The sequence below is a fragment of the Elephas maximus genome, chromosome 3, assembly GCF_024166365.1.
Source record: "Elephas maximus indicus isolate mEleMax1 chromosome 3, mEleMax1 primary haplotype, whole genome shotgun sequence".
NCBI classification, from domain to species: Eukaryota; Metazoa; Chordata; class Mammalia; order Proboscidea; family Elephantidae; genus Elephas; species Elephas maximus.
The window spans coordinates 66,631,830-66,693,978 of record NC_064821.1 but is presented as its reverse complement, the minus strand read 5'-3'; the positions used below and the strand labels follow the sequence as shown (position 1 = coordinate 66,693,978).

The following is a 62,149-nucleotide window of genomic DNA, read 5'->3' as shown; positions in this document are numbered from 1 at the left end:
CCAGGCCCCCACCCCCAGGTGTCCAGACTCCTTCCCAGCAGGCCCAGGGGCTTTTCAAGGCTGGAACCAAGGCTGATAGGAGGTGGATGGAGGGTGGAGTTTCCCATCAGTTGCAATCAGTGGGTGTCTGGGGACTCCTATTCCAAGTGGTAAATTTCCCCAAGGCCTCTAATTGTCAGCCTTTGCCAAACAGCTGGGCAGAACTCTGGGCCTTTCAGCTTTCCTCCCATCCACCACCAGGGAACCTGGGTCTTAGGAACAAGGGACATAATTAATCCCATCAGTCCCCCATCTCCTGGGCTGAAAGCTGGCTATTTGATTTTAGAGATAGAGATCAGTCTCACCCTCTCCCCACTATACAAATGGAAAAAATGAGGCCCAGTTAGTTGCCCAAGGACTGAAATCCAGGTCTCCTGCCCTCCAGCCAAGCTCTTCCTATTGCCCATGACTGCCACAGGCTTCTCAGACTCTCTCCATTGTCTAGTTCAGGAGCCTGCTGTGGCTTTCAGTGGCTTTTGGTATGAAGGTCTCAAATAGGCTTCACAGGTCCTAAGTTTCCCGCCAGACTTCATTCCCTGTCCCCTATCCACAAAATTCCCCTGCTTTTCTCCAGCAAACTTCAGTACTCCTCTCCTCTACGAAGCCTGCCAAGACCCACACTTTGCCTCAGGATGGAGTTACCTGTACCTGTGTAACTTGGTCAATGGTAACCGCATTAGACTAGGGCGAATCTCCACCTTTAGACAGGGAGGCAGAGGGTAAGGCTATGCCTTCGTCCTCAGGGGATCCCAACAATGAGGACAGTCTTTCTCCCCTAAAATTTTTTGACCTGAAGGGCAGAAATTGTATCTCTACCATTAGTCAGGAATTTTTAGGGCTGCATATTCTCTCTCCCATGAGACTGGAAGCTCTTGAGGGCAGGCTGTGACTCTCCTGTCATACAGACAGGATTTTAGAGGAAAGGATCTGTGTTGCCCCCCACCCCCAGTCCTGAGGCAAGTTTTCCCCAAGGGGGCTGAGGGATACCCCCAGTCAAACACTAGATCTCAACACAAAACTTTATTGTCAATATACAGATGCCTGGCCCCACCAACCTCGCCTCTCTCCTCTAGGTGCTTGGGTGTGCCCAGTCCCTGCCCAGCTCTGGGCTAGAGCTGCTGGCCAGGAATGCCTATGCTTAGGCCAAATCCCGCCTGCCTTGGCCAGCATCCTCCTTCTGTGCTCATCCTTGTTCCCATCCAGCTCCCTTCTTCATCCTGGCTCCTCTGGACCTGGGGCTCACAGGCACAGGCCCTGGAGATGCTACCACCTTCACAGCTCCACCTTCACAGCCCCAGGCCTCTCTGCCTGGGTGTAAGGCCATTCAAGGGAGGGGATAGGCTCCAGCTAGGCTGTGCCAAGCCATGCTAGGGATGCAGGAAGATGCAGCAGCTGGGTGCACTGTGTGTGTGCAGATCCCTTGGCTCCCATCGTGCCCTCTCAGTGGCTGGGCCTGTGTTTATTATGGAGTATATTTGTGGTGGATTCCTGAACCTGCAAACCAAGAGGTCTTCTTGTCAATATCCCTACCCTGACGTGGCGGACTCTCCCTTAGTCCCTCCCTCCAACCTCATATGATGCCCCATCCAGGCTTCCCAGGGAAGTCCTTCATGTGTCTTAACTCTAGCCTGCCCCCTGCCCCTCTGAGCTTGGGAGACCACACTAAGGACAGTCACAAGGTTCCCGGTCATTCTATCCCAGCCAGACAGTGCAGGAGGCAGGGAGAGAAATCAAATAATGTGGGTGCGTACCTTTTCTCTCCAGAAGCTTCCTCCTTTAGAAGAGGAAACAGGAGAAGGAGGCTGCTCTTATTCAGCCCAGACAGGACTTAGTTGCCCTAAATACATGTCACTAAGCAGGAATTGAACCGGTCACACTAAGAAAGGCTGGGTGTGGGGGCCTATTGCTGTTAGTTGCCCTAGAGTCAATTCCGACTCAAGGCGATCCCATGTGTGCAGAGAACTGCTCCATAGGGTTCTAAAGGCCGTGACCTTTTGAGAGCAGACCACCAGGCCTGTCTTCCAACTCTCTGGGTGGGCTCAAACCACCAACATTTTGGCTAGTGGTCAAGCCCTTAACAAAAACCAAAAAACCAAACCCACTACCGTCGAGTCGATTCCGACTCATAGGGACCCTATAGGACAGAGTAGAACTGCACCATAGAGTTTCCAAGAAGCACCTGGTGGATTCGAACTGCCAACCTCTTGGTTAACAGCTGTAGCACTTAACCACTACAGCACCAGGGTTTCCAAGCCCTTAAAGGGTTTGCTTAAATTGCCCAAGGGGGCGAAACCTGACGGGAGTGGGCGGGGCCCCTCATAGAAGGAAAGGGTGGGGCTATCGGGTTTGGGCAGTAGCCCCAGATGATGGAATAGACAGAAACCTTGACTCATGGGCTGAGGCTGGGCTGGATGGGGCGGGGCCAAGTCTCATTGGGTAGGAACAGCAAGAGGCACCTTTTCCATGTTCATGAGCGCGGTGAGCAAGTCTTGCTGGCGGTTGTGGATGTCAACGGAGGTCCAGCTCTCCATCTGCAGGTTCAGAGACATGGCCCTGTACATCATCTCCTCTTCCTGCTCCTGGTTGAAGCGTATGGATCGTACCTCGTCCACAATCCTGGGGGCGGGGCAGTGTGTAAGTCCTGAGGCTGCCCGGAGTGGGGGTGGGGGGCAATCCTCCCACCAATTCCCTGGGGTTCAAACCCCTCGCCCTCCTGCGCAGCCCTGAGAGAGATCCAGGCCGAGCTGTGACCTTGTGTGAGATGGAGGGAGTAAGAGATCTGAGTTCCAACTCTTTCACCAACAGGCAACTCACTTAACTTCTCTGGGCCCGGGGGTCCGCATTGTGAAATGGGGAGGGCGTGAGGACAGAAGATTGAGGCCATGCCCAGCCCTGACTCACGGGACTAGGGGGTACCCCCCAGTACCACCCCTACGTGTTGAGCTCATCTCGGATCTCCTTGTACTGCATCAAGTTCTCCTGTATCGCCTCGAGCACCAAACAAAAGTTGTCGCACGTGGTCTCCGAGAGGTTCGACAGGGGCCCCCCAACCAGTGGCTCCTGGGGAAGGCCGGATCTTGCCAAGCGGGCGGTTATACAATGCACCAGTGGCAGCTGGCTACCCTCGTCCTCTTCCTCGTAGCCTGTCTGGGGAGGAGTTGGTGGAGTGGAGAGGGGACTCATGGTTCAGGCTGGCACCCCCTCCCCCAGCCCTTTCCTGCTTGGTTTCAGGGAGGATCGAGTTTTTTAAGGATACCAGGGTTCTAAGGCCTTTGTCTCAGCCCCAACCAATCTTAGCCTCCCCACCTTGCGGGAGCCAAACCTCGACTACTCAAACCCTTCCCCCACTTTAAAGGGAAATTCTCACTCCCTTTCAAAACTTAGCCCCTAAACCTCACCCCTGATAAGTCCTGCCCAGCAAACCTCTAAAGTCACTGGTCTCAACATCACTTTGGGAAGGACCCTTACCCCACCCCCAACCTTATGGAAGCTCTACCCCTAAATGAATAGGACTGTAGCTAACATTTATTGAGGGCTTTTTCTGGGTACTATGGTCAAGTACTGTGCATTAAACCATGTAATCCTAATACCCCTATGAGGTAAGCGCTATTCTAATTCCCATTTTACAGAAGAAGAGGTCAAGGCTTAGACTGGTTAAATGACCAGATGCCACCCTGCTGTTCAGACTGTGGTTGCCATAGAAACATGATATCTAGGAAATTCCCAGCCTTCAGAAACCCTAGTCAGTGAGTTGGCACTCCAGGTGGGGTGGTGCTGCCTCCAGGTCTCAGGCTTGGCTTTCTCCAGACCCCTGCCCATGCACACTTGCCCTTAAGTGTATAAGTATACACGCACATTCACATATGCTCCATTTGGCATTCATACACACACTCCCTTCTCCTCCCTCCTGCCCTGCCCATCCCACTCACCTCACTGAAGTTTATTTGATGCTGGTGCCCTTGCTGTCCTCTCTTCATCATCAGCTCCAGGTTGGTAGTCACCACGACGACCAACAGGTTGATGCCAATGAAGGCACCAAGGGTAATGAAGATGACAAAGTAGATGGCGCCCCCAATCTCCATTGCATACTCCCTCTTCTCCATCCTGGAGATGGCAGGCAGGGGCTCCATCACCTCCCTAGCCCCTTGAGCCTCAGTTTCCTCATCTATGAAATGGGGACAGTATCCCAAGGCCTATTGGATCTTCTGCCTGCCTCACTGCTGTTGTGCAGATCTAATGTGTGACTCCTAATCGTCACAGCAGCGGCTCAGCACTGAGCACCTGCTGCTGCCAGAGAGTTGACCAGTTCTTAAGCCATCCCTGCAAGGTAGGGATTTGTACAGCAACATGATCAAGTTTCATCTCTTAGTGCTTTATATTTTTTTACTGTGAAAGCAATACAGGTTCATTACAGAAAGATCAGAGGCAAATTATATAGGCAAAAAAGAAAAAAAACTCATCCACTCTTGAGTTAGCTACTATTGATAACTTGTTACAAAATCTCCCATAAAAAAAAATCTTTCCAGATGTTTTTCTCTCTCTCTAAATATATATAAAATAAAAGCAGGACGACTCTGTGCCAGGCTCTATGCTAAGAGATCTATGTTTTGTTATTGTTAGCTGTTGTTGAGTCAGACCCTGACTCATGGCAACCCCATTTATATAGATTTTCTCTATCGATCTTCGCAGAAATCCATGACATAATTAATGCTGTAATCCCCAGTCTACAGATGAGGAAACTGAGGCTCAGAAGAGAGATGAAGTGACTGGCTGGAGGTCACACAGCTAGTGTGGTAGAGCAAAATCTCAAAACCCAGTCCATCTTTATTCTGCAGTTTGTGATTTTTCCACTACCTACACTGTAATGGAAAATGACTGGGGGAGCCCTTCACCAACTGGGCTTCTACCTTCACATGAAGCAGATAAAAAGAAACCAGTCAGGGGAATTCACTCCCTACAGTAGACTAGAAACTAGGGCTTAGACTTAATGGCCAAAATGACCTTGGGCAGCAGATCTAAAAACAAATGAGATGAGACCCTAAAGTTCCAGTTTTGTGGGTTCCAGTGTGGGCTGGGAGACTGCCCTGTGCCCTAGGCTCAGCCACAGACCTGCTCCCCTGTCCAAGGCCTAGCTACCTAGCTCTTTAGCATGATGAGATGAATCTGTATGAATAACCCAGGGGTGGGACTTTGAATGTGTGGGGTTTCAAGAGGGGCAGGGTATCTAAAAGCTGACCACAAACCTAGAGGCCCATCTCCTTTTCCCCAGTGTAAAGGTCCAGACACCCACTCCAGCTGGGCCATCTTTATCCCAATACCAGAAGTCTTCACTCCCATTAAGAGCCCTCTTCCTTCCCAGTCAGTTTCCCTGCCCATAGGAGCTCCAGCCTTTTCCTGCCAGGCTGGGATGGGGGCTGGATGCTCTATTGTCACTCACTGGAAGTCACTGTAGATGTCCACCCAACCGTCCTGGGTGATGCAGATGAAGAGGGTGTACAGTGCAACCTGCATGTTCTGGAAATGTTTGGGCACGAACGCACCAAAGAGGGTGACCCCAAACACGGCAAACACCTGCAGGGAGACCAAGGCCCCGCCCTGACATCACCCAAGGGCCTTGGGAACAGGACATGACAGTGCCATGCAAATGAACACTGCCAAGGGAATTGAGGGGATTCAGACCCACAGGCCTCTCCCCTTCTCCAGATACCTCCACCCACAATGACCCAGGGACCCTGTTCAAGGACGGGGAGAGGTTGGAGACGGGGGAGGGCACTGACCAGCATGAAGAAGAGGATAAGGGTCATGATATTGGCCATGCCAGGCACGGACTGCACGATGACATGGATGATCCGGGCCAGGGGCTCCACCGCCATGCACACGTGCAACAGACGAAGCACCCTGTGGCAAAGCCTCTCAGGGGTGCTCCTTGACCCTTCTCAGACCCCTCCTCCTCACTGCCCCACCACCTGCCCTGAGAGGCAGGGTTGGCTGCCAGCTGGTGACAACCTCTCGCCACACTCCGGTTACAGGCAGACCCCCTCTTCCCTCCAGAACTCCCAGCTCACCTGAGGGTGTAGGTGACAGCGATGACATCTAGTTCTTCAATGAAGGTACCCAGGAGCAAGATAAAGATGATAAGGAAGTTGAGGATGTTCCAGCCGTCCTGGGGGTGGGCCAGCCCCAGTGGGGTCTGTCAGGCCCAGCTTATGGGGGCATACTGGGTCTGCCCTCCCCACACCCCAAGGACGGGGTGGGTCTGCCGTTCCTCTGGGAGCAGGCCCAGTCAGCTGCCATCCACTGCTGTTCCTCGCCCTGCTGCCCCCCAAGCATGTGACTGAATACACGTGAACACACTGTCCCATACATGTGGCAACAGCCAAGGGCAGCCTCAGAGACATACAGTGGAGACCCTCACGTCTATACAGCTAGTTCCACCTTGGAAGCTGAGTGCCACCTTGGTTAGCACACTGCTGAAAATGGCCTTGCCCTACAGTTAGGTGCCTGAGAACGAGCACTCTAGCCTGTGTGTGGCACACACCACAATAAATAATAAAATGAAAACAAATACTAATGGAAACATCAAGGGACACTGCTTCAGTAGCAAGCTCAAAGGCAAAATAGCTCTTAGTACAAGGAAGGGTGACACTCAGCAGAGGGTTCTATGGAAAATAATGCCTATGGCAAGCACTGAAGTTGTACCCCTGCAGGGGTGTAGTGAGGTTAGTGAGCCCCCAGGGGCAATCTCTAAATTGCACGCACCCATTCAAGCACCCAGAAGCAATCTCTAAGTTGCATGCTCCCCACCCCCACATTTCAGGATGAACAGACATTGGCAATGTGTCAGCAGAAACACCTTTCCCTCTCTTCTCCCGCTGCCCCAGTCAGGCATCTTCCATATTTGTGGCATCTCAGAATGTCATTCCATGCCTTGTCTGGTGCCCCCTTGGACTTGAGCCTGGGAGTGAGCGATCCCCTCTGGCCCCCCCTCACTATGCCTGTGTGTCTACCCTGCTTCAGGAAGGACATTGGGCCATACCAGGGTAATAGAAAGTGCTCAGTGGTGCCCCCCCTTCAAGTGGCACCCAGGGCATGTGCCATACCTGCCATACACACATGCACACACACATCCATCCACAGTTTGCAAGGCCAGGGGCAGGGGTGGGTGGGCAGTCCCAGGGAGTAGGGTCAGTGGCAGGGAGGGGCCCAGAATCTCACCTTCCAGAAAATCCAGAAGCTATTGAGCCAGCCAAGGAGAACCTCACAGATAAGGATGGTCAGCACAATGTCATCTATGGTAGAGAACAACTCATAGTGTTTCTACATGGGAGACAGAGAAAGAGAGGGTGGGAGAGAGGTCAGTGGAGTGGGCCTGGGCAGGATCTAGGGAGAGAGGATGTCTTCAGGGGAGGGAGGGAAGGGGACCAGCCTTGTCCCTGGCCCCTGTTACTGCTGCTCTTCATCCTTAGCCTCTTCATCACTCCCTTTAAAGTACGCTTTCCATGTATGTACCAGGTATGTGCTAAAACCATACATGCATCATTTCGCCTTACCATCACCATCACCCTACAGAGTAAACTTTAAAAATCTAATTTGTTTTTGTTGTTGTGGTTGGGAATATATACAACAGAATGTGTATCAATTCAACAATTTCTACATGTACAATTCAGTGACATTGATTGCATTCTTCGAGTTGTGCAACCATTCTCATCCTGTTTTCCCGTATTGTTCCTCCCCCATTAAGATAAACTCACTGCCCCTAAAGTTTCCTATCTAGTTTTTCAAGTTGAGGTCGGTTTGATCTCATATAGATAGATATTTAAAAAAAGCACAATGCTCAAGGCAGACGTTATTTTCTAGTGAAGCTAAACTACTGTTTGGTTTTAAGAAGACTCCAGGGAATTTTTTTTTGCTTTAAGGTTTAAAGACTATTTCAAGGATAATATTTTCCTGGGTTCATCCAGCCTCCATGGCTCCAGAAGTCTGGATTCTATGAGAATTTGAAATTCTGTTCTACATTTCTCTCATTTTGATCAGGATTCTTCTATAGAATCTTTGATCAAAATATTCAATAGTGGTAGCTGGGCACCAACCATTCAGTTCTCCTGGTCTCATGGCAAATGAGGCAGTTATTCATGGAGACAATTAGCTACACATTCCATTTCCTCCTCCTGTTTGTTCCTGACTCTCTTTCTTCCTCTTTCGCTCCAGGTAAATAGAGACCAACTGTACCTTGAAGGAGCCCTGGTGGAGTAGTGATTAAAGCGATCGACTGTTAACCAAAAGGTCAACGGTTTGAAACCACCAGCAGCTCCACAGGAAAAAGATATGGCAGTCTGCTTCCATAGCGATTTATAGCGTTGGAAACCCTACGGGGTCACTATGAGTCAGAATCGACTTGATGGCAGTGGGTTTGGGTTTTTTTGGTTGTACCTTGAATGGCTACTTTCAAACTTTTAAGGCCCCAGGCACTACACAACGAACTAGGAGGTAGAACAGAAGCACTGAACAATTAACTGGGTTGTCCCATGAAACCATGACCCTAAACCTCCATACCAAAGAACCAAATCCCATGAAGTGCTGGGTTGTACATAAGCAACCACAACAGCTACTTTTTTTGTGTGTAAATATATCTATCAGACAACTTTTGCCAATTAAACTTTTTACAGGTGTCCAACTGCAGAGTAGATTTTATTCTCATCTCGAAGATGAGGAATCAGAGATGTGCCCAAGGCCACACAGCTAGTCGATAAAAATTGCTGTCTGACTACAAATCTTTACTCCCAACCTCTAACCACCACCACCACCGCTTGCTATCAACTCAATTTTGGCTCATGGTGACACCAAGAACTGTGCTCCATAGGGTTTTCAATGGCTGATTTTTCAGAAGTAGGCCATCAGGCCTTTCTTCCGAGATGGATCTGGGTGGACTTGAACCATCAACCTTTTGGTTAGCAGCCAAGTGTGCTAACTATTTGTACAACCCAGGGACTCCTTAGCCTCTAGAGAAGGGATATTTGGAAAAGGGAGTCAGGGAAGAAAAGCTCTGGGCCCTGAGGTTGGAGGACACCAAGCCGCATCCTCTGCTCTCTGGTTGTCCCAACCACTCCTGCTGCTCCAGCGCCTAAAAGCACCCAGGCCGGGTGTGACCGAACTCCTTGTCCCCTGACTCATGAATTCTGGATGCCCATCCTGGATAGGTGGATTGATGGATGGATGGCTGTGGTTTGTACAAAACCTGTCTCATCTTCACTCAAACCAGATCCTATTCCATTACAGTCAGTTGTGACCCCACCAGCCCCCAGCTCCCCAACTCCATCCTGACAGTCACTGAAGTTACCTTGACTTCCCCCTTTCCTCACTCCCATGACCAACAGGCTCATTGCCTCAAGGTTTGCTGCCACATACAGAGGCCTCTTGGTACCCACACCTTGCCACCACCCCCATCTACTGGCCAGTGCCAGGCTGGGCAAAGCTTCTTAAATCCAGATGGTAAGTTAAGGTTTATAGGTTCCCTGCCTGTTCCAAATTACTAAAGGGCTGTCATGGGCCAGAAATGTCTGTCTAAAACAAGGAAGAGCTTTTTGTCCCCTCAGCTCCACCCTCCTGGACACTGGAAACAATAGGCCTCCTAAATAGTCCTCCTTCTCCGTCATGGATTTCTATAGCCAAGTCAGAGTTGCCTTCCCGACCCACAAGCCTTCCATGGCTCCCTGAGGCCTGTAGGATAAATGTCAAACTTAATCTGGCATTCACAGGCCTCTAGGATCTGACCTTCATGGACACATATCTTATACTAGGGTTTTCAGCTTTTTTGACTGTGATCCACAGTAAGTACTCCTGCTCTCTTTCTCTTACATGAACATGTGTACACACACACACTTTATATATGCCTGTTCTAATCATTCTTTTTTTAAATACTGGTATCTGTACTCTAAACTGATTTTCTGATCCATTAATTTGTTGGGATTTACCCTCCACTCTACTAACTCTGCAAACCTTTGCAACTGGGTTTTGGCCTCCACCACATCAAAGACAGCTCTTGACAAAGTCACAAGAGCTAAATCCGAAGGATGCTTCACAATCTCTATCTTGCCTCTTCTGACCCTGTTGCCCACTCCCTTGTTGGTACACTCCTGGTTTTCCTCCTACTCCACTGGGCACTCTGCCTTGGTCTCCTTTTTTCACCTCTTCCTCAATTTTCCATTCTTAAGCGTGGAGGCTTTCCGCAAAGCTCTGCCTTGGCTTCTCTACTCTCTCAGTACTCTCTTCCCAGGCAGTCTCATTTTAAGCGTGGAGGCTTTCCGCAAAGCTCTGCCTTGGCTTCTCTACTCTCTCAGTACTCTCTTCCCAGGCAGTCTCATCCATTCCCTTATGTCATGGATTAAATTGTGTCCCCCCAAAATATCTGTCAACTTGGCTAGGTCATGATTCCTAGTATTGTATGATTGTCTATGATTTTATCATTTGATGTGATTTCCCTATGTGTTATAAATTCTATCGCTGTGATGTAATAAGACAGATTAGCGGCAGTTATATTGATGAGATCTACAGAATTAGATAGTGTCTTAAGCCAATCTCTTTTGAGATATAAAAGAGAGAAGTGAGCAGAGAGACAGGGGCACCTCATACCACCAAGAAAGCAGTGCCAGGAGTAGAGTGTGTCCTTTGGACCTGAGGTTCCTGCACAGAGAAGCTCCTAGTTCAGGGGAAGATTAATGACAAGGACCTTTCTCCAGAGCCGACAGAGAGAAAAAGCCTTCCTCTGGAGCTGACGCCCTAAGTTTGGACTTGTAGCCTACTAGACTGTGAGAGAATAAATATCTCTTGTTAAAGCCACCCACTTGTGGTCATCTAGCAGCACTAGATGACCAAGACAGCTACGTAGTCAACTGACTGGAAGAGATCCATATTTGTGCCCATTCCAAAAAAAGGTGATCCAACAGAATGCAGAAATTATTGAACAATATCATTAATATCACACACAAGTAAAATTTTGCTGAAGATCATTCAAAAGCAGTTGCAGCAGTACATTGACAGGGAACTACCAGACATTCAAGACAGATTCCAAAGAGGACATAGAATAAGGAATATCATTGCTGATGTCAGATGGACCTTGGCTGAAAGCAGAAAATATCAGAAAGATGTTTACCTGTGTTTTATTGACTATGCAAAGGCATTTGACTGTGTGGATCATAACAAATTAAGGATAACATTGTGAAGAACGGGAATTCTAGAACACTTAATTGTGCTCACGAAGAACCTGTACATAGACCAAGAGGCAGTCATTCCAACAGAACAAGGGGATACCACATGGTTTAAAATCAGGAAAGCTGTACATCAGGGTTGTATCCTTTCACCGTACTTATTCAATCTGTATGCTGAACAAATAATCAGAGAAGCTGGACTACATGAAGAAGAACATGGCGTCAGGATTGGAGGAAGACTCATTAACGACCTGCAATATGCAGATGATACAATCTTGTTTGCTGAAAGCAAAGAGGGCTTGAAGCACTTGCTGATGAAGATCAAAGATCACAGCCTTCAGTATGGATTGCACTGCAACATAAAACAAAAATCCTTACAACTGGACCAATAAGCAACATCGTGATAAACGGAGGAAAGATTGAAGTTGTCAAGAATTCATTTTACTTGGATGCACAATCAACACCCATGGAAGCAGCAGTCAAGAAATCAAACAATGTATTGCATTTGGCAAATCTGCTGCAAAAGACCTCTTTAAAGTGTTAAAAATCAAAGATGTCACCTTGAGACTAAGGTGTGCCTGATCCAAGCCATGGTCTTTCAGTTGCCTCATTTGCATGGGAAAACTGGATAATAAACAAGGAAGACTGAAGAAGAATAGATACCTTTGAATTACAGTGTTGGTGAAGAATATTGAATATACCATGGACTTCCAGAAGAACGAACAAATCTGTCTTGAAATAAATATAGCCAAAATGTTCCTTAGAAGCAATGACGGTGAGATTTTGTGTCACATATTTCAGACATGTTATCAGGAAGAACCAGTCCTTGGAAAAGGATATCATGCTTGGCAAAGTAGAGGAGCAAAAGAGAGGAAGACCCAGTATCTGCAATGATGGGCTCAAGCATAGCAATGATTGTGAAGATAGCTCAGGACTGGGCAGTGTTTTGTTCTCTTGTTCATAGGATTGCTATGAGTCAGAACCGACTCGATGGCACCTAACAACAACAACACTTTAAGCTGGACGTGCAGGACTGTCTCACATGCTGTCTCTTCTGCCTAAAACACTCTTCCCCACCCTCTTTGCCTGGCCAACTCCTACTCATCTTTTACTCTCAGCTTAAGCATCCACTTTCTCCAGGAAGTCTTCCATGACCTCTCAGAGAAGGTTGGATTGCCTTCTTTAAGCTCCCGCATATTTTGTGTGATGCTCAGGCATTTGTAATGACGTGTTTGCATCTGTCTGAGACAGGAACTCGGTCTGTTGTGCTCATCCTGGAACGCTGACATTCAGCACAATGCCTGGCACGGAGCGATTCTTTGGTGATGTCTGTTAATGAAAATTGGATACCATTGTCCAGGAGGCACCTGTTTACCTGCCACTGCTCACACCATTCCTTTCCCACCCTTCCTCTATGAATCAAATGTATTTCTCAAAGCCGTGATCCAGAGCACCCCCCATGAAGTCTTTCTTGGTCTCCTTCTAGAACCCCAGAAGCTCAGAACCAACAGTCCTTGAAGAGCATCCAGTCAACATTATAGACAGATAAGGAGCCTGAGACAAAGAGAGGGAAGTGCCTTGCCTCAGGCCTTTCAGCGGAGTCAGAGGGGGCGGAGGTCAGGCTGCTGTCCCACCTGGCCTAGGACGGAGTTGGTGCGGATAGCGATGGTGATGGCGTTGACCACCAGTAGCAGGGCCAGCAGCAGCTGGAAGGCTGGGTGTCGGAGCAGCTGCTTTACATACATGCGCGTGATGAACTCATGCATGTCCCAGGCATCCTGGGAGAGGAAAGGAGACCTTTCCTCAGGCAGGCGTCATTGTAGGAGGTCTCTGCCTGGACGTTGCTCTCAGTGAATGGGGGTCCCTGGGGAGGTCACTCTAGGGGGGAAGTTGCCTGAGAGGGGACCATGAAATGGGGCATCAGTGTAGAGGTCACTACCTAGATGACTTCTAAAAGTGGGTCACTGCTGGGGTTCTCACTGGGGTTCGTTGTGAAGGAGTTTCTTTAGGGTTTTCTACTGAAAATGACTATGGGAGTCATATGGGAATCCTGTGGGGGTGCTGCCAGGTGGTTACTAATATACCATGCAGTGGAGGTCACTGCAGGGATCACTGCTGGGGAGGGTCTTCTTGGGGGATGTTAAGAGGGCAGGGCCACCATCCCCGTGGGCACAGCTGCAGAAGGGTCAGAGGGGATCACTGCAGACTCGGCCCTGTCCCGCCCTTACTGTGTTACTAGTGATGTCCCGGCGATTGATGAGCACTTGCTCCTCTGTCCGGGCATAGGGCTCGTGTGGGGTCCTCTGCAGGGGTGAGGAGAAGGCCCATCAGTGCAACTGCTGCCTTCCCATACTCCACCCTACCCCACGGTACCCAGCTGGGCTGAAGCCACCTACTAGGATGGACAAAGGTTTGATGTTGATGGTGTCTGTGCATTGCTGCCACCAGATTTTTCGGGTGTTGTTCATAGCTGCTCAGTCTCCTACTCCTCAAGGAAATTTCAAGTGGCCTAGCGCCCCCTCGTGGTGATATCATAGAGGCGTCTGTGACCTCCAGCTCCACATTCTACCAAGGAATTCCAACCCTGAGAGAAGCTCCTCCCACTGTCCCCCTCTGTACCCCATAGAGGAATCCAAGGACACTGAGGGGCTGGGCTGGGGTCAGAGGTCAGAGGCCGATGGAAGTAGATCAGGTCACTTGCACTGCGCAGCATGGATGATGGAGGCACAGGGGTGTGTCCCTGTTCCGGGTCCAGGAGTTGGAGGTGAGGCTTGGCTAAGGGAAGAGAAAGCTCTCTTGCCCAGAGTCCTCCTTGTAGCAGAGCTTAACCTCCGCCCCTCCCCACCAGTTACTACAACCCACTGGCCCATCCTCCAGAGCTGCCCAACATGCCCTCCATACACAGTGTCTCTGGGCACTGGCACCCTTCCCAACGGGAGCTTCAGTTTCCCCATCACTCTATTCCCCTGGGGTTGGGGGTAGGAGAGTACCCTCTGGGAAGAGATGAACATGGGTAGGAGGCCTCACCAGCCATGGATCTACAATCTATCCTCTATGTAGGCCTGGAGCTCCAGGGACAGAGTCCCAGCCAGTGGACCACCGTGGGCCAGTTACCTACCCTTAGGCCAAGAGTGTTCACCCCAGTCCAAGAGTTCTTCATCTCAGTCCCCTTAGGGGAACAGATTCCTGATTGTAATTTGGAAGTCAAAGGCATGTGGAGATTCATTTTAGAGAAATTGACTTTATTTGGTTGAAAAGTATCTCTGCGTAAAAGGATACCTGTAGAGCTCTGGTTTGGGGAGGGGGAACTGCAGAGGGGCTAAGGAAGTTAGATAGGTGGGAGAGAGTTTCTTTTAGCCCAGGCTTCCTGTTCTTTCTTTGGCAAGGGAGGAGAGAGTGGCACAAAGCTCATTTTATTTTACTCCACTCCAGGGGGATCAGTGGGTTAGCTTGGGGTGAAACCATGGACTAGCACTATTCCCAACCTCAAAGACAGCCCAGGGATGCTCTGTCCTAGACAAGTGAGAGCCACATGTCAGACGCTGGGAGTTGAGATAGCTCTCAGGGTCAGAGGTCAGAAGTTGTTCTTTCGGCCAGGGGGCAGGAGATGAGAGTGTTCCTCAGGGTCAGAGGTCAGGAGGTTGTTCTTGGGAGTCGGGGGCAGGAGATGGGAGTGCTCCTTAGGGTCAGAGAGGGAGGACTGTTCTCTAGAGCCAGAGGTCAGGACCTGAAAGCTGCCCTCAGCCTGAACCACTCCCCAGGTCCCCAGGCCATCTGAGTACAGCTCCTGGTTCTGCTCCTTCCACCGTCGAAACTTCTCTCCAGTCAGCTCTGGGTCTCCAAGCACTTCCTCCAGGACCTGTAGCTCCTGCAGTTTTGCCTATGAAGGGAATAGGAGCTAAGAGGCCATGATCACCCAGGAAGAGGGGCAGAGCCCAACCCCAGAGCTAACCTTGGAATCTAGTATCTAGAATGTAGTACCTGGCAAAGTCTAGCCCAGGTCTTTGAATCTAGAGCCTGGCGCAGGAGCCCAGGTGAAAGTTCAAATCCCAACTCAGAACCTAGAACCTAGCCTGTCCTCAGCTGAAACTAGGCTGGAGCATGGAGTCTAGAGCTGAGCCTGGGGTGCAAAGCCCAGGATGGAGCCAGGAGCCAGGAAGCAAAGCCTGAAGCCCAGAACCCAGCCCCTTGTTGTACACAGTGCCCCCAGCTGACCTTCAGTGTGCTCTGTAGCACCCGCACCCGGTGCACTTGCTCATTGAGCTGGGGTTCTCGGTTACGCCGCATGAAGGAGCTCCGCCATTGCTCATGGGTGAGGGGTTGTGGCTTGCCCAAAATGGACACACCACCCTGCCTCAGCCCCCGTACCATTCCTTCCAGTGCCCCTTCGCCACTGTCTGTGGGGAGAGGGAGCAGGATGAGAGTGTGCCCACTCTAGCCTCCATCCCAGCTCCCAACCCCAGCATAGTACCTGTTGGAGGGCCGAAGGAAGTCCGTGGGCTGGCCGGCATGGGGGTGGCTGCAGGTGACGTGTCTCCATGGATGGGGCTCCAGGCTTGGGCTGGGCTGGGCTGCAGGCAGGGCAGAAGGAGAGGAGGGTATTAGACTGAGTTCCACAGCCTGCTATTCACCCAACACCTCCTACCCCCACAAGTGCCCTACTCACCGAGGCTGAGCTGGACCCAGCTTCATCATCAGGGTCTTCTGCTTCTGTCTCACTGTAGCAGTCTGGGTGGGAAGACCAGTTGGGGAACCCATTAAGCCTCATAGGGTTTTGCGGGGGCAGGCTATGAGTTAGGGCAGCTGAGTTCCCAGCCCCCATCCCAGGAAAGATAGAAACTCAGGTGAGACGTGAGTTCCCTTTACCCACCCCTGTGAGATACCCACCTTCCTCTCGGGGTTGGGGGGCCCGGCCCGGAGACTGGTACTTGGAAATGCAGGTAATGAGATGGCGCACCCACCTGTGGAGGAGCAACTAGGTCTCAGGGAGAGACCAGAACCACAGTCATCAGTTTCCATTTACTGAGGCCTACTGTAGCCCAGAAACCCTGGTGGCGTAGTGGTTAAGTGCTACCGCTGCTAACCAAAGGGTCAGCAGTTCAGATCTGCCAGGTGCTCCTTGGAAAGTCTATGGGGCAGTTCTACTCTGTCCTGTAGGGTCGCTATGAGTCGGAATCAACTCGACAGCACTGGGTTTGGTTTGGTTTTGGACTGTAGCCCAGGTGGGACAGCGGTTAAGAGCTCAGCTGCTAACCAAAAAGTCAGCAGTTCGAATTCACCAGGTGCTCCTTGGAAATCCTATGGGGCAGTTCTACTCTGTCCTATAGGGTAGCTATGAGTTGGAATCAACTCGACAGCAATGGGTTTGTTGGGTTTTCTGTATGCCAAAGGAGCCCTGGTGGCGCAACGGTTAAGCGCTCAGTTGCTAACTGAAAAGGTTGGCGGTTCAAACCCACCCAGCTACAGCACAGGAAAAAGACCTGGTGATCTGCTCCCATGAAGATGATAGCCTAGAAAACCCTATGGGGCAGTTTTACTCTGTCACATGGGGTCGCCATGAGTGAAAAATCACTGGAAGTCACCTGACAACAACACTGTATGCCAGAGGCTTTTTACCTACACCATCTTCTAATTTAATCCTCAGAGCAACTCTGAGAAGTAGGAACTTTAATTAGCCCACTTTCTAGATGAGGAAACTGGGGCTAAAAAAGGTGAGTGTCTTGACCAGCCATTATCAGACCAACTTGTGAGCCCAGGCCCCCAAGCACTCAGAGGTTGGTAGTTGGGGTGGGGGTAGGGTGTGGCACTCACATGCTCAGATCCTCCAGGGTGTCAGCAGCGAAGATGAAGGGTTTGTACGTATCATGAGTGAGCTGAAACACACTGCCGGGGGGACAGAGGGGATGTGCTCAGCCTGGGCGTGCCTGCCCAGCACCCAGAGAGGCTGAACTGGGAATCCCAGTCCCATTCCCTAGCCCTTCACACCCCAGGACTTACTATTTTTTCTTCTGATCCTGTCCACTTTCCAGGCTGTAGTTGGAGACATTGATGAGGCCCTCGGCCTTCTCATCCTGGGGGAATCACAGCATGAAGGTCAGCTGGGGAACCCCAATATCCCTGAGGCCCAGTCAGTTCCTTAGTTACCCCTTGAGCTCCTGGGGTCAGGGAAGTGAGAGGGAGTGTCCTGGGCGCTCTAACCATAGTCTCAGTGCCCGGAGCTCAGACAGGAATCTGGGGTAGGGATGGAGGTGTGGCCAAGGGGTGCCTCTGAGTCAAGAAAGAAGAGCACAAAGATACCCAGAGAAAAGTCAAGAAGGAGGGACTTGCTCATGCATTTGTTCCTTCAATAGACACAAATGAAGCTGCTCAGACCATTGAGCTTTGCAAATGCTGTTCCCCCTTCCTAGGGGAGGACAGTTTCTTTCCCCTCTTCCCATCTAACTAACCCTCAGGCATCACTTTCTTGGGAAGCCTTTTTGACTCCTCAGGGTGGACTGGGCACTTCTGCTGGGCTCCTACATGTCTCTAAGATTTTCCTTTGTCATCGCATGTGTCCCCCATATTGTCCCTGACTGTGTATTCATCCTCCTTTCCTACCAGCCTCTAAGTTCTAGAATAGCAGGGACTGTTCACTTCTTCTTTGTGTCCCCAGTGTCCAACCCAGAGCTGGGTACACAGTAGGTACTGAAATGTTTGTTGAATGAATAAATGACTGACTAGCCCATCACCAGGATGGACAGAATAACAGAAGAGGAAGAAGTGGTTTGAATAAAAATGATTCTCTTTTATACCTTCTGAGATACCCTTTACAAACTGCTTTGAGACATGTTAACTCATCTCACTCTGGGGAGTGTCCCTATTTTACAGATGGGAACACTGGGGCCCACCTGTGAAACAGATCGAGTGGGTGGTGGAATTGGGACAGTAACAAGGGCCTGAGGTGACTTATTTGCTTACCTAGAGGGGAGGATCTCACCTGGGGCTGGCGGTACCAGTAGAGCGTGTGTCTCTTGAGCACAAACCAACAGCGGCGCCAGCGTGGTCCCATGAAGCCGCCGGGCACCTTGCGCAGCAGCAGCCAGCCGTTGCAGTCGGGCTGGCCCAGCTCCCGGCATGACACCCGCCGGCGGCTCAGCCGCGTCGCCACGCCTGTGTAGCACAGCACAGCCAGGTCGGTGAGGGGCTGGAAGGCGTCCTGTACCCCTAAACCTGCTCCCTTGCCCCCAGAAGCACCTCCCCAAGTGATCAGAACATTACCCGTATTATCTCTGAGGTGGTGGTGATTCTTCCCATTTTATAGATGAGGAAACGGAAGATCAGAGAGGATAAGCCATTGGCTCAGTGGCACAGAGCTGGCCCAGGCTGGGAGCCCAGGCCTGTCTGACCCCAGGGACAGAGCTGTTTCCAGGTCAGCCCGTGTGTGAAGTGTATATGTGTGTGTGTGTGCGGGGGGGCGGGCAGACCAGTCCTGTAAAGATTCCTAAGAGCGCCTCTATATGGGAACCCCCATCCAGTCAGGAGCTTTTCATACCTTTTGATTTCTTCCGACCAGGAACAGGACTCTGGAAGGACAATAAGGGAATTAGAGAAGAGTCTAGCTCCAGACCCCCACAGCGCTCCTTGCTGAGTGCCTGAGCTTACCTTGTCAGGGTGTCCTGGGGGCTCTGGAGTCTCTGCTGTCTCTGCTGGGAATGTGGCTGGGGGCGCCGAGGGGCTGGGCAAGGGCTCAGGGTCAAGGGAGGCAGAGTCTGTCAGGGAGGGAGGAAATGGGGAGAAGGTCCTGAGCCCAGTGTCAGGACGTGGATAGGGGTCAAGGTTGAGAGGTCAGAGCCAAGAAGCCCAGATGCCTTGCCTGGGACACTGCTACCTGGTGCAGTAGGACTTTGAAAGTACCTGTCCGGGTAGGGCTGGGCCCAGGACTTGGGCTCAAAGTCACGTTAAAGGCAAAGGCTTCCTCTAACAGGGCCCTGGGGAGAGCAACAGGAGATGAGGTGAGCCAGGAGTTCTTCCACTGAGACACCCCCCATCCCGGGACAGAGCCTATTACCTGGGAGACAGTGGGGTCAGAGCCAGTGATTGGATCCTCAGGCACGGGGAGTCCAGGACCTGAGGGCCAACCAGAAATGGGGTGATGGAGCTGACAACAGGGATCTGAAAGCAGACTGGGGCGGGGTGAGGGTAGGTGGGGGAAAGGCACCTGCTGGGGGCTCTCGGGCACCAGGACCTTCTTCAGCACTAGGCTAGCCCCAGCTGACTCCCGCAGCAGCTCCCTCACCACGTTCTTATGGGGCCAGCCCACCTGGGAGACAGGCAGGGGGCAGCACAGAGACACTGGGCTGGCATCAAGCTGGGCAGGAGGCTCCGAAGGAACCCAACAACTCTTCCTCTCATACTCAGAGCTTGCTTTCAGCCTCCTGCCTCTGCTCAGCTTTACTCCTCCTTCAGGAAGCTCCCCTGAGCACCACCCCCGGCTCTGCCAAGCCATTCTGGCCTATCTGAGCTAGTTCATCTCATGGGAGGCAGCTCCCACAACGCTGGTCTCCCAGCAGAACCCTTGGTGCCCTCCGCATCCCACACCAGCTCTGCATTCTCCACCCCGACCCCCACGAACCTCTCTGCCTGACTCACCACCACCTGATCATTGATCTGGACAACCTCGTCTCCAGGCAGGATCTGCAGCTGGGAGTTGGTGGGGATCTGGTGTAGGAAACACGGTTCTGAGAGAGTGAGCATTCCTGGGGCCTGAAGCTGACTTGGTTGGCAGGTGACAGGACCAGGGGGTGGGCAGCTGAGAATGGGGTGGGCTCTCACCTGGGTGCCCACTTGAGACACAAAGTGAAGACAGTTGCTGGTGGTGTGGATTTCCAGGCCCTGCACAGAGGTGGAAGCTGTATCACCAGGGGCTCAGGGCGGTAGGGCCAGCAGGCAGGACCCCCTGCTGGGCACCAGGACTCTTAGGTAGGCTGAGCTGGGGAAAGAGCTGGCTCCAATTTGGCCTTGTCCCAACTTTCTGCAGCTCTGGGTTTGCTACTCTTCTCGACCTCTGCCTCTTCCTCTGAGGGCCAGAGGGAAGCTGGGGTCAGTGATTTCTGAGGCACCAGATACGTAGCGACTTTCCTGAAGGGATAAGCAGGGCCAGGGCCAGGGGCAGGGGCAGGACAGGGCAGAGCTGGGGGTTCTGGTTTCCCCAAATAGCCAAAGATGAAAGCAGATGACAAGGCTCATGTTATTTCCCCTAACTTGCCCCTGAGCCCCCGCCAGGCCTGTATTCTGGGGCTGGAACGTGCCACCCGAGACCACACTAGCTACAGCCTGTAGGATTGGGAAGGTGCTGAGTGATGAGCCCAGTTAGGTCCTCTGGGCCTCCACTGTAACATCTGTACCAAAAAGACTTTCCAGCCGTAACAACTAAGGCTTCTGTAGAATCTTAGAACCGTATTTCAGGGCCCAGGCCAGGCTACCCAGGTCAGAGGTAAGAGTTCAGAGGTTGGGCCTCACCAAAGGATCATCCAGCTGCACCCGCTGTAGCACGGCCTTCTGCTCCAGCAGCTCCTCGGGGCTGCAGCTCAGGACATGGTGGCAGATCCCGGCCACGTGGCTGCACTGGGGGAGGGGAGCAGGGTATCCAGCCTGAGCCCAGTTCCCCCGAAGCCCCCAATCCCCTTCAGCCTCTCAGACTCACGATTCTCAGGACTTGGCTTTCCTTCTCAGCTGCTGGGTAATCCTGGAAGCAGAGTGAGAGAACAGGGGCCACTCTGAGTAAGGGGGGCTGCCTCCTCCTGAGGGAAAAGTAGGGGTCCCTATTGTCCCTCCCTGCTCCCCCTTTCCTGGTCCCCTCCCAGAACTACAAGGCCTCTGAGCTTTGGCCTCCAGGTTTCGTCCTGCTGAGACTAGGCCCCCAGAAGTCATATGCCCTCCCCTCCCACCCACTTCTGGGAGTCAAACGACCCGGGCTTCCGCTGCCAGCTGGGGGACCCCGTGCCACTGCCGCCCTATACCCAGTGGCTGGGCTTCCTCTCTTCCTGCCCTTGCCTTGTCCCAGCTCTCACACCTGATCCTATACTGATTCACAGGTTATAAAAAGCTCTAGCCCAATTTGATCTCTCCGGCCTGGGCCAAGCTGGCCCCTGGATCCCCTACCTCCTGCAAGGCCTGGCCCAGCTCCCCGCACAACTCGCCAATCTCCTGGCAGGCTGAGAAGTCATTGAAGTGGGAGAAGAGGTACCTGGCAGGGGCACAGATGGAGCAGTGGTTAAGGGACTGTGCTTAACAATAAAGCCACTACACTACTTGGAGCTGTTCACTCATCTGAGACTTGGGGGTAATGTCTGCTCTCAGGGGTTGTGGTTTGGATTAAAGAAGATGATTGACACCTCTATAGAACTCAGCACAGGACTTACTTGTCAAGTGCCTGCTACATGCCAGGCACTGTTCTAGGCACTGGGGAGACAGACATTAAGCACATAATTACATTACAATGATTTAACTCCAAATGCAGTGAGTGCTGTGGAGTACAGGGAGCTCTGAGAGTGTATAACAGGGAAAGCTTCCCTGAGGAGGTGACATTTGAGCTGGGACCTGCAGGATAAGCAGAAGCAGCCAGTGAAGGGGTTGGGGGAAGCACTCTGGCAATGGCTGTTGATATAATGGTTTTGATCACAAGCTGGAGGGTATCCAGGCATCCAAGCATCCCTGCATAGAGAATGCAGTGCTGAGGGTGACCTCTCTTTGCCCCGCTCTGCCACCTCTGGACAACAGCCAAGCTCCATCTTTCCTTCCCAGGCCCTTAGTCACCATTGAAGAGACCAAAGATGAGAAGGGCCTTCCATTAGTCAGTCACCCCAACTCGGGCCCCGAGAGGAGCCTGAGGTACCTGTTGAGCCAGAAGAGGAGGGTACGAGCCTCATGCACCAGCTTCACAGCTGCACTGAGGACACTGGCAGGGATCTCAGCACAGGCCGCCAGACGACCTTGGACTAAGCTCTGGAAGGTGTGGGTTGCCACCAGCAGTCCCTCTGTCAGGCTCTGCAGGTTGTCTGTCTGTAGTCCAGAGCTCTGTGCCGGTGAGGGGGAAGGTCACTACCCTGGCAGTAGCTATTGCCCATCAGCAACCCCCAGGAGCGTGGACATGGTAGCCAGTGTAGCCACTACTCACTTACCAGGGCCCGGAGCTGTTCCACCCCATCCAGGATGAGCTCCTGGTGGCCCAGGGGCCACACAGTCAGAGCTTCGAGGCTGCGGGGGCAGAGCTGGAGCAGGTACTTGCCCGGCAGCTCCCAGTCCTCGAAGGGATAGTCCTGCAGGGAATCATCAAGGCCTAGAGGGAAAGCAGGGGTCAGCACAGAGAGGGCAGGGAGTGTCACAACCTCCCCAGCCAGTTCTTCACCCTCTCAAAGCCCTTTTCCCTTCCATTTGCTCCTCATGACAACCCTGAGCCCCAGGCTGTGCTCTACCCCTTTCATAGACGAGGCCACTGAATTGAGAAATAGGACTGCATACGGTAGTGGTTCTGAAAGGGTGATCCCCACACTAGCAGCATCAGCTTCACCAGGGAACTTATTAGAAATGCCAATTCTCAGTTTTTTTACCCCAGGCTTTGCTGAATCAGAAACTCTGGGGGTGAGGCCCAGAAGTCTGTGTTTTTTTAAGAAACACTCCAGGTGATTCCGATGCTCACTCAAGCCTAAGGACTACTGATACAGAGGTTAGGAGCATGGGCTGTGGAGTCAGGGAGACCCGAGTGCTAGTACTTGAGCAAGTAACTTAATTGTTCCGTGTCTCAGTTTTCTCATCTGTAAATGGGGGTAATAAAAGCAACTACCTTCTAATCATGTGAGGATAAATTACACAATACATGTCAAGCCCTTGGCCCATTCCCTCGTTCGCAGTGGACAGTGAACAGCAGCCATCATATTATTGCCAGACTCTTTGTCATGACCTACAAGGCCCTGTAAGATCTGGCCACTGCCTGCCTCTTCAGCCTCATCTCCTAGCACAGCCCCACTAACACAACACCCATGGTCCAGAACACTAACTCCCTGTAGCTCCTGAAGTTCTCTTTTGCCTCAGGGTCCTCACCTATGCTATTCCTTTTGTCTGGACTGCTATTCTAGCTCCTTTATTCCCTTCTTCATCTCTCCCCGCCAGGAAGTCTTCCATGACTCCCAGGCTAGATCGGGGGCCTTTCCTCTTGCTTGCATAGCCCCCTGCACTTGTATTTGGTGTTGTGACTATGTGGTTAAGCGTCAGCCTCTCCCAACTTATCAGGAGGTCTTCAAGGACTGGGCCTTGAATAACCATTCATCTCTGACCCCCAGTGCCCAGCTTGTACCTAGTACAAGGTAAACCAAAGCAAACCCATTGCTGTTGTGTTGATTCTGACCCATAGCAAACCTACAGGACAGGGTAGAGCTGCCCACAGGGTTTCCAAGGCGAAAATCTTTATGGAAGCAGGCTGTCACATCTTTCTCCTGCTGAGTGGCTGGTGGTTTCAAACTGCCTACATTTCGGTTAGCAGCTGAGTATTTAACCACCGTACCACCAGGGCTCCCTGGTACAAGACAGACATTCAAAAAATAAGAGTAGTATCTGTTGAGTACTTACTCTGTGCTAGGGAAAGTTTTAACGGCTTTACATATATTAACATATTTCACCTCCACCACATCTCTAGGAAGTAGGGGCTATTATCCCCATTTTACAGATGGGGAAATTAACACACAAGAAGGCTAAGTAGCTTGCTCACTCTTGAGGGGATTCTTCCCATCCCCAGCCAGCCTCCTTCACTAGGGAATGGATGTGTACCCAATATCCTCCTGGTGTGGGATTAGGCACACTGGGCTGGGAGTTAACCTCTCACTCCCTGGCTGTGGGCCCTCCAGCAACTCCCTTTCCGCGGACAGTGAAGGTGTTGGACTACCCCCTCCCAGCAGAGCCGGACATGGAGCTGCACATACTTTTGTCTTTGTCTCATTTTGTCTACTCCATGAGGTCAGAGTTGCCCTTTTCACTTCATGGATGAGGAAACAGAGACCTATGGTCACAAAGCTGATGAGTGGCAGAGCTGAGCCCAGAACCCAGTCTGGGAGTCTGACTCCAGCCAAAAGACCTGCCCTTACTGGGGGTGTCACCCTGAGCCTGCCCCCAGCACTCCAGCTCTGTCCTCTGGGAGGGCTGTCCTCCCAGCTGCAGTCAGAAAGGCCCCACGTCTCTGAGTCTGTCTGCAGTTTAGGCCCTTTCCCATCCATTTGGGGGCTAGCTGAGCCTGGGGACAGCACCTGCTGCCCTGACGGGGGCCCCAGGTTGGAGTGTGTCAACCCCTTCAGTTTTCTCTCTCTGGAGAGCCTCAGAGTGGGGAAAGGGGAAAACGACACCAGGGCAGGTCCTATTCCAAAGCCTCTGAGCAAATCACTTCCCGGCTTTGTGCGTCGTTTCCTCTTCTGAAAAATGGTTTTAATAACAGACCACTGGGCCCTGGGGGAAGAGCCCTGGCGGTGCAGTGGTTAAGCACTCGGTTAAAAGGTCCGCGGTTCAAACCCACCAGCCCGCTGCACGGGAGAAAGGCGTGGAAGTGGCAGTCGGCTTGGCTTCAGTAAAGGTGTACAGTCTTGGAAACCCTACGGGGCAGTTCTACTCTGTCCTATAGGGTGGGTCACTATGAGTCAGAATCGACTTGACAGCAACAGGTTTGGTTTTCGTTTGGGGTCCTGGGGATTCGGGAAGATAAAGGAGATGTGGATGTGGGCCGGGAAGACAAAGGCGATGTGGACGTGGGCCGCGCCGGGGCCTCCCTGTTTTCGTAACAAAAGCGCTGCCTCCCCATCCCCACCCTGGTGGCCTTTTGGGATGCTGGGGAGATAGATGAAGGACCCCCTTCTGGGTCCTCGGGACCTCCAGGGTCATCTCGTCCGTTCCTCTGCCTAGCACAGTACCTGGCAGACGCTCTATAAATATTTGTTGTTTGAGTAACCGACCGACAGACTCGGCAGGTCCTTTTTCCTTTTCCTCCTCCTACCCCTCTCCCCTGGCCGGCCGGGACCCCACACTTACCTCCCACCAAGCCGAGCTCTATCCCGGTCCCACCCACCTCTCAGCCAAGCTGCCACCTTCCTGGGGGTCCAGGTCTCTACCGGCTCCATGGCCGAGCCCCTCCGCTCCAATCGGCGTCCTCTCGGTCCCGCCCGCGCAGGTATTTCCGCTCTCAGAGCCAAGCTGGGCTGGGGCCGGGGCGGATCCGCCGCATACCTGGGCCCACGTGGCTAGCCAGGTGAAGCGCTGGCCAGCCACTGGCCCACCGCCTGTCCATCAACGGACAGAACCTGCCCTCCCGCCCCGCCCTTCAGGCGTTCTGTGCTAAAACAGCTGGGCGCCCCGCCCAGGGGGCGGTACCACTGGCGTCTGACCAGGCAACCTTGGAGTTGACCCTGGATCCTGCCCAAAATTTCGTATCACAGGGTGGGCCCCTGATCCCCAGGCTCTTCCAGAAAGGGCCGGACAATGAGCGATGAGTGTAGCAGTGAAGTACAAGTCCCAGCTCTGCAGCTTGTTAGCTGTGTGACCTTGGGCTAACCCTAACGCAGTGCATCAGTATAATTGCCTGTAAAATGGGTATAACACCCCCTACTTCAGAGGGCTGCTCTGCAGTACCTGAGTTAACTGCTCTAAAACCTTTAGAACAGGGTTTTTAAATCCCCTTCCTTTTATTTTTACCACAGACCCCTTTGACAGTTTGGTGAATTTCTCAGGATAATGCTTTTAAAAGCATAACACAAAATGCTTAGAAGGAGCACAATTATCATAAGAATATATTTAAATACACGAATTTATAATTAGTAATGTGTTTATTAACATTAAATAATGAGACTGGCAAATTGAAGCTAAATTGTTCTGAAGGCCCTTGTTGCTCAGCTTGAAAAACATTAAATTGTGAGCTGGTCTTTGACTCACCTCCTCCCACATATCGATCAGAAGACAACAAAAGATAGGGAGTACAGGAAAGCGACGCAGAAGCCTAGGTCACAGGTGTGAGAACAAGCCAATTCCACATTTGGTCACCGAAACTTACTGGGTGGAGAGTGGCCCACCAACAACCAGCTACATCACAGGAGCGTCTAAAGCAGAAAAAGTCTGATCAAGCGTGATTTAGTAGAGGGTTAATAACGAGGGTTTCAAAGTAATAATGGGCATAAACAACATTTTGAGATACTCGCAATAACTACAATTTGATATGAAAATATCTGTGATTTCCGGTGGTGACAAAGTCACAGGTACTAATACTTCAATCCATAATCGAAGGAAATGGTAGTTTCGGTTAGAAGTTAGTGAATATAGAGTCGTTTTCCAATTCAAGTTTATGGGCCCCCTTAACTCTTAATCCCAGTTTGACCCCTTATCTTACAACCTACCACCCCTCTATCAGTTTGTCATACTGTGGTGGCTTATGTGTTACTATGATGCTGGAAGCTATGTCACCAGTATTGCAAATACCAGCAGGGTCACCCATGGTGGATGAGTTTCAACAGCTTCCAGATTAAGCCTAGGAAGAAAGGCCTGGTGATCTACGTCTGAAAATTAGCCAATGAAAACATCATGGATCATAACAGAGCACTGACACACTTCCTTTGGACATGTCATCAGGAGTGATCAATCACTGGAGGACAACACGTTTGGTGAAGTAGAGGGCCAAAGAGGGTGTTGGCGAGACTCCTGGTTAGATGGATCGGCACAATAGCCACAACAATGGACTCAAGTACGCTGGTGATTGTGAAGATGAGGCAGGGCCTGGCAGCATTTCAGTCTGTTGTACAGGGATGCCAAGAGTTGAAGTCGACTCAATGGCAATTGCTAACAACATCTTAAAACAATGTGGGACACATAGTTTAAGTATTGCAGTTAGTATCATCATCATCACCATCATCCCAGGCCTGAAGACTCCCAGGATTATGAAATCAGAAGGAATCGGTTTTACACTCACTTGCTGTGTGACTGAGCCCAATCCCTGCACCTCTCCGAACCTGCTTCTTCCTCTCTAAAAGAGAATATCTGTATCTTAGGCCTGTGAGAACATCACCTTGATCTTAGGGCTTTGAGAACATCCTTGTAAGTACTTTGAAATCTGTAATGTGAGGTTGTGGATTGCCGTTGAGTGGATCCTGATGCATGGCGACCCCATAAGTGCAGAACAGAACTGCTCCACAGTTTCCAAGGAAGATCACCAGGCCTATCTTTTGAGGCACCTCTGGGCGGGTTCAAACTGCCAACCTTTTGGCTAGTAGTCAAGCATTTAACTGTTTGTGCCATGCAGCTGCCTATAATGTGGGTTGTTATTGATATTATTAATATTATCTGAGTTAATAGTATTGCTTTAATTCTATAAGGAAAGGTCTGGGAGCCTTCCCAGAGCTGGGCCCTCCCTCAGTATTACCTACTTTGAAATTTCTCCCATTGCCCCAACACCAGATCTTCAACGCCTGTCATGATCTTGCCTGTAACCTGAGACCTGGCCTGAATTTGGCCTACAGAAAGCTCATGCAGTGTGTTTTGGTTGTGAACATTTAATAATTTCACATACCAATTGAGACCTCCAGCTTCCCTGGAACTCTGTCCCCTATGGCGACCCTCCCCACTTCCACACATGACATCACCATACAGCTTACGTGGCTCAGTGGCTGCTTCCTTTCTTCAAGTGGGCCTCGAGCTCTCCAGTCCCACAGCCCAGGCCTCCTCATTTGTGAGGAAGACCACCTCGCCTTATGGCTTTGTTCTTCGCTTCATGTCCTCGCACCCTGCACTGTCCCTCGAACACTCCTTCAAGCTCCGCCCTCCTTGCCTCTTTGTACGACAGCCTCCCCGCAGCACTCTGGGGAAGCGCAATACATTCTAACAGAGCCTTTCCCACAGTGTTTGGTAAACCTAGATCTGTCTCCGCCATCTTGACTTCATCAAATACCCACCTGGCCCTGAGGTGGCATCAGATACCGAGATGAGAACCAGTCAGTCCCTGCCTTCCCTGAACTCACAATCCTGTAAGGGAGAAACAGACAAGAATTCGCCACCACTCATTTATACCCACTATCCCCCCCAATAAATGGCTGGGGGCCTAATAAGTGCAACAGTGCCTTCACTCTGCCCCCAGCACCTAGTGGTGCCAGGCACTTAGGAGCTCAGTAAATGGAAGCTTCCGTTCTAAAGGGTTTTATGAATCTGCAAAAGTTACACATATTTACTGTGAACATGCCAAAAGTAACAGAATGGTACTAAGTGAAAGCAGGATACGCCTTTTTCCCAGCACACTCCTATCCCGCTCCCCAGAGGGGTCCACTGCTAAGTTTTCTCGGTGTCCTTCCATCCTCTACCCATGCAGATACTCTACATACTGTTCTGCAAACTGCTGTTTCCCAATTTATGAGATAGTTGATACCAAATGATATAGTACAGTGCTTAGAATAATGCCCAGCCCAGTCCGCTGCTATTTTTTAAAATACCAGACTGCTTTCTTAGTCAGTATATACAGATTTATCTTTTTTTTGTTGTTTGTTTTTGGTTGCATAATAGCCACAAAATGAACGAGGCATAAGCTAGTCAGTCATTCACTTACCATTAGGCATTAAGGCCATTTCCAGATTTTTACTATCCCACAGAATAAACACTCTTGTACATGTATCTTTGCTCAGCTGTACATCTGTAGGACAGACTTCTAGAAGTGAAATTCCTGGGCCAAAGGTGCACACATTTCACACACATTCTTTCACTGAGTCTTCATAACTTCATAAGGTATTGTTGTCCCTAAGCTGAGGGCAAGGAAAAGATGGAAGTGTCCCTGTGGAAACTTGATCTTGAAGACAGAGGTGGCTGATCTCACAGGAGCCACCATGTGGAAAAGGCATGCCCTATTTGAAGGGGTTCATAAAGCACCTTCCCCCTCCTTTGCTGAGCGCTGATTGGCAGCACTCTATCATCTGGCGGCACCAGGTAGGAGAAGGACCCAGGCTGGGGCTTGGGGAGGCCCTCCCAGTACCTGGTCTGAACCTAGGTCTCCCGAGCACTGCTGAGGCCTTGCCTTCCCTGTGGTTGGGGGAGGTGCTGCTGCTCAGACCTGATGCTGATCTCTCCCGACAGCTGCTCCTGAGGCTGGCAGGGCGGGCAGGGGGTGGGGGGAAGGGACTGAATTTAAAGGTTCAGCTGCCCCACCCACTGCCAGATCTGGGTGGGCAGGCGCTGGTGAGCATCCTCTGAGGGCAAGGGTCCCACATTGGGGGAGGTCAGGGATCTCGGTACCCTGACCTCTAATCCTTGGCACCATGAACACCACCGCTCAAGCCCATCCTCACCCCACAGGCCGCCAAGAAGACCAGTGTTCCCCACCATGCGATTTCGATGCCTGACCCCAGGCTACTTCCGAGTGCTACAGGTAAGTACCCCTGACCACTGGCTGCCAGCACCACTGACCCCCTTCCTCTCTCCCCCTACCATGGCTAAATCACAGCCCCCACAGCCAGGCTGGCACATTCCCTGCCGCCTGAGCAGCCAGGGCACAGATGGGCAGTGAAGCGAAAGGGATTGGGGTGGAATCTCCCTGGGGCATCAATGGTTCTTTACCCAGCTGCACCTTCTCAGCCCTTTCCCTTCCTCCACCTTCCCGGAAGTCTCAATCAACCTCCCAGGGATACCCTCTGTGTACCCCCAGATGCAGATAGCCGGGCAGCTGAAGGCAGAGCCCCGGAGCCCATTGGCTGGGGTTGTGGCCACGCTGCTGGCTGTTCTCGGACTGGGCGGCTCCTGCTATGGTGTCTGGAAGATGGTGGGGCAGCAACAGCCACCACAGACCCCATGATGAAGCGGGCAACTCCCTACCCTGGCCCAGGAGTAGGTGACTCAGGTAAGGAGTCCCTTCTTTTCTGGGGATCAGTCCCTGCCCTCACTGGATAAATCTGATCCTACCCCTACCTCCCCACTTCACCTGGGCTCTGTCTGGGGACTCCAGCTCAGATGCCAGGACCCCAGAAGGAAGGCAGGTGTACAGTTTTAAGGCTGGACCGAGTGAGGAGTAGATATCTTGGGCCCTGCATACAGGGGTAGAGAAACCCTTACAGAACAGGAGTCTGAAGGAAGGTGGGGGCTCTGGCCTGAAAGTTAGGGAGTCAGAGGCAATCCCCTCTTTCCCCAGTTCCTTTATTGGGGGTGGGCACCCAGAAGAGGCCATCCATTCCCTGAATCCAGGGCCACAAGATGTTGGTACAGTTCCAGCTCAGCCCTTACATCACTGTCCATGGGCAGTTCCTCTGCCCTGTATCCTCAGGCCATGTCAGGCAGATGTGTCCATCTCTGGGACATCAGTGGACACCTCTGTGGGCACTGGCAGCCGCTGAGGAGGCACATAAGAGCCCATGCCCGCTGCCCTCTCTGCCTCTTCCTGACTGTACGGCTCCACGCTCAGCTGCTTCAGCCTGGGAGGAAGAAGGATAGGAGTTGGGAGCTGACCAGATGCGAGGCCTGCCTGCCTGCCCGGCACTCATCATCTATCAATCATCTCCTTACTCCTCCATACCTTTTCTTGTGGTCTTTGGATCGAAAGTGGGTCCTCAGATTGGCAGAATCGATGAAGTACCTTCTGTAGGGATAGGGGTGAGGAGACAGTGCCCTTCGAGTACGCTTATCTCGCAGACCCCAGTTCATTTCCTGACGCCAGGCTCCGGGTCTGTGGGGATCGGAGGCTGGCAGACCCACGGGTCCCAAGAGAGGAGACTTCACGTATCCCGGGGGCCCCACCTCACATCCCCCGACCAGCACTGGGGACCCTCCTCTCTCTAGGCCGGGCCCGGCTGGGACTCACGCGCAGGCCAGACAGCGATGCAGTCCGCCCCCTGGCAGGTCGGGGTCCGGCTCGGCGTCCGGGTCGCGCAGGCGCCGTGCGGGACCCTGGGGCCGTAGCTCGCGGTGAATCTCATCCAGGTCCGGCCGCCGCCGCTTGGCCTTCATCTGGCGGGCCAGGGAGTGTGCTCGGTGTGCGCCGGTCCGGCGGGAGCGACCCATGCCCTGTAACAGCCAGGCCTGGAGTCCGGGAGCGGGGTCTCCACCGCACGTGTCGGCACTTCCGGACCGCTCGATGACGTCACGCGACGCCCGGGGGTGGAGCGGGCTCGACAAGACCGCCTCTGATGGCGTCACTCGCCAGCCAGCAGCTTGAGCGCCCTCAGGCGGCGGTGGACGTCAGGGACGAAGGCGCCTCGGGCCGAGCGGACCGAGCGTCCTCAGCGACGGGCTGGAGGCCCAGGGCGGGGGTTGCGTGTGGCTCAGAGGCTGAGGGACTGGCCTGACTGCCTGCCCGTCCCCGCCTGGCCCAACCTATCTCAGTGTCATCTTCTGGCCCTATCATCCGTTGCGGGCTCCCAAACGTTAGACTCCATGATGGGGACGCCTTAATAAATGTCTGTGACGTGAATAAATTAATAAATGAATGAGAGTGAATGTTTGGATTCCGGCCCCAACAGAGCTTCCTGAGATCCCGCAGTCGCTGACAAAGCCCTCACTACCTCTCACTGCTCCCTAGTTATTCCCTCAGGGCTCCATCCACCTCCAGCCAAATCCGTGAGAGAGGAGTGTTCCTCCTCAGAGATCCCGGCACTCAGGCATCCAGTCAAGAAAGACCAGCTCCTCTCACAGAAGCCTTGGACTCCCCGGAGTGGGCTAGCTGCCAAGGCAGAGACACAGCCTAGGTGTCACGTGCCCAGACTGGAGAGAGGGCCAAAGAGCCTTTCCCCATTCACTGGAGCCTGGTGCCACCCAGGCTAGTGTGAACCAGCTCCTTGGGACTGTGCTGGAGGAGCTTAGCAATAATTCAGGGGCTCCAGCTCTTTAGAACAAACTGTTGCCAGGAAACAAGGAGACAAGCACGTGCATCCCTGGGGAGAGAGAGTCAGTTTTCATTTCAGACAAAGTAGTGAAATGTAAGCCCAGGTGGCCTGCTGGGGGCCTGGGGACCCTCCCTCTCCAGTTCATGGAGGCTGAGTAGGCACACAGGGCATGGGTCCGCTGAGGGTGCAGCTGGCATGGCTGCAGTCACAGGGGCACAGCGTGGGTCCTGGGCCCAGATACGTTATGAATGGAAAAGAGAATTTTTTTTCCTGGAGCCATTCCAAAAGATCACCCTCCTAGGTCCAGGAAGGAGGCTTCTGTGGAAAGGGATGTCTTCATTATTCTTGGCCAATATGGGTCAAGGAAGGGGCTGAGGTGGCAGAAGCCCTCACCCACACCCACCCCAGACTCCATTGGATTGGGTTCACCAGCTGGGGACTCTGCCAGCAGAGGAAGCTGGTGCATCTTTAATGAAGTCACCCGATCCCTGGGCAGGCTCTCAAGCTTGCCAAGTTCTTGGAGCCAGTTCTAGTGGGTGCCCACTGAGCCAACCGCCTTCCTGTGCCTGGGTGCTAGACCTGTTTCCCCTGCAGCCATGAACCAGGCTTTCTGGAAAACCTACAAGTCCAAAGTGCTACAGACCCTTAGTGGGGAATCTGAGGAGGACCTGGCAGAGGAGGTGGGTAGCATCCATGTCTGCTTGGTGGGGGCACAGGCAGAGGGGCAGCAGGAGTGATAGGAACAAAGAGGGGCAGGACCAGGCTCTGAGAGAGACAGAGAGAGAAGCCCAATTGTGCAGAAACCATTGGCATACTCAGGGAATGGCATGGTGCAGTGTCAGAAAGCAAGGACACTCAAGGAAACTGAAGAAAAGACTTGGGGAACGTGGAAGGAGTGGTCTCTACAGATCTCAAGGGCTGCCATATGGGAGATATTCTTCCAGGAGAGCTCAACACAACTTTCCGATGGGCAGAGCTGAGCAAAAGTGGGATGGCTTGCTTGACAGGTAGTGAGCCATATTACTGAAGGTAAAGAGAGTGGCACTTAAACTCTGAGGGTCACTGTAGCAGCATCGGATCATAGCAGTACATGGACTGTGCTTTGTTCTGACATAAAAAGATTGAGCAAGACTCTGAAACTGGTAACTGTCTTACGTCTTCAGGCTGTGATAGGTGGTAGTCATGCATATAAATGTGGCAGGGGCAGGAACTAGTCCTGTGCAGGGTGTGTGTGAATATGTCTAGACAGTTTGGTGTTCAAGGCTGAGCTTGTATAGAATTGTCTGTGGGTGGTATTGGGGTTGGTGTCTGACCCGTGTGGAATCCCCAATGAAGGGGTGTGTGCAGGTGTGAACTGGGTACAGGTGTGTACATTTGAGGCAGAAGTCTATGCCTACATTCCTCTGTGCAGGCATTTGCGGATGCTGTTTATGTGGTGTGTATGTTTGGGTGCGTGTGAACATCTGTGTCCTGGTGTCCTAGGTGTGTGGAGAGGTTTTGTGTGCTGTGGGTGGGCCTCTGTGAAGCTGTCTGCAGTCATATAAGTGCACAAGTGCATAGGTATGAATGACTTCACTGTACGCATGCTCATTACAGGTGCCTCACACCACATGCATCTATGTACAGGTGTGACAAGCTGTAGCTATGTAAGGGGTGCTCATGTACAGGTGTGTGTGTGTGTCAGCATGCATGCCCTTGTCCACACGTCTTTGGGTGTGTATAGATGTGTCTGTGCATCTGTGGTCAGAGTGCAGATATGTGTGCTCAAGGGTGTCTGGAAGACAGGTATGTGTATGTGACAGGTAACTTTGTGTAGACTTATACCTGTATACATTCCCATGTGCCTTTGTGGAGGGTGTGAGGTGTATAGGTGTGTATGTAGTTCTGTGGAGTTTGAGGTGCCTGGTTCATGTGTGCCAGGCTTGCAGGGGGCATTCCTCTGGGGCCTGTTATCCCTGGTGGGGGTCTTTTGTCCCAGAGGGAGACTCCAGTGTTGGTGACGTCTGAGACGGCAGAACCAGCTGAAGAGGCCTTCAATCCCGTGTCGCAGCTGGCCCGCAGGGTGAGTTCTTCTCCCTTCTTTCACCCCCAGCCTGGCCCTGCCCCTGGGGAGCCTGGCGGAGGTTGCTGTAGAGTCCCGGGAGGTTGTGCTGCGGTCATTCCCTGACTCCCAGCCCCTCCCTCCCAGGTTCAGGGAGTCGGGGTGAAAGGTTGGCTGACAATGTCATCTCTGTTTAACAAAGACGATGAGGACAAGCTGCTGCCACCGGAGCCCTGTGCAGACCAGTATGTGTGTGTGTGGGAGGGGGTGTCTGGGAGGGGCCCAGGGTCCCACTTCTCCCATGCCTTCTCAGTCTAGTCTATCTTTCCCACCACAGAGGGCTGGGGAGAAGGGGCCCCTGACTCTTTCCCTTTCTCACAACAGAAAAAATGCCAAGTCAGCAAATCTGGGAAATTAGGTTAGATTTTGGGAAGAACTTCCCAGCTGTTGGGCGTACTGGAAGGTATTTACGGGCTCTCCTCATTCACTTGGGAGAGGTCATCTCCCTAGAACCTAGGAACGGAGGAGAGAAATTTAGGTGTTTGGGACAGAGGGTGGTCCAGATCAATGGTTCCCAAATATTGATCTAATCCTCGTCCTCACCGGGAGCTGGGACAAACACAAATCCCCCAAACCGCCTTCAGAGATTCTGATTCAGCAAGTGTGGGCTGAGGCCTGGGGATCTAAATTTTCAGTAAGCTCGCAAAGGACCCTAAGGGACACTAGTTTGGAACAACAGTCTTAAAAGGTCTTTGATGCTGGGGGGGAGGGGAGGCGGGGAGGAGGGATGGGGACGAGGGCCTCCTGCCTTTCTACCCCATCCAGCTCTCCCACCTCAGGGTTTTCCTTTCTTCTTTCCCTACGCTCAGTCCCAGGCCTTCCCAGTTCTCCAAGGACTTTTCCTCAAACCTGAAGGGTCCCACCTTAAGCTTCATCGCCCCTTCTTGATTGTCTTCCACTCACATCTCCCTGCTGGCTCCCCAAGTCTCTGCCTCCCCCAAGCCACTGATCTGTGCCTTTCTCCTTCCGTCGGGGTCTCTCCACCCTTCTTTCTCCCCAGCACTTCCTCCCTTTCCCATCCCCCCTTTCCGTCAATCTTCGAACCTGACCCCTCCCCCGCCCCGTCCCTTTCCTCAGGGCTCCACCCCTGCCTTCCTGGAGCCCCACCTCCAGAGCCTGACTCCGCCCCCTCCCGTGGGCTCTAATTCCCCCCGCCCCCCCGCCCCACTTCTCTTCCACGCCCCCTTGGGCCCTGCCCCTTTCTCAGGGTTCTCTTCCCGGCTTTCCTGACTCGGCGCCTCTCGCGCCCCTTTTGGTCCCTTCCCCAAATCTCTGGCTCTGCTCTTTCCTCAAAGAACCTGACTCTGGTCCTCTCTCCCCCAAACTCTCGCCTAATCTCCCGAACCTGGCCCACCCTAATTCTTTCCCAGTGCTCTGAGCCCGCCCCTCGCCTCCAGGCCCTGACCACGTCTCCTCTTTCCTGGGCCTCTCCAGTCACCTGACGCCGCTTTTCACTCCAGTCCCCGACCTCGCCCTTTCTCCCCCGGCCCCACTACTCGCCCCTTGTCCCCGCCTCCGCTCACTGTTTCCCTCCCTGGGCCTCTCCTGCAGCCCCTTGGCGGCGCGGCCCCCCTCGCCAGCAGCGGCTGAGGCGGAGCCGCGCGGATCCGGCTTCTGGGACGCGTTCGCCAGCAGGTGGCAGCAGCAGCAGGCGGTAGCAGCGTCCGTTCTGCCCAGCGCAGAGCCCACCCAGGAGCCGGACCCCGAACCCGGGGACGAGGCCGCAGAGCGCCCGGAGCCGCGGGAGGCCGACCCTGCAACCGGTTTCAAGTGGGGCTTCCTAACCCACAAACTGGCCGAGATGAGGGTGAAGGCTGCGCCCAAGGGCGACTAGCCGGCCGGCGGAACTGGGTGCCTGCTCCTCCCTGCACCCATAAAAGCCCCTGGCCCGATACTCCTTGTGCTGCCTCCTTTTGTCCAGACATCGGGGAAGGCTGCTTTTGGGTGGGTCGGCCCCCGGGCGGGGTCCAGCCAGAGGGGCCCTCACCTTCCGCAACAAACAAACAGGGAGAAAATGAATGACCAGAGACAGACAGATAGTTAACGTTTCAGAATAGATAGTGCTAAAGTTAAGGTACAACTTTCCAAGAAGCTGGGGGGCCCCAGAGGACGGGTTCCAATCCCCTGACCGGCCTCTTTGACTTCAACAAATGTTGCCTGTGGCCCTACTATGTGCGCGGTCTCCGTACTGGGATAAAGGCAGAGACTAAAGGAACTCAGAGTACCAGTGGCTCCCATACAAGGTGACAAAGCTCAAGTTGAGCCACAGAAATAGTGGCGCTCAGAGAAGGTGAGGGGGGCTGGGGAATTCAGGAAGACTTCCTGAAGGAGAATATATTTAATCTTAAAAGGATAAATTGAGAAGGGAAAGGTAACCCAGGCAAAAAGAGAAAGAGCCTGAACACAGTCCTGGAGATGAGAACGTGTGAGGAAGATAGGTGACCTTGTATGTGCTTGTGGGAAAGGAGGGAGTGGCTGAGAGGCTGCCTGTTGGCAAGATCTTAGTTTAAACGGGTCCCTTCTTTCGTTGCCCCCAACTCCTGATTCGCCGCATCTCAGCCCTTCATACCTAGTGACACAAGGGGGCAGTAGAGCTCCGGGAATGGGGGGCATTTTAGAAGTCCGTGAGCTCTAAAGACTGGGTGGGGACCCCAGATTTCTGGAGCACACCCCTCTCTAGGATTCCTCAAATGTTCAGTTCCCAGCTACTAGGTCTAGTTGGGACCAACTTGGAGTCCGTGGAGGAGATAATCATAATACTTATTGCTGTGGAGTCGATTCATACTCATAGCGACCTTATAGGACAGAATAGAACTGCCCCATAGGATTTCCAAGGAGCGGCTGGTGGATTCCAACTGCCCACCTTTTGGTCAGCAACAGTAGCTCTTAACCACTGCGCCACCAGGGTTCCAAAAGCCCACTGCTCTCCAGTAGATTGTGGCTCATAGCAACCCTATAGGACAGAGTAGAACTGCCCCATAGGGTTTCTAAGGCAGTAATCTTTAGGGAAGCAGACTGCTACATCTTTCTTCTAGTGAGTGGCTGGTGGGGCCGAACCTCCAACCTTTTGGTTAGCAGCCAAGCGTTTAGCCAATGTGCCACCAAGGCTCCTTGAAATCTGTTGCCATCCTGACGACTCCGACTGATAGTGGCCCTGTAGAATAGAGTAGAACTGCCCCATAGGGTTTCCAAAGAGCGGCCGGGTGGATTCCAACTGCCAACCTTTTGGTTGGCAGCTGAGCTCTTAACCACTGCGCCACCAGGGCTCTTTGATCATAATGCTGTAGTATTGGTATTAATTCGGTAGTTTGCCGTGTGTTTTACAACCGTTGCAAAATACTTAAAAATCATCTTCCTCCACCCCCCCTTTTTTTTTTAACCGAGAGGTGCATCTGCGGCTTGCAGACGTTAAATGCTTGCCCAGGGTCACAGTCAGCCCAGTTCCAACCCGTTTAATCACGCGCAAACCCGCCCTGCCCCCTTCTTCAACATCTGCCCCCGATCTAACCACACGACCCATTTAAAATAACGTTTTAACTTTATTCAGCAGTTCTCTGCTCTTCCACTCTAGTCATTACTCTCCAGGTCCGGCCTCCACAGAAGTCCCTGCGCCGCCTGCCCCGGGAAGAGCCTTCGGGATCACTTTGTCCAATCTCCCCAAGGTTCTGATGGGAAAATGGAGACTCAGAGGGAAGGGCTTGCCCAAAGGTCTCCTGTGCGTCTGAGGCAGGGCGTCTCTGCCGGTGCCCGGGTCCAGCCCCGGCCCCGCGGGAGCCCGCTCACGTGTGGCCGCAGTCACACCTCCGACTCGCGCGGTGGGCCTCGGGCGCGCTGGCAGCCGTACAGCCACTGGATGACGCGCGCGTTGCGCTCCACCACGGACACCTGGGGGCGCCCGTCCCGCGCAGAGCCCACCGCCTCCGCGCCGCTGGGGCCCTCACGGTTTGGGCCGTCTGCGCCGCTGTCGCTGGACGTCCAGTCGCTGGTGTCCCCGGAGCCGGGCGGCGGCGAGGTTCCGGCTTGGGGGCTGGCGTCGGCGCCCCAGCTCTGCGGAGAGAAGCGCTCAGCGCCCAGCACTTCCACCAGAGCGCGCTCCAGGCCGCAGTAGTTGAAGAACCGCTCCTTCTCCGACAGGGGCAGCGAGCACGTGGGGCACAGCGCCCGCTTTCCTGTCGCTTCCGGGGCATCTGGGGGCGCGGTCCAACCCCCAGGAACCGCGGGTCTCTCTGTTGGGCCCGGGATGCTCGAGGTGGTGTCCCGGGGGGCGCCCAGGAAAAGGCGTCTTACCAGCCCCTGGCCCTTGGCATTCTCTTTGTTCACCGAGACCTTGCAATCTCGCTTCTGGCGGTAGAAGATGAGAGAGTCAGGCCTTGGCAGCCGCCTGCCGCTGCCCCGGCGGGCGGGTCTGGGCGTCCTGGGCGATGCAGGGGGCCCGAGCTCATTGCAGGGGTGCGGAGTGAGCGGCCCGAGTGCCCCGAGCAGGGCTGGCTCCTGGCGCCGCACTATCACTTGATGCGTCTTGACATACTTCGCTTTGTCGGCCTCCAGTCTCTCCACTGCGCTGGGGGTCCGTCCTCTGGACGGGGTGGAGGGAGAGGCCAGGATCATCTTAGCAGAGCTGGGCTAGACAGTGCCCCATAAGCCGCTGGAGATAGGCAGCTGGCTGAGGAGCTGAGAGCAATTGGCTGGGGCTCCCCGAGGCCTGAAAGGAGGGAGGAATGGTTGGGAGAGGGTAGGAGATATCCCTGCCCTTCAGCAAGCCTTCCTGGGGATAGGATCGTCCAGACCCCTCCCTCATCCAAGTAGGCCGGATGCTATGCCCAGATTCAGGCCATCTCACCCCTCCCCTAGACCCATTCAGTGGGGCCTCCTTGGCCACCCAGAAACATATACCCCTTTGAAGGCGCCCCGGTCTGGCCACAGGGCCATGCCAAGCAGGAATCGGCAAGCAGAGCACTTGGAAAAGGAAGTGGGGCTGGTCCCAGCCTAATTCCCGAAAGTAGCCTCAACCGGAAAAAATACCTCTTCCTAGCCCAGCAGCTTTTAGTCCAAGACAAGGAGGCTTCCTAGCCACAGGCCGTCTCAGGCAGGGCCCACCCTTCCCGCCTCCAAGCGCCGAGGTCAGGGCTATAAGCACAGGGTAGGAGCCTCCTGTAATTGCAGCCAACGGCCCTGCCCACTTCGGAAAGAGAGGGAGGTGGTCACCAGGTCATGTCAGCCACCGGCCTGCCACCCACTCTGTGCCCTTGCCAAGGAAATTCTAGAAGGCTCAGCTGTAAACAGCATCTTGTCTAACCCCTGCATTTCCATTTCATAGAGGAGGAAACTGGCCCAGAGAGGAAGGGGCTTGCTCAGGTCAGACTGAGAGTGGAGTCTCTTGCCTTACAGTCTAGAACTAGTTCAGATTCTGTCTGTCCTTTGCCTCCCAGCGCTTTGCTCTGATATTTTGCTTCTCTTCCTGCTGCTGTAACTGCCAAGCAATTTCCGTTAGAAATAGGCCCCTTGTCTCACTAAAAAGTTTCTTCCACTAATTCTTCCCATAACCTGCACTCCCAGAAATCTCCCTCAGGGTCCCTGCCCCCTTCTCATCCTGAGACCCTGTGACCCTCCTTCTCCACCTCCTTTCTGCTGGGGAAGGGACCAGGAGGGGTTGTAAATCAAGAGCTGACAGGTCCCTTGGCTGTAACAGAATGGGCCACCCACATGGCTCAAGACCCCCACCCCCACCAAAGGGTCCAGCTGAGAGTGACATACCAGTCCTGGAAGCTTAGTGGACCTTGGATCTGGAGGCAACAAAGGAAGAGAACCAGAGAGAGATAGGGGGAAGGAAGCCCAGGTGGGAGGCCTGGGGGCAGAAACCCTGCCTCCCTTGCCCACTCCAGCCCAACCTGTTCAGCTTTCCTTAACTCCTTTCCTATCTGTTTTGTTAGTTGCCGTCGAGTTGATTCCGACTCATGGCGACCCTGTGTGTGCAGAGTAGAGCTGCTCCATAGGGTTTTCAAGGCTATGACCTTTCAGAAGCAGATTGCCAGGCCTGTTTTCCGAAGTGCCTCTGGGTGGGTTCGAACCACCAACTCTTCAGTTAGTAGTCAGTGCTTAACCGTTTAGGCCACCCAAGGACTCCTCCTTCCCATCTAGTTGACCCCATAGGTAATCGGTGACTGAGAATCCAGGTAGCAAGGAGAGCCTGGCAGTGCCTCCCTTTATGTCTCCCCAGGACTATATTGGGCAATGGGTCAGATTCCAAGGTCCCAGGAGGGCACTGTGCTTGTCTGACCTCAGGGATATCCTAGGTCCCCTCCTCCTCTCCCCAGCCCTGAGCAACAGCAACAAGGCTATAAAAAGCCCCTAAACACAGGGACCAAAATAGTCTCCTGTCCACCGCTTCTTTCCTGCTTTCTGGGCTGGCCTGGATAACCCAACCAGATGGTCCACTCTAGAACCTGCAGAGCCCTCATTTGCCCTCCATTCCTTTGCCCACCTTCTCTCTGTCCTGGGCTTAGTGGTCGGAATGCTGCTTAAGGCTTGGATTCCAGAGGTGAGGCGTCTCCTGTGCTCACTGGCTTGGTGCCAGTCTACAGGTCCTCTCCTTGGGTCTACAGGTCCTTCCCACCCCAGCCCTGGGTTCAGCAGGCACTCACCTCTGCGTGGGGAGGCGGAATTGTGGGAGTCCCCAGGCAGGTCTGAACTGAGGGTAAGAGGGACAGCAGGGACTGGAAGTAACTTTGGTGGCAGCCAAACCTCACTCTCCACAGGAAAAGCAGAGAGAGCCTCCACCCCCCCCAGATTAACCCTCGCCTTCCTGACCCAGAGCCTGGCCTGCGTTAACTCCTTCCTGATCATAGTCTCTCAGAGTTGGTAAGGACCTGGGGGACCAGGTCCAGCTCGTTTATTTTACAGTTGGTCAGATAGGCACTGGCAAGTTAAGTGATTTGCCACAGGGGCACAGTGGTCTTGGGGCACAGCCAGGACCCCAGACTTCCTCCGAAGACCCTGGTGAACCTGCTCTGCCTGACCTTGGCAGTTGCTGCTACAGTTGGAACAGAAAGGCAGAGCAAGGTTCTAGTTGCCTTGCTTTTCTTTCCTATGTGCGGTGGGTACAGATTTGTCCTAGTCGGGTGTGTGAATGGTGTGCAGCCTGCTCTCCCTTGGGTGAAGCCAGGAATCTGCAGCCTGCAGGCAGTGGTGCTGCAGATGTGCAGGGTGAACGTGTCCCAGCAAGTCGTGGCACGAAGGTCTTCTAGGAGCCCAGTGGAGGTGCTTTTGCCCAAGGTCTCTGATGCCAAATGAGATTGGCTGGGAAGAGGGGGAGGTGGAGATGACTCTGGGGCCAAGCCTAGGTCCTTTTGATTTCTTCCTCCTCTGTCCCCACTTGGGGACATCTAGAGCTGGCACAGTTTCTTATCTGACACCTCATCTCTCCAGGTGAAGCCCTGCCCCCACAGTGCTGGCACCATGGAAGCTCTTCCTCCTCTCGAGCACCCAGAGCTCCAAGACCAATGCCCCTACCACAAAGGTTGCTGCTCAGTCTCCAGCTGGCCCCTTCCATAAGTCCCTTCCCCTTCCATAAGTCCCTTCCCCTCCCTTCTGGCTCTTTTTAAAGTTTGCAAAGCATTTTCGCATCTGTGCTCTCTGACCTCCTTTGACCTTCCCATCACCAAAGACAGAGGCAGGGGGCCCAGCTGGGAAGACCAGCCCTACTTCATAGGTAAGGAAACAGGATCAGAGTGGGAAAGAGACTTGCCCAAGGCTCAGCTCTAAGTCCACTCTTTCCACTGCACCTTCTGCCTCTCAAATAAGATAATGAGTCAAGAAACCATAAGGCCTATCTCCTGGTAAAAGATTTTTATTAGTGAAAGGAAGCTTTCTGTTTTGTTTTGCTTTTGTCTGTGATAATTTCATATTGCGTTGTCATAGAACTTTACAATATTGTGTGCATTGTCACAATTAACCCCCAGGAGAATCTTTGGGGAGCAGGTTCTATTATAGTCTCCATTTTACAGCTGAAGAGACCAAGGCTCAGAGAGGTGAAATGATTTATCTAAGCTCGCACAATTAAGAATAATAGCTAGCTTTTATTGAGAGATTACTTTATGCTAGACACTCTTCACTTCTTTAAAGTGTTAAAAAGCAAAGATGTCACTTTGAGGACTAAGGTGCGCCTGGCCCAATCCGTGGTGTTTCCAATCACCTCATATGCATGCGAAAGATGGACAAAGAATAAGGAAGACAGAGGAAAACTGATGTCTTTGAATTATGGTGTTGGTGAAGAATACTGGTTATACCACGGACTGCCAGAAGAATGAACAAACCTGTCTTGGAAAAAGTACAACCAGAATGCTCATAAGAAGGGAAGATAGAGAAACTTCATCTCATGACTTTGGACATATTATCAGGAGGGACCAGTCCCTGAAGCACATCATGCTTGGTAAGATAAGGGGTCAGTGAAAAAGAGTAAGACCCTCAGTGAGATGGGTTGATACAGTGGCTGAAACAATGGGCTGAAACATAGCAATGATTGTGAGGATGGCCCAGGACTGGGCAGTGTTTCATTCTGTTGTACATGGGGTCACTATGAGTCAGCACCTAATGACAACATTAAGACACTCTTCCAAGCACTTTACACACTGGTCAATGTTTTGATCTTCACAACAATCCAATAAAGTATTTTTATTCTCCTGATTTTATAGGTGATGGTTGGGGGTGCAGGCTGGTAGCCCTGAGATCTGGTCATGAAGGGGTTAAGCACTGAGAGGTTGGGCTGGGCCCAGCTGGGATGCTGTCAATGGCAGGAAACCTGGCTTGGGAAGGGGGAGGATGGGGCTGCTGTGTCTGACTCTTGATGCAGCCCCCATCCCTTTGGTCTTAAAGCAGCATTTGGGTTGGGTGGAAGGACAGGCAGGGGCCCAACTTCCGGCTAGAGGACAGATGCTGGGCTATGGAAAGAGGGGATTCAGGGAATGAATGCAATGCAGGTGCTGCCCTGGGGCAGCCCCTGGTCTGAGGAGAGGGACTCCTGACTCTCTCCTATACTTGGGAGCCTCCAATCAAAAGTGATGCTGCTCCCCTCAGACAGAGGGGGGGAGACACAGCCCCAGCCCTGGGAGCTCCCAGTCACAGGGGAGTGATAGAGCTCTCCCTTCGGAGTCGTGTGGGGGGGGGGGGTTGGGGGTGGGGAGGGTTGGGGGGGGTGGGAGGGGTGGGGGTGTGTGTGTGCGCGCGTTCGAGCGCTCAGGAACTCCCAGCCTGAGGGGAGTGACAGACAGCTCCCTGGATACAGAGTCCTGAGAGATGAGCATTGAGCCTCTAGCACACAGGCAGAGCTGAAGAGAGGTCAAACAGGAAAGGTTTTCTGAGGGAGGGGCCCCGAAAGAGTCAGACAGAGGGTTCTACACAAATGAGGAGGTGGGGCTACATCTGCCTGGCTCTGCCTCTCTGCCACACTGCTGTGAACTGGATCGTCTCTCTTCCTAGTCATGGGTCCCCAGGGAGAGCCTTAAAGTGGCTCCTTCCGGCCTTAGAGCCCTGCGTGTGAGGGGGCCTAGTCTGAGGGCCGCTTCCTTCCTCTTTCAGGACCTCATTCCCGGATCACCCTGAGGATTGATCAGGAAGGCCTGAGTCAGAACCATGTCTTTCCAGAAGAGGGTGGCTGCAGAAGACATGCAGCAGCTCTTGTCAGTGTCAGGAACAATGAGCTGGGGGGGCGGGGGTGGGGAGGCCCTTCAGATCCAGTGTCAGGTCCCAGACTCACTCACGTTGTCGCAGGGGAGAAAACCTGTGCCACTGACCTCACCCGCAGCCGCAGCCACAACCCCCACTTCTCAGCTCTCCACCCTTGGCTCTGCCTCTGATTCCAATCCTGGTCCAGGCCCACTGGCCACATGGCCTTGAGCAAGAACTTAACTTCTTGAGTTTCCCTCTGTAAAATGTGGACTATAAGGTCTAACTCTTGTGTGGCGATGCAGTGGCAGCTGAGAAAGCACCCGGCACCTCAAGGTGCCCAGTAAATGTTAGCTGAATGTGGTTCTTCAGCTCTTGGCCTCCACAAACATCTTCCTGACACCTCTGGCCTAAATCTTTTTTTCTAATCCCACAGATTAACTCCCAGCTGCTGTCAACAAATCATTTTGAACACCTGCTCTGGGCCCGGCGGGGGTCAGCAGATGGGTCAGATATGGTCCTTGCTCTCAGGGAGCTTAGTCTGCTGAGGTGGCAGAGGCTGAACACCTGATCACAAAGTGAGAGCAGTGCTACTGGAAGAGGGAGGTGGCCAAAGCCTGAGGCTGTGTGGGGGAGAGATTTGTTTGCCTGGGAAGGGTGGGAAGCTTTCAAAGAGAAGGGGGTATCTGAGCTGGGCCTGAAAGGGCGTTTTGACCAGCTGAATGGTGAGGGGAGATGAGTGCAATAGGCTGGCTGGGGGACAGGAGAAGCCAGGGTTGCAAAGAGGGCCAGAGGCAAGAGAAGGGAGGAAGACTCAAGTGGGTTGGAAAGAAGATGGGGATGCAGAGAGGAGAGGGCTCTGTGAGGAGATGGGGTTCAGGGAGGGAATAGGGGCTCAGAAAGAGGTAGGCCCAGGAGCAAAAGGAGCTGGGGAGGGGGAGGGCTTAAAGAAGAGATGGCAGCTGAGAGAAGAGAGAGGCTCAGTGAGGGTGGTGGGGTTCAGTGAGGAGAGGGAAGTTCAGAGTGAGGGAAGGGGGCTTGGTGAGGGGAGGGAGCCCAGTGCTGGGCATCAGTAACGCCCCATCACCAGAGGAGGAGGTCCAAGCCTGGCCATGTGTAAGCTCTACAGAGATTAGAGCAGCTATCCCCTAATTCAGGGCTTTCCATTTCCGAAAGAATCTCAGCCACAACAATAGCCTGGCTCCAGTGCGGGCTCTCCCTCTGAGAGGTGTGGCCTCTGGGCAGAGCCTGGCGCGAGAATCCACTGCCCAGCACGCATGGAAGGAGAAGGGTAAGGGTGATGGGGGGGACAGTGAACAGGAAGATGTCATTAAACATTTTTTTCTGAGTACCTAGTGAACAATGTGAATAAGTTAGACATGATTTCTGCTGTCATAGAACTTACAACCTAGTATTATAATAACAAACCAACTACATTTGTTGAATGTTTGCTATGTTCTAGGCAATATGCAAGGTCCCTGGTTAGTGCAGTTTGCAATAGACTACTAACCTAAAGGTTGGAGATTGAAATTCACCTAGTGGCACTGATGAAGAAAGGCCTGGTATCATGGGTTGAATTGTGTCCCCCAAAAATAGATGTATCAATTTGGCTAGTCCATGATTCCCAGTATTGTGTGGTTGTCCTCCATTTTGTGATCTGATGTAATTATCTTCCATTCTGTGATGTGTTGTAAATCCTAACCTCTCTATGTTAATGAGGAAACCCTGGTGGCATAGTGGTTAAGAGCTACAGCTGCTAACCAAAAGGTCGGCAGTTCGAATCCACCAGGCGCTCCTTGGAAACCCTATGGGGCAGTTCTCCTCTGTCCTAGAGGGTCTCTATGAGTCAGAGTTGAGTTGATGGCAGTGGGTTTGGGTTTGGCTTGGGTTTACATATTAATGTGGCAGGATCAGTGTGAGGTGTATCTTGAGTCACAGCCTTACAAGACGGACACCCTTACTCAAGTCACACCCTTGCTTGAATCACATCTTTAACCTTACAAGAGATAAAAGAAGAAAGAAACAAGCAGAGAAAGAAGGCCCTCACTACCACCAAGAAAGAAGAGCTGGGAGTGGAGCATGTCCTTTGGATCTGGGGGTCCCTGTGCTGAGAACCTCCTAGACCCAGGGGGAGATTGATGCCAAGATACATGGAGATCTCCAAGGAACACGAGATCCACAGATGTTGAAAGGAGACAGGGACCTTCCCCCAGAGCCTAGAGAGAGAATCCCTGCCCGTAGAGCTGGTACCCTGAATTTGGACTTCTAACCTCCTAAACTGTGAGGGAATAAATTTACATTTGTTAAAACTATCCACTTGTGGTGTTTCTGTTATAGCAGCACTAGATAATAAGGCACCTGGCAATCTGTTTTTGTTAAGATTACAGCCAAGAAAACCCTATGGAGTAGTTCTACTCTGTAATACACGGGGCTGCCATGAGTTAGATTTCACTAGTCAGCAATGGCAATATGCTAAGTGCTTTACACTTGTTGTTAGGTGCCATCAAGTCAGTTCCGACTCATAGCGACTCTACGTACAACAGAACATTGATCTATTTTGATCTAGCGAAACACTGCCCAGTCCTGTGCCATCCTCACTGTTATATTTAGCCCATTGTTGCAGCCACTGTGTCGATCCGTCTCCTTGAGAGTCTTCCTCTCTTTCATTGACCATCTACTTTACCAAGCATGATGTCCTTCTCCAGGGACTGATCCCTCCTGACAACATGTCCAAAGTATATGAGACAAAGTCTTGCTATCCTTCCTTCTAAGGAACATTCTAGTTGTACTTCTTCCAAGACAGATTTGTTCGTTCTTTTGGCAGTCCATGGTATATTCAATATTCTTCATCAACACCACAATTCGAAGGTGTCAATTCTTCATTGGTCTTCCTTATTCATTGTCCAGCTTTCACATGCATATGAAGCAATTGAAAATACCATGGGTTGGGTCAGGCACACCTTAGTCTTCAAGGTGACATCTTTGCTATTCAACACTTTAAAGTGGTCCTTTTGCAGAAGATTTACCCGGTGCAATGAGTCTTTTGATTTCTTGACTGCTGCTTCCATGACTGTTGATTGTGGATCCAAGTAAAATGAAATCCTTGACAACTTCAATCTTTTCTCTGTTTATCATGTTGTTGCTTATTGGTCCAGTTGTGAGGATTTTTGTTTTTCTTATGTTGAGGTGCAATCCATACTGAAGGTTGTGGCCTTTGAGCTTCATCAGTAAGTGCTTCAAGTCCTCTTCACTTCCAGCAAGCAAGGTTGTGTCATCTGCATATTGCAGGATGGTAATGAGTCTTTCTCCAATCCTGATGCCCCATTCTTGTTTATATAGTCCAGCTTCTTGGATTATTTGTTCAGCATACAGATTGAATAAGTATGGTGAAAGGATACAACCCTGACACACACTTTTCCTAACTTTAAACCACGCACTATCCCCTTGTTCTGTTCGAATGACTACCTCTTCGTCTACGTACAAGTTCCTCATGAGCACAATTAAGTGTTATGGAATTCCCATTCTTAACAATGTTATCCTTAACTTGTTATGATCCATACAGTTGAATGTCTTTGCATAGTCAATAAAATCCAGATAAACACTTAGGCGTTTACACTTATTACCTCACTTACTTGTTACAATACCCAACCTGGAGTGGGTGTTATTATTATACCAATTTTATAAGTGAGTGTGGGACAAAGAACTCAATTTGGTCTTTTGTCTTTGGTTTCTGGAAACAGCTCTTGAGAATAGATCAAGGGGGCTTTTTTTTACAAAACAGCCAGGCAACAGTTAAATATGTGTAATGAGAAGGGGCTATACAAGCCCCATCTGGCAGCAAACCTCAGAAAGGGCAGGGCATGTTGCAGTCAAAATACATGTTCACTGATTTGTGCCTATGCATTGAGGCCTGGAAGACTAAGGGGGAACCCTGGACTTTGAAGCTCTCTTTTGGGTTTCCTAGATTGGTAAGAATACCTGTGCACTAGAGGCAGTGTGGTCATCCCTGGGGACAACGGAAGTCTCGTGGGGCCACCTCTCCCAGGCTTTGTCTGATATATCTCTTCGCTTGTATCCTTCTGGTTGTAATAAATGGATAACTGTAAGTACAGGCAATAGCCTTCATGAATTTTTTGAGCCGTTATGGAGAATTTACAAACCCACAGGGGCAATGAGACTCTGACTTAGCTCGGGGGCTAATTCGGAGGAGGGCTGTGCAGGCAGCCTTAAAGACAGAGCTCTAACTCATGAAGACTCAGCTCTAGGTGGCTGAGTGACAATGAAAGGCTGCTTGGGCAGGCAGTGAAGGATAGAGGCCTAGCTTGTGACTTAGACACAGAGGCTAAAGGGAGAGAGAAAGGGGCTGGCTGGTCTGAAGTGGGGAGAGTTGTGCAGACTCCTGAGCTTATGGATGCCACCTGATGACCGACTCCAGGTGGCTGGGATAAAGTCTGACCTAGCTCTAGGTGGTTAGGATCAGAGAGAAAGTGCCACCGAGGAAGTAGTTGTCGAAGGGGAATGGAAGGAATGGAGATGGGGGAAGGTGAAGCCTAGATCCACTTCCAGATGGCAATTGAATTCATTCTAATTTTTACCTCACAGTTGGCAATGTAGGTGGGTTTTTCCCACCTTGCCCTTTTGTAGTACAGTTGGCAACAACACAGTGAGGAAACAGGTAAAGAGAGGTGAAATCACTCACCCAAGGACACACAGCTTGCAGATGGTAGATCTAACACTCCAGAGTTGGGCCTTTAACCACTGGACCACATAGGCTCCCTCCTTTCTACTGCTCAGGCAGGGCTAGAGCAACTCAGCTCTCACTATCAGCTGGCCTTCCTACTTTGCTCTCTCAGTTGTTTTGCAGGGCTTCCAGCACTGTGGACTGAAGCAAGGACTGGAGCGAGGGCAACCCCAAATGCAGACATTGCTTCCATCCTCCTCACTCACACCTTGGGCACCACATCCTCATCAACGCCATTTCCACCTTCTTCTTCTAACACTGTCTTCACCAAGGTGCTTTTAGATTCAGTGCAAGTGACAAAAACCACCCAATCCAGACTAAGTGAAATAAGGGAACACAAAGAAGAGAAACGGGTTTCTTATGGAATGTAGTAGCAGGAAATCTATCCTCTTACCTTGACAAGTACACCTTCATAATGATAAAATTGAAAGATGACTGGATTTAATTATTATTGAGCGGGTATGGGTGTTTTGCTAAAGGGTCAGCAGTGTTGAATGAGTATGAAAACAAAGGCATACATAGTTCATAAATTATTAAACCCTTAAAAATATTTTCTTGCCTTGATTTTAGCAAATTATGAACTGTGTTGCTGCATTGAAAAGTGGGTATTTTAACCACCACCCCTAACATCACAGCATTATAACTAACACCTTAATATTATCGCTGGTTTATAATTGTTACCTTCTCCACTGTCATCATCAACTTCCTCATTATTCTAGCACCGTGAACACCTGTGGGTTTTGCCACTCAGCAATTACTCACCTTTCTTCTAGCAATCTTATCCTCATCTTGTTCACCCATCTTCCAGTCTTGGTCTCTGGGCTTCCAGAGTCCTGTAACTTGATTCAGGGTGGGGCACTTGACCTAGGATTGTGTCAAAGCCTACCACCTTTCTCTGGCACAGAGAGGGGCATGCAGCTCATTTATAGCAATGAGACTTCAGCTGGAACTGCTGAGACCAGGATTCTCTTTCTTCCCTGCTGTGCGAGAACCTGGAAGGGTATATCCCTGAGAGTAGAGGCAACAGAGAGGAAACAGAATTGAGAGTTAGAGTGAAAACCAATCTTGATGATTTGAGTCTCGGTATCCAGTTATGTCTGAAGCAAATGGTTTTTATAGCTGGGCAACCCAATACATTTTGTTTAGGCTTAATCCTGGTGGGTTGATTTCTCATTCGCTTACAGTCAAAATAAACCAGACTGAAACATCGTTTTCTCCAAAAGGAGCATTATCTTCTTCACAAAGCCTATAGCATTGACCATGTGTGCCGTCTTGGCTTCCTCTCCTTTCTGACCTATCACCACACTAATTTCTCAGGTGTTCTGATCAAAAATACCTCCAGGTTTATTGTAAAACTGGGCTGGAAGAGCAGTAGAAGTTCCTTTAAGGGAGTCAGAAGACTGAAATTCTGGTCCTGACTTGGCCAGTAACTCACTCAGTCTTGAGCAAATCACTTCCTCTCTTGAGCTTCAGGTTTCTGATCTGTTAAAAGAGGGGAAGTGGATTAGACCATCGGTCCTCAAATAGCATACCTTGGGTGGACTCCAGTTGGCTATGTAAAATTTACTCAGGGAGCTTGTTAAAAGATGCCAGGCCTCTTTTCTTGGAGGACTTAATTTAGGAGCTCTGGGATGGAGCCAACAAGAAAAGCAGACTACACTAGATCAGGCTGCATTTATTGATGTGAGTGCCCTTACTAGATTCTTAACTTAATGTGTTGCATCTTGTAGCTGAAAGTAGTTCTAATAGTTTGCTTGATTGGCTGACTGAAACTAGGACTCAGTGCAACCTATATTCAATGAGAGTGAGATGCCAGCATTTCCCTGGCTGATGTCCTAAGGTCTCAGGACATAGGAGGGCGTTTATCACCTGAAATTGCATATACCCTCTGTGAGAATTATGCTACAAACTCAGACCACATTATAAAAGGAAGAAGGTGGGCAAGACCTACTGTTATGATTGAAATGTATCCCCTGAAAATATGTGTTGCATATCCTAACCCCTATACCTGTGGTTATAATCCCATTTGGGAATGGATTTTCTTTGTTATATTAATGAGACTGGATTAGTGTAGGGTGTGTCTTAAATTGATCTCTTCTGAGATATAAAAAGAGCAGACTTAGCAAGCTACCAGGCAAGCAAGCAGTGATGGGGGAAGATAGATGCCACATCACATGAAGAGCACCAAGGAGGCGAGGAACAAGGACCTTCCCCACAGCTGACAGAGAGAGAGAGAGAGAGCCTTCCCTTAGAGCCAGCACAATGAATTCAGACTTCTAGCCTCCTAAACTGTGAAAAAATCAATTTCTTTTTCTTAAGGCCACCCACTCATGATATTTCTGTTATAGCAGTATTAGATAATTAAGACACCCACCTTTATCACTAACTGTGGCAAGGATCTAGGGCTCACTTTCCTGCATCTCCATACCTTGTCGCCAGCTGCTTCCGTGGCAATTCTTCTCTCTGATTCTAACCACCCAGAGTTAGATCAGACCTCATCTCTGGCTATCCTGAGCCCAGTGAAAACAACCTTGGCCACCTGAAGCCAGGTCATCAGGGAGTAGCTGTAGGCTCAGGAGTCTGCACAACTCCCTGTACTTCAGACCAGCTCACTTCTGCCCTCTCTCTCTCTCTAGTCTCCTGGGATCAGGTCACAAGCAAGAAGGACTCTATCCTTCTTTATCGACTGCCTGTGCAGCCTTTCCCTATGTGCAGTCTTTCCCTATTGTCCAGTCACCCAGAGCTGGGTCTATACAAATCTTTTCTGTACTGCCAGCCTCCATTGTCTGTAAAGACTTGTTGCTTCTGCTCGTATGCACGGATGTTCTCACAGATCCAGTAGGCCCCCAAAAGAGAGCACTCCAAGGTCCCGGTCCCCTAGTCATTGAGACCTCAATGAATATGCATGACTTGGGCCTTAATGCATGACTACATTAGGCCCCCCTCCCTTACTGAAGTTAGTTTGCCAGGTGTGGGCCAGTGTAGCCTCTACTTGTCTGGCTATCTGAATATCTTGATTGCTTGGCTTATTTTCAGAAACCAGAGTTAAAGGGCCAAACCAAGTTCTTTGTCCCACACCCCTAATCCCAACAAGCACATTCCCCAAGAGGGCCCAGAGGATACTTCTTCACCTAGGGATAGAGAAAAACATTAACGGGAGCAGCATCGGTACACTTGACAAATTTTATGGTGAATGGCCTTTGTAGCATGGGTATATGGGGAGATGCTACTACTGAGATGGGCTCCCTGATTTCAGTGTGGATAATGGGGTTTTAGAGGGGGTCCTAGAGTAGTAGAGACGAAGAGTCAAGGTGGAACCGTTTATTATAACTTGCAGCAGAATGAAGGGGTTGGTAATCAGAACATTTTGGCTTGCAGGGCTCTTTGATCAGAGTGTCTGTCGGAATGAAAATAGATGAACAGCTTATTAAAATATTATTTGAGTTATAAAACAACAACAATAAAAAAATCCATGTCTTGCGACCTCACTTGAATCCTTGCCACAATGGAGAGGCTCAACTTCTCAGCTAATATTCAGATCTAAGTCAGTTCACTGACCTGAAGCCCTGATAAAATGGGACGCCAGGTCCCTTAGGGAAGGAACTTACAGCCATGCTACAAGTATATACGTTAACTTTTTTCCCAAGCCTTCCCCGGAGAGATCTGTGGCCATTTACTGGGTGGCTGTGGACGGGGGAAAGGGAAAATCCAGACCTTTTAGAAATTACTAGATACTGACTCTGAATTGATGCTAATGCCTGGGAACCCAAAATTCAACATGTCCAAAACCAAACAACTGATCTATTCCCTGCCCTCGAAACCCATTTCGCTATTGCCTTCCCCATCTCAGTTGATCCTTCCCCCATTGCAGCATTCTTCCAATTGTTCAGGCCAAAACTTTGGAGTAATCTTTGACACATCTCTTTCTTTTACACTCCACAGCTAATCCATCGACAACACCTGTTGGCTCTATCTTCAAAATATGTACAGAATTAGATCACTTCTTTTTTTGTGTGTGCGATTTTTTTTTTATTGTACTTCAGATGCAGGTTTACAGAACCAATTAGTTTCTCATTAAACAATTAATACACATACTGTTTGTGATATTGGTTGTCAACACCGTGACGTGTCAACACTCTCCTCTTCTCAAACTTGGGTTCCCCATTTCCATTCATGCAGCTTTCCTGTCCCCTCCTGCCTTCTCATTCCTGCCCCTGGGCTGGTGTGCCCAGCTAGTCTCAGACACATGGTTGAGCTCCACGTATTATTGTTTGTGTTATGGGCCTGACTAATCTTTGGCTGAAGGGTGAACCTCAGAAGTTAAAATGGTGTCTGGGGGCCAGGATTAGATCACTTCTATCCCACTCCACTCCTAACACTCTGTGCCAAGCCCCCACCATCTCTTACTTGTATTACTACAATGGTTTCTAATAAATAAGTCCCTCTACTTCTAAGCTCATGCCCTTATAGTCTGTTCTCAACACAACATCTAGATCAATCTTTAAAAATACAACTCAGTGTCATTTCTCTGCTCAAAACCCTGAAAAAGGCTTCCCATTTGTACTCAAGTAAAATCAAACTCCTTATATCAGTTTGCAAGGTTCCACACGACCTGGCCCTTGTTATTTCTCTGATATTATTTCTTACTACTCTCCCTCTCACTCATTTTGCTCTAGCCATACTTGGCTTCTTTGGGTTTCTTAGACGTACCAACCATACTCCACCTTAGGGACTTTGACCCATCTTCCTGGAATAATTTTTTCTCTAGACATTTTCTTTGCTAACTCCTTTGCCTCCTTTAAGATCTGTTCAGATCTCACCTCAGTGAGATCGACCCTGACCACTTTATTAAATAACTTAAGCAGCCCCTTTCTGCAGCATCCCCAATCCTTCTTACCTGCTCTACTTTCTCCCTTCTTAGTTATTTTTTAACTTATGACAACCAAACACACAAAACAATTTACTTATTTATCCTCATAAATGAGAGTCTCCCTCCAGTAGAATGTAAGTTCAATGACAGCAAGCATCTTTGGTTCACTAGAACAGTGCCTGGCATATAGTGGGTGCTTAATAAATGTGTATAATGAATGGATTTTGAAGAGACTGTGGAGGAGGGTAAGGAGGTTGTGTGAGTCATCTAGTGCTGCTATAACAGAAATACCACAAATGGATGGCTTTAACAAACAGAAATTTATTCTCTTACAGTCTAGTAGGTTACAAATTCAAATTCAGGGCATCAGCTCCAGGTAAAGGCTTTCTCTGTTGGCTCTGGAGGACGGTCCTTGTCATCAATCTTCCTTGGTCTAGGAGCTTCTCCGCGCAGGAACCTCAGGTCCAAAGGACACACTCTACTCCTGGCACTGCTTTCTTGGTGGTATGAGGTTCCCATGTCTCTCTGGCCGTTTCTCTTTTATATCTCAAAAAAAGATTGGCTTAAGACACTATCTAATCTTGCAGATCTTATCAATATAACTGTCACTAATCCATCTCATTACATCATAGTGATAGGATTTACAACACATAGGGAAACCACATCAAATGACAAAATGGTAGATAATCATACAATACTGGGAGTCAAGTTGACAGATATTTTGGGGGGACACAATTCAATCCATGACAAAGGTAGACCCAAACTTTCAAGGAAAGGCTGTTGCCCATCTGTGGGGAGTACAGTGAGCAGACTCCCTGCAGCTGTCACCTCCTTCAGGGTCTGCCCCAGTTGCGGAGAGCCCCCTCACCAAGGTCACTTCCTTTCCAGGGCAGCTTGTATATGGTGAATGCAGGAGGTGGGGTATAAAAATCTGACCATTCCAGAGTGCAGGACACTGACAGTAGCCACTTCAGAGATTTGTGCCAGGTTGTAGGGATTTTGCCGGGGCCTGCATCACAGTTCAATTTCTTTCTCTGCTCAATCCAGTTTCCTCCCCCTTTCCTGCATAGGAGTTCTTCCCTTATAAACATCTTACACCCCAAACTCTGTCTCAGTATTTGCTTTCAGAGAACACAGTCCATGACACCAGCAATGTACTACCTTTAGGATATACCCAGGACCCAGGAATTATTCAGCATCTCTCCAGCTTTCCTCTGAGGTCCCATTCAGAGATCCCAAGGCCATGTTAAGGGGGCTTCTGAGCAGCTCCTCCAACAAGTCTTTCCTCTCTTTTTGAAACTTAGATACCCTTTCACATTTCTTCTCAACATTCATAATAAAAACAACTATTGAGCATCCACCCAACATTAAGCACTCTGGAGCCTTGCTGATTTTTAAATGCCTTCAGGAAGGAGCTGAGAAGAAATCTTTGACTATGGCATAAAGGGCCCAGACCCTGAGCTGTCTGCTCCCCTTGAGACTCTGGAGCTTCAACCATAGCCAGAGAGGCCACCCTTGCCATATCTAGTGATCCCATTCCCAAGTGGGAGCCCAGACAGGGCCTTGTTTCAGCAACTCACTCTGGGTTCTGTGGTAAATTGCTTTCCTTACCCTTGAGAAACTTACCCGAACAAGAAAGACTCAAAATAGGTGAGCTTGGCACTGTGAGGCCAAAAGTCTCTGTCTCCCACCATACCCTACAATATTGATGCGAAGCAAGTCCTTGGAATCGCAGGGATACAGACAGAGATCAGGAAGAGATTTACCCAAAGAACCCAGAAAGCTCCACTCTGTTTGAGCAAGGTAGTACAGGCTCTATCCACCAGAGGGCAGGCTTCATTCACTCTCTCTGAACTCCAACAGCACAGGCGGGGCTCCCAGCTGCTTGGCATTCCGGTGCATCCTTAGCGCTGCGGTTCCACCTGGTTATCACTAAAAACCCACCACAAAACGGTTATTTACCTTGACATTTAGTGGTTTGGAATCCCGGTTAATCTGTAATAGCAGCGATTTCTTATTTATATTGTCCCCCGTCGTTTATGAAAGATCTTCACATCCATTCTCATTTGGTTTGCAAAGCAACGTGGAAAGGTCGTTTATTATTATGGTCAATTTCAGAACAAGTGACTGAGACTCACAGAGGTTATGTAGCTTGGCCAAAGTCACGTATTAAGTAGCTGCTGCTGCTATATCCGTTGCCGTCGAGTCGATTCCAAGTCATAGCGACCCTATAGGACAGGGTAGAACTGCCCCCCCGGGTTTCCAAGGAGCGGCTGGTGGATTCGAACTGCCTACCTTTTGGTTAGCAGCCGTAGCTCTTAACCACTACGCCACCAGGGTTGACATTTATTAAGCAACTTGCTATGTGCCAAGGATGATATTAAGTGTTAATTCGTTTATTCTACAGTAATTACGACAGTGCGGTATCGATATGTTGCTGTCTTCAAGTCGATTCCTACTCATAGCGACCCCTTGCGCCAGAGGAGTAGAACTGCCCCACAGGGTTTTCTGGGCTGCAGTCTCTGCGGAAGCTGACTGCCCGCTCTTTCCCTGGTGGAGATGCTGGGTGGGCTGCAACCGCCAACCTCTCCGTTAGCAGCCAGCTCTGAGCTGCTGGGCCACCGGGGCTCCTTTAGAACTGGATAGAGCTTACTAGTTGTACCGGTAAATCTTCATATCTTTACTGAACTTTTGCTGTCTGTTTGTTTACTTGATCTATCAATTATGAGAGAGGTGTGTTAAAATATCTCGGTGTGGTGGATTTGTTAATTTCTCCATAGCATTTTGAGGCTATGTTATGGGATTGCCATGAATCGGAAGTCTCTCCACGCAGTTGTTTTGTTTTGTTTTTATTAGCTGTATACCAGTTTAGAAATGGAAACTCCAGTGGTATAGCGGTTAAGTGCTACGGCTGTTAACCAAGAGGTCGGCAGTTCAAATCCACCAGGCGCTGCTTGGAAACTCTATGGTGCAGTTCTACTCTGTCTTATAGGGTCGCTATAAGTCGGAATCGACTCGGCGGCAGTGGATTTGGTTTTGGTTTGTTTAATTTAGAAATGTAATCCTTTCTCTGGTGAACTGAACTTTTTATCTTTATATAGTGACTATCTGTAGTGATTTTTGCCTTAATATTGCTATTTCAGCTTTTTGTTGTTGTTGTTCTTTTTGTCTGGTAATTTTTTTTCCCCCAAACTTTGTCAGTTGGTGTTCTTATGTTTTAAATCTGTCTTTTGTAAACAGCACATGGCTGGGTTTTATTCTTTTATTTGGTCTGACAACCTTGGTCCTTGAACTGGAGAATTTAGCCCATTATAAAAATCGATATTTATTTATTTCTCCCATGTGGTAATGTGCATTATATTTGTTGTGGTATTTCCCTCTCCTTTATTTATCTGAGCATTTTTTGGGGGGATTGATTGCTTTCCCTCTACTTGTTTGGAAGGTTTAGGCTCATGTCTATTCTTTTAATGGTTACCCCAGTAATTCTAACTTAATAATTTGTCTGTCTACTGAGTTACAATTTCATGTTTTTTCATTTTCAGAAATTGTATTTGGTTCTTTTTCAAGTTTACTTGTTCCCACATGATAAAATATCAAGCTTTTATTTCTTTAAACATATTAAACAAGGTCATTTCATAGTCTATGTCTCATAATTCCAATATCTGAAGTCTTTGAGGTCTGTTTTCACTGTCCTTTCTGCTAGTTCTCCCTCATGGTGCCTTGTTACCTTGTGTGTGGTTTTTTTTTTTTACCATGTGATGCTCATATTGCCTGGAAATTTGTGGGGATTATTTGAGGCCTGTGTTGAGTTCCTTTAAAGACTATCTGCATTTATTTCTGTTAATAGTGTGCTGATGTCACCAACCCACACCACTTTAAACTGAATTCTCTGCTTGATTTTAGGATCACATAAGTAATGTGATTTGGCTTTGGATTTTATGTGAGCGCTGGCTTGTAAATGAACGAGCTAAAGGAAATTTTATTTTCCCCTCTTCCTAGGGCCAGGCCGATACAGACAAGTTTCATTGCTCTTTACTTCTGAGTGCCACGGTTTATTATATTTTAGTTCTTGCACTGTAGTTATAGCCCTTTGGGGTCCTCTATTAGAGTTCCTATCTTGGAGAGGCCTTGGGATTTATCTCCTATCCTCCATATATCTTATGGAAAGTGGATGTTAAGGTCTTCAGGTTTTGGCAGGCATCCTGAGGGTTAAAGACAATTTTGGTGGTTACTTTCCTCTCTTCACAGTTCCTGGTTTCACTTCATTTTGGGGCTTGGCATATTCCTTACATTCATGGCAACTTGGCAACATAGTCAAAAAGAATTTTTTTTTTTTTAAATTATGCAACATTTTCATTGTTTTCATCAAGAGGGTCACTCGTGTATCTAATTCATCATATTGTTGGGAAAAATTCTGAAACAGGTTTCGTCATCATAACTCACATTTCTTTCTTTTGTGTAGTCTTTTATACTTGCTTATATTGTGAGTTTTATATAGAATAATTTGTGGATATCATGATTTATAACGATAGTATATCATTTAATTCTCAAACTAATCTAGAGAGGTAGATGCTATTTTCCCTATTTTTACAGATGAAAAAACGTAGGTTCTGAGTTTTTTTCAAGGTTACACTGACTAAAGTGGACAGTCAGCAGAAATGAGGGAAACCCTCAGTGAGATGGATTGACACAATGGCTACAAAGATGGACTCAAAAACACCAACTACAAAGATGGACTCGAACATACCAACCATCATGAAGATGGCACAGGACCGGGCAATGTTTCATCCTGTTATACATAAGGCTGCCATGAGTTGAAGCCGGTTCCGTGGCAACTAACAATAACACCACCACCTATTAAATGGCTGAACAGAGACTTAAACCATTGGTATTCATATTCCAAAGGTCTTTAACCTTTGGAGGATATGGACCCTTCAGAGAATCTGATGAAAGCTCTAGACCCTTTCCTCAGAAGCATGTCTGCTGATACAAACAAGCTAAAATTTCCAAGAGATCAGGATTCTCTGAGGCCTATCCATGGATCCTACAATAAGAACCCCTACATGTTAGTGCTGAAAGGTCAAACAAAAAGACACTCATTTTCAAGCTTTGATCATATGTTCAGATTCTTGTCTGTCTTCGAAGACCCTTCATAATCTGATCTCACTGTGTCTATCCAAGCTTTTTTCCTCAAGTCCCAGCAATAGCCCATTTGGGCATCTCTATGATCTCTCCTTGATTCTGTGCTTGCTTTTGTTGTTCCATGTAAGGATTAAGAGCATGGGTTCTAAGGCCAAGACTGCCTGGGTTCAGCTCCTGGCTCTAACACTTTCTAACTGTGGACCTTAGGCAGGTTATATAACTTCTCTGTTCCTCTGCTTCTTTACCTGTAAAGTGGTGAGGAACAGTGCCTACCTTCCAGGATTGTGGGAGATTATATGAGTTAATGCATGTGAAGTATTTCAAGCAGTGCTACAGTAAGTAGTAATTACTTGATATATTTTAACTGTTATTACTATTCTCTGCCGTTTAGTGTCATTATTAGTTTCTTATAGCTCATCCATAAACTGGGAGAGGATTCTTATAAATAAAATAGTTTTCGAAAGTATCTTACAAAATGCCTGGCACTTTGTTATTGTTAGGTGCCGTCCTGTTGGTTCTGACTCATAGCTTGAAACTCTAGGGCTATAGTGTGGGTTTCGATTTTTGATGCGAGGAGTAAGGAAATGACATCACAGAGAATGGGAAACTGTCTCTCTTCATCTAGCTCCACCCTGACATGAGAACGCAATGGTGGAAGTTGGGTGGCAGCTAGCAGGCCTCATGTGAGGGCGGTAACTATGTGAAACTATTTGAAGCTAGAGTCAGAACTTAGACCAAGATCATCTGGGGCCAATAAGTACAAGCGTAAATTGTACCTAACCTTATATGTATGTAAAAGGAGGACCAAATGAAACAATACTAGTAATGTTGTTGCTAGGTGCCATCAAGTGAGTTCTGACTCATAGCAACCCTGTGTACAACAGAACGAAACACTGCCCAGTCTTTCACCATCCTCATAATTGTTGTTACGCTTGAGGCCATTTCTGCAGCCACTGCGTCAATCCATCTCATTGAGAGTCTTCCTCTTTTTCACTGACCCTCTACTTTACCAAGCATGATGTCCTTCTCCAGGGACTGGTCCCTCCTGTTAACATGTCCAAAGTATGTGAGACAAAGTCTTGCCATTTTCGCTTCTAAGGAGCATTCTGGCTGTACTTCTTCCATGGCAGTCAGTCCATGGTATATTCAATATTCTTCGCCAACACAATTCAAAGGCATCAATTCTTCTTCCGTCCTCCTTATTCATTGTCCAGCTTTCACACGCATATGAGGCAGTTGAAAATCACACACAGTGGAGTTTATTTTCTTGAGAGGCAATTTTCTTTTTGCCATGTCAAGAGGACAATAGAGCTGTACATGTTGGAGGCCCAGGGCTTCACTTGTCCCAGTAGAGAGTCAAAATGCTTTGCTTTTCAAGTTTCAAAGTGTCTCAAAGAGTTGAAATGCGGGGGAGTGAGCATCTTACCCACCTCAGTAAGGGTGGAATCTCCTGAGACTGGAGGAAATTAAGAGGTGAATGGTTCTGTGAGAACTAAGACAAAACAGTCACCTCTGACAGGAAGACTTCTGAGGGAATGGAACATGACTAAGGTCTTAGTGTTTGAGTTGGGCATGAAGAGAGCTCCATGAACAGCAAATGCTAGATCATGTAGACTTGGTCAATGAGCATCTCAGTAGAAAGACTGAAGACCAGAGATCATTCTCCAAGTCTTATGAACAGCTCTGGAGAGGAGTAGGACCCCCTCTAAAACATAATTGAAGTTCCTTCTAATCTTGGCTGCAAAGAAGAATAAAAAAGAGTTATGTTTCTTATATCTTGGTATCTTAGCAAATTCATATAGATACATATATTAGCCTTTAATTTTCCTTCTTATTGGAACTTGTGTGTTTTATTTTCTCAGCTGAGGGCAGGGACTGTGACTTTCTTTCATAACTCTCACAATTCTTTCATTAGTAATTTTCCATGAATGGATAGAATCGCTGAATTTTAGAGCCGGAAAGGCTGTTAGGAATTATATCTATTATATCAGTTAGTGCTGACAGTGATTAATTATTATGAAGGCCAGAGATATCAATCTATTGAACTCTTTCTGTCCTATGTTCTTAAAAGAAATTCTGAGATCAGGAAATTTCTCCTCTAAGGACTGGGCCTAGGCTGAAAGGTAGGCCTAGATAAATGTAATTTAACCCCGAAGAATTCATTCTTCCCTACGTTTTATTCCATGGGCACTGATGTTCATCGGGAAAGACCAGAACTAAATATTCTCTCTAATCCAATGGTATTGGTATGATGAGAGCAGAGGGGTTGAGGGCACACCAGATCTCTCAGTAGCTTCAGAAAACTCTGTTTGCTAAACTGGAAAAGTCAGGGCCCAAGACAAGACTCTAGAACACGCTGGTTAATTTGGGAGCCAGTTAGAGAAGGTCCATAGTTCCGGCAGGTAGTTATGTTTGGACACGTAGACCTAGACAAGAATGGTTTCCTCCCGAGAGAACCAATCAACTCCAGCCTGCTCTGGGCTCATCTGTGATTTAGCTTTCCAATTCCTTATGTGTTCATTCTTTTCTTTTCAATACCCACCCCATTTACCTTGTGCCCAGAGTTCTCATGCGATGGTTCCTTATGCTCCAACAATAGTAGTTCTTAGTCTCTTGGATCAAGAGGCAGTCATTCAAACAGAATGATACTGCATGGTTTAAAGTCAGGAAAGGTGTGTGTCATGGTTGTATACTTTCACCATACTTATTCAATCTGTATGCTGAACAAATAATCCAAGAAGCTGGACTATATGAAGAAGAATGGGGCATCAGGATTGGAGGAAATCTCATTAACAACCTCATTATGCAGATGATACAACCTTCGTTGCTGAAAGCAAAGAGGACTTGAAGCACTTACTGATGAAGATCAAAGGCCACAACCTTCAGTATGGATTACACCTCAACATAAAGAAAACAAAAATCCTCACAACTGGACCAGTATCATCATGATGAATGGAGAAAAATTGAAGTTGTCAAGGGTTCCATTTTACTTGGCTCTACAATCAATATCCATGGAAGCAGCAGTCAAGAAATCAAAAGACGCATTGCATTGGGCAAATCTGTTGCAAAAGACCTTTGTCAAGTATTGAAAAGCAAAGATGTCACCTTGAAGACTAAGGTGCACCTAACCCTAGGCATGCGAAAGCTGGGCAATGAATAAGGAACACAACAGAAGAATTGAATGGCTTTGAACTGTGGTATTGGTGAAGAATACTGAATATACCATGGACTGCCAGAAGAACAAACAAATCTGTCCTGGAAGAAGTACAGCCAGAATACTCCTCGGAAGCAAGGATGGTGAGACTTTGTCTCACATACTTTGGACATGTTATCAAGAGGGATCAGTCCCTGGAGAAGGAAATTATGTTTGGTAAAGGAGGGGGTAAGAGAAAAAGATGAAGACCCTCAGTGAGGTGGATTGACACAGTGGCTGCAACAATGGGCTCAAACATAACAACGATTTGAGGATGGAACAGGACTGGGCAGTGTTTTGTTCTGTTGTATGTAGGGTTGCTGTGAATCGGCACCAACTCGATGGCACCT

General features: G+C 50.2%; 6 protein-coding genes across 12 annotated transcripts; 2 read left to right on the top strand and 4 right to left on the bottom strand.

Annotated features, from left to right (window-relative positions):
* Positions 1-1,479: 1,479 nt before the first annotated feature.
* Positions 1,480-13,800, bottom strand: CATSPER4 (cation channel sperm associated 4). The gene is made up of 11 exons (XM_049875905.1): positions 13,640-13,800; positions 13,472-13,546; positions 12,878-13,021; positions 7,255-7,356; positions 6,105-6,202; positions 5,817-5,937; positions 5,477-5,610; positions 3,969-4,143; positions 2,975-3,186; positions 2,496-2,655; positions 1,480-1,533 (listed from the first exon to the last, which is right to left on the bottom strand). The coding sequence occupies exons 1-11, from the start codon at positions 13,709-13,711 to the stop codon at positions 1,480-1,482; spliced, it is 1,347 nt and encodes a 448-aa protein (XP_049731862.1). The 5' UTR covers positions 13,712-13,800.
* Positions 13,801-14,260: 460 nt separating this feature from the next.
* CNKSR1 (connector enhancer of kinase suppressor of Ras 1) lies at positions 14,261-29,579 on the bottom strand. 6 transcript variants are annotated; one of them, XM_049878338.1, is made up of 22 exons: positions 27,896-29,579; positions 25,327-26,350; positions 22,403-22,560; positions 22,117-22,298; positions 21,384-21,468; positions 20,926-20,967; positions 20,742-20,846; positions 20,055-20,114; positions 19,872-19,940; positions 19,441-19,542; positions 19,291-19,349; positions 19,137-19,210; positions 18,885-18,991; positions 18,775-18,805; positions 18,220-18,392; positions 17,241-17,314; positions 17,055-17,126; positions 16,131-16,204; positions 15,910-15,971; positions 15,715-15,814; positions 15,459-15,640; positions 14,261-15,123 (listed from the first exon to the last, which is right to left on the bottom strand). In XM_049878338.1, exons 2-22 carry the CDS (start codon positions 25,376-25,378, stop codon positions 14,818-14,820), a joined length of 2,169 nt encoding a protein of 722 aa, XP_049734295.1. In that variant the 5' UTR covers positions 25,379-26,350; positions 27,896-29,579; the 3' UTR covers positions 14,261-14,817. The 6 variants fall into 6 exon arrangements, with proteins under 6 accessions (XP_049734295.1, XP_049734297.1, XP_049734294.1 ...); XM_049878340.1 differs by having other exon boundaries at positions 28,193-29,579; XM_049878337.1 differs by having other exon boundaries at positions 25,327-28,262; positions 28,837-29,579.
* ZNF593OS (ZNF593 opposite strand) lies at positions 24,694-30,072 on the top strand. Its single transcript, XM_049878344.1, has 3 exons — positions 24,694-24,925; positions 29,577-29,649; positions 29,926-30,072. The coding sequence occupies exons 1-3, from the start codon at positions 24,897-24,899 to the stop codon at positions 30,070-30,072; spliced, it is 249 nt and encodes an 82-aa protein (XP_049734301.1). The 5' UTR covers positions 24,694-24,896.
* Positions 30,073-30,391: 319 nt separating this feature from the next.
* ZNF593 (zinc finger protein 593) lies at positions 30,392-31,370 on the bottom strand. Of its 2 annotated transcripts, none has more exons than XM_049878342.1 (3): positions 31,072-31,370; positions 30,787-30,936; positions 30,392-30,685 (listed from the first exon to the last, which is right to left on the bottom strand). In XM_049878342.1, the coding sequence occupies exons 1-3, from the start codon at positions 31,269-31,271 to the stop codon at positions 30,544-30,546; spliced, it is 492 nt and encodes a 163-aa protein (XP_049734299.1). In that variant the 5' UTR covers positions 31,272-31,370; the 3' UTR covers positions 30,392-30,543. The 2 variants fall into 2 exon arrangements, with proteins under 2 accessions (XP_049734299.1, XP_049734300.1); XM_049878343.1 differs by having other exon boundaries at positions 30,787-30,849; positions 31,072-31,369.
* Positions 31,371-32,688: 1,318 nt separating this feature from the next.
* Positions 32,689-36,078, top strand: C3H1orf232 (chromosome 3 C1orf232 homolog). The gene is made up of 4 exons (XM_049875904.1): positions 32,689-32,772; positions 34,071-34,154; positions 34,281-34,378; positions 35,745-36,078. The coding sequence occupies exons 1-4, from the start codon at positions 32,689-32,691 to the stop codon at positions 36,025-36,027; spliced, it is 549 nt and encodes a 182-aa protein (XP_049731861.1). The 3' UTR covers positions 36,028-36,078.
* A 1,648-nt stretch (positions 36,079-37,726) lies between these two features.
* On the bottom strand, positions 37,727-40,899 carry FAM110D (family with sequence similarity 110 member D). Its single transcript, XM_049875903.1, has 2 exons — positions 40,835-40,899; positions 37,727-38,895 (listed from the first exon to the last, which is right to left on the bottom strand). Exon 2 carries the CDS (start codon positions 38,799-38,801, stop codon positions 37,989-37,991), a length of 813 nt encoding a protein of 270 aa, XP_049731860.1. The 5' UTR covers positions 38,802-38,895; positions 40,835-40,899; the 3' UTR covers positions 37,727-37,988.
* Between the last annotated feature and the right edge of the window lie 21,250 nt (positions 40,900-62,149).

Excerpts from the sequence above, each read along its gene's own strand:
- FAM110D (XM_049875903.1), bottom strand. The coding sequence starts at position 38,801 with ATGATCCTGGCCTCTCCCTCCACCCCGTCCAGAGGACGGACCCCCAGC.
- C3H1orf232 (XM_049875904.1), top strand. The coding sequence starts at position 32,689 with ATGAACCAGGCTTTCTGGAAAACCTACAAGTCCAAAGTGCTACAGACC. Across the intron at positions 32,773-34,070 it reads AGGAGGACCTGGCAGAGGAG|AGGGAGACTCCAGTGTTGGT; the intron begins GTGGGTAGCATC and ends CTTTTGTCCCAG. Across the intron at positions 34,379-35,744 it reads CCGGAGCCCTGTGCAGACCA|CCCCTTGGCGGCGCGGCCCC; the intron begins GTATGTGTGTGT and ends CCTCTCCTGCAG.
- CATSPER4 (XM_049875905.1), bottom strand. The coding sequence starts at position 13,711 with ATGAACAACACCCGAAAAATCTGGTGGCAGCAATGCACAGACACCATC. Across the intron at positions 13,547-13,639 it reads TCAAACCTTTGTCCATCCTA|AGGACCCCACACGAGCCCTA; the intron begins GTAGGTGGCTTC and ends TCACCCCTGCAG. Across the intron at positions 3,187-3,968 it reads ATCAAATAAACTTCAGTGAG|ACAGGCTACGAGGAAGAGGA; the intron begins GTGAGTGGGATG and ends ACTCCTCCCCAG.
- ZNF593OS (XM_049878344.1), top strand. The coding sequence starts at position 24,897 with ATGAGTCAGAATCGACTTGACAGCAACAG. Across the intron at positions 24,926-29,576 it reads AATCGACTTGACAGCAACAG|GCCGCCAAGAAGACCAGTGT; the intron begins GTTTGGTTTTCG and ends CTCACCCCACAG. Across the intron at positions 29,650-29,925 it reads GCTACTTCCGAGTGCTACAG|ATGCAGATAGCCGGGCAGCT; the intron begins GTAAGTACCCCT and ends GTGTACCCCCAG.
- CNKSR1 (XM_049878334.1), bottom strand. The coding sequence starts at position 25,378 with ATGGAGCCGGTAGAGACCTGGACCCCCAGGAAGGTGGCAGCTTGGCTG. Across the intron at positions 20,968-21,383 it reads TGGGCCAGGCCTTGCAGGAG|GATTACCCAGCAGCTGAGAA; the intron begins GTAGGGGATCCA and ends CTCTGCTTCCAG. Across the intron at positions 17,127-17,240 it reads CAGGATCAGAAGAAAAAATA|TGTGTTTCAGCTCACTCATG; the intron begins GTAAGTCCTGGG and ends TCCCCCCGGCAG.
- ZNF593 (XM_049878342.1), bottom strand. The coding sequence starts at position 31,271 with ATGGGTCGCTCCCGCCGGACCGGCGCACACCGAGCACACTCCCTGGCC. Across the intron at positions 30,937-31,071 it reads CATCGCTGTCTGGCCTGCGC|ACCCGGAGCCTGGCGTCAGG; the intron begins GTGAGTCCCAGC and ends CGATCCCCACAG. Across the intron at positions 30,686-30,786 it reads TCCAAAGACCACAAGAAAAG|GCTGAAGCAGCTGAGCGTGG; the intron begins GTATGGAGGAGT and ends TCTTCCTCCCAG.